A 70,639-nucleotide genomic window follows, 5' to 3' on the forward strand; every position below is an offset into this window, starting at 1 on the left:
TCTCCTGCCTCGGAATGTGAGCTGCTGTGGGTGAGGAAGTGGTGGCTGCGCCCTGAGCCCCAGGGCCATTGCTGAAGGAAGAAAACACCACCTGTGGTATTTCACAGCCCCCCAAGTCACTCTGGCTTCTAGGTGCCCAAATATAGTTTTGTCAGTTTTCTCTACAAAACCCTATTTTCCCTGCTGTCTTTAGAACAGGGCAGACATTCACAAACAGGCAGTGTGGCCTGAGGAATTTAGCAGCACAAACCGGAGGAGGTGAACAAGCGGTCTCTGAGGATGTGACACTTTTACTTCTCTGACTCTCTTGCCCTGCACCTCCAACCCTCTGTGGGGGGGACCCCTGGCCAGACCTCAGCACCCGCTCCGCCACCAGGATGTGGAGGCACAAAAAGGAATGCCTGACTCTCTAGGGGCAAATGGTGTGAAGGGCGAGCTCCCCAGGCGTTTTCAGAGAGAAGGTTCCTGCTCACAAGCCTCACCACAGGCTGTTTCTGGAAATCCAGGCCACCCCAGGCCCCTGGCCAGGCCCCCAGAACCTGCAGCTTCTGTTCAGGTTCCTGCTATGGCAGTTCATTTTTTTTAGGGACACACTTTGCTTTTCCCGGCCAAGTCTGCGCTCCCTTTTCAAACAGGCCTGCCGGTTTGCGTGTCCTTCGGCAGGAAAGGTGGGGACTTTTTCCACCCAAAGGCCTCACGGTTAACACGCTGCCGAATGCTGGGCAGCCTCACCGACTGGCCGGAACCCAGCTCTCCCGGAGAACAGGGACAGACTCCCCCCTGGACAAGGTGAGCAAGAGGCTTTTCCAGTGAGGCCCAAGCTCCTGAGCTCCGTGCCGTGAGCGTCCCCTGTGTCATTGACACTGGCCATGCCGTCAGGCCAGCCTGGCCGGTCACAGGTACACGAGGAGGAGAAGCCAGGCTTCAGAGGAAAAACAGGGGGAGGGAGTCCTCCCACTACATGGACACTATTAGGTGGGGTGCTTTTTGTCATCTTCCTCCCTGCAAGAGCCCTTGTAAAGGTGTTGCCCCAACAAACCGCTAGTGTCCTGCTGCCCGGATTCACCTGGCCCAGGGGAGTCATCAGCCCACTGCTGGTGGGGAGCCTTACAGTGGGGGGGCCTCACAATGGGGGGCCTCACAGTGGGGGGCTCACAGTGGGGGGTCTTACATTGGGGTCCTCACAGTGGGGGGCCTCACAGTGAGCGCACAGGTTCCTGTGACCTACACAGGGCTGACAGTGAGTGGGTCTTATCACTGCCCTCAGTGCAGGTGTCCCTTCCTTCTGGCCACATCCTCCTGGGTGGAGCTCACCCACTCAGCTCTGTGTGGGATTGTCAGGGTCTGGCCAATAGTCACCTCTCTGTGAACCTTCAGGAGCAGAGGCGTCTTCCCCTTAGTCTCAAGCTTCTCCTGCCCACCCCCGAGGACCACTTCTCCCCATCCCACAGGCCCTTTTGCCGGTGTGTCAGGCCCTTCACAGACACACCCAGCCTCACGCCTGAGCTCTGCCGCCCAAGAAGCTCCCTACCTCCACTCGATGTGCTTTTTGTCACCCATGCTCTTACTTGTGTGGCCTTGCATCCTTTCTCTTTTTTTTTTAAATTTTTTTTTTTGTCATTCCCGCCATCTCAAAGTAACCGAAATAATGCTCCCTTATTATCTATTCAAATAGAGTATCGGTCACCTATTGCCACAAACACTGCTGAAAACGCCACCAGAATCCTGTGACTTAGAACAGTAACTATTTATTTAGCTCCTAAGTCTGTGGGCCAGGAATTTGGGGGTCTCAGCAGGACAGCTCTGGAATCGAACTAGCTCACATGTCTGCAGTTGGTGGCACTGGGACGTCAGGGTGACGTGGCCACGTGTCTCTCCTATATCCCAGGTTAGCCCTGTTAGTCTTACGGTGGGTGGGGCAGAGAGCAAGCCCAAGGTGCCAGGCTTTTCAATTCTGTGCTTTCATCGCACTGACCAACACAAAGCACGTGTCACGGCTGGTCCCAGAGTTAAAGGAGAAGCACTTTAACATGACAGGGCTGAGAGCCTGGGTCAGGAGGGGTGGAGAGTAGGGCTGTGAGGCCATCGCTCGTCCCCAGGTAGCCTGTTGTGCCCATGGCCAGGGGAGCACTCACCTCTCTGTACCACAGTTTGTTAGTGCACCGGCCCTCCCCCCACTTCCCTCCCCAACTCTCCCCCCCCGCCCCCTCCCCCCACTGGCCCTCCCCACTCCCCTGCCTGCCCCCACCCTCCAGCTCCTGAGAACCACATCTCAGTTGCTGGCTCTGGCACTTAGCACAGTGCTGGCCCACAGCAGGTACTCACAGTGGTGACTGAATTGATTTGTCCTCCTGTGTCAATCTTAGTCTCACAGAGCTCATTAGACTCCATTTTTAAGCAAATGTCCCCCACCTTTAATCAAGTGCCTGCTTTTGTCTCTGCTGCCCACTCTGAGCTGCCCGCTGACCAATCTCCTCCCCTTGCGGTCCAGTTGCATGATCATAGGGCCTGTACCCACCATCGTTTCCCGCCCTCACCCACACAGCACAGGCAGAATCTTTAGCAGCATTTCAAAGCCTCTCTCACCTTTTAGTACCAAATGGTCTCTTCTTCAAAACGTCTCCTTCTGGTGGCACAGGACTGTGGACGGAGCCTGGCCTCTCACCCCGGAGACACCAGGGTGACCCCCAAATTCACACCTCCAGCTGTGCGACCTTGACCCGGGAGTGGAGTAGGTGCCGTCCTCTGAGCCTTAACTATTGGCCTGCGCCCCTTCGTGCTGCGATGCTGTGACCTTGACTCAAACGCTCTTTCTGAAGACCTGGAGGTTTTCTCCACTTCTAGAAGACTTTAGACGCCAGGAAGAGGAGGGGTTGCATTTGATCTGGAAGTTGTGTTGGGGAAAGCTCAGACTTTAGATTTGAACAGACCAGGATTCAAACCCCTCCCTTCTTCACCCCCAAAACCCTTCTCGTTTCTCTCTAACCGTCTGCTCTCTCTCTCTCTCTCTCTCTCTCTCATTTCTCCTCCTTTCTGTGTCTTAACATCAGGCTCCTGTAAGGTTTTAGCCCCTTAGGCATTCTCTTTTTACACTCATCGTCTTATGAGCGCTTGACTTTCAGAGGCTTGTCGGAATTGGTACCTCCGAAAGTCAGGCCACCCGCTCTGTAATCTCACTGTGAGTCCACTCCCACATTCCCGTTTCCTGTCAGGTGTTTCCACGTTTATATCCCGTGATTACCTCACATCTCAGACGGAAACAGGCTTTTCATCCCAATTTACCCATTTTGTCAGCGGTGCCATATCCCTCTGACGTGCTGCTCGCGCGTCAGCCACCTCTGCTTCCTCTGTCCCGTGATGACGTCTACCCTTTTCCCTCCTCCGTCCAGCTCTCGGCTGGCCGCCATGCTATTCCACACAGTTGTGGAGACACTAATAAGCCATCCTTCTCTGGATGTGTTCACCCGTTCCCAAAGACATCATTATGGTTCCTGGATGCAGGCAGTGGGACAACGAGGCATCGGCTGGTTTTCCTTCATCTGGGCTACATCATCAGCAAGACCCTGGGCAGTGCCCCGAGTGTCAAAATGTGATGGGAGAGAGAGACGGAGGAATAAACTCCTCTATGCTTCGCTTTCTTCCTCCTTGATGATGAAAAGCAACCCCACACCCTGGAGAATGTACTAGGAAACCTTGGCCTTGGCTTTGTAACATCTTCACGTGTTACTTTTAACTCGTCCACTGCTAGAGCTCTTTCCAAGAAAATGATCTCATTTATCTTGGTGAAAGGCTTATTTTTCAAGTGCACATTTCATTTTCCATGATTTAATAGACACATAATGTCTTGTAGCTTCTTTCTAAGTGATTTCATACACGGTGGCTATAGGTATTCTTCCAATTCATATATGAGTCTCCACAAATCTCCATGTGTTTCTTTCATCACCATGGCAACAAAAATACATTGGACAATGTGTGTCTGTGGTTCAGTTTGTTTTAGAAAATTTTTAGTCTGAAAAATAAATGCCCTGCGACTCAGGAGCAGGGGCTGAAAGGCGGGGGGAGATCATGTTAAAGAAAAGTTACCGGTGACACTTGGTGATGACTCCCAGGCAGACTTTACTCAGGCCCACTGTGATCGGTGTGCAGACACCACAGTAGGGGACAGGGGATGGGCTCAACTGAATACAACTAGAAAAGTGGGGATTTACCACCAAGGAGCAGGTGGGGATCAGTGGATGGGGCTTCCTAAAAGGAAACATCAGGGGGCAGGAAGGAGTCTGGTTAACTGACCCAACGGGATTCTTGCCTAAGGCAGGTGAGGTGATCAGACATCACCTGGCGGGTGGTGGGGGCTGAAAAACCCAATCAGGGCTCAAAGGTGGGGAATTCTGGCTAAACTAACTTAGCAAGATACTTGCTAAAATTGGACAATGCTGAGATGAACATAGAAACCCGAAGCCGAGGCCTGGTTGGGAAGAAGACCCAAGGAGCCTGATTAGAGTTTGGTCAAGGAGAGACTCTTGGTTAATAATGCCTCTCTATGGCTCTGTTATTGACATTGTGAAAAGGATGTTTGCCGAAGCGTCAGAATCATGGTCCAAGGTCCGAGACTTATTCCTAAGATGTCCTGGGATGCTTTTCAGTCCCTGCATTCAGGGAGAAACACTGACAATTCTTAGGAGTTTAAACATTCAACCTCAGGAGGGTCTGGAAAAAAACTCTACTTAGACTTGGTCTTGATTTCTAAAGGTTTGCAAATCTAGTGACGTTCTTGCTGAAGTACAAATAGTTAGGCAGCTCCAGTTGTGTTTAAGCAAAGGAAGCCTGAGGGCTGGTGGCTTCTCAGCCTCTGAAATTTCTAAGTGACAGCTTGGGCACCTTCAAGAACAAAGGAGGCAAGAGCTTTTTGGAGAATCCCAATGGAGCTGCCATAGTGGGAAATAGAAGACTCCAGAAAACAGTGGTGGCAATTGTCTTGGAAACGGATTTCAATTTAAAAAGCAACAGGAAAAAAGTTGCAAGTAACTTTTATAAATATGAGAAAAACTGTTGATTAATTAAATCCCCTTGACTCAATTTCTCAGCAATTGTCTCTAAATCTTCACATCAGCTGCGATGGCTGTGGGGACAGAGCCCCAAAAAGCAGTTTCCAGGCTCTCGGCCTCACATAGAAAGGTGCTGGCTCAGGTAGTAAATGGCCATCGACTGTGATCAAATGGCCATCAGCTGTGGCTAGTTGGCCGTCAGCTGTAACCAGTGAGCCATTGGCCACTAATATAACTGCCGTGGCTAGGCTAGCAGAAAAAGGGGGAGCTAGCAAGAAGATGGTGGCTGAGCCTGCAAGCGGCACAGTGAGGGGTGAGAATTGTGTGGCTCCTGGTTCCTGTGTCTCCAACCCAGCCGCCAGTGACAGTATAGTGGTATGACTCCCCTACCTATGGCTCCGTGGGTGTTCCTGTTTGGCCTCACCATGTCCTGCGTTCTTATGTGGGGAGTGGGACCAGAGACCCCGCCTGGCGCCCCGCACGACACTTGGCGTAGTCCGCAGGATACCCTGCACTACAATGGCTATCTTCAAAAAAATAAAAAAGGAGTATTACAAGTGTTGGTGAGGACGTGCAGAAACTGGAACCGTTGTGTGTTGGGAATGTAAATGGTGCAGCCGCTGTGGAAAACATGTTTCCTCAAAAAGTTAAGTATTGAATTACCGCAGAACCCAGCAGTTCCTCTCTGGGTACATACCCAACAGACCTGAAGGCAGGGACCCAATCAGATATTTATGAGCATTTACAAAGGCCACCGATGGAAACAATCCAAGTCTCTGTCAACAGGAGAATGGATAAAGAAAATGTGACACAATGGCATCTTGAACCACAAAAAGGAAGGACATTCTGACCCAGGACAACTTGGATGAACCTTGCAAACACAGTGCTAAGTGAAATAAGCCAGACACAAAAAGCACAAAAATTGTGTTGTTCCACTTCTCTGAGGTGCCTAGAACAAGCCAGTTCACAAAGACAGGAAGTATAAGAGAGCCTCCCGGGGCTGGGGCAAGGGCAGGGGAGCCAGTGTTTAACGAGTGCCCCATTTCTGGTGGGGTGCTAGAGGAGTCCTGGAGGAGGTGGTGGTGGGGGGCCCTGCCCGACAGTGAGAATGCACTTAATGCCTTGACCTGCACACTTAGGAATGGTTAAAATGCTGAATTTTGTGTTTCATACATTTTAACACAATAAAATAAAAAAATTATTTTTATTTGGATGATGATATTTGGGATGATTGTTTTCAACCTCATTCTTTATATTTTCATCACTAAACACTTTATAATAAATACAATAATATAATAAAAACGTGGCTTAATAAACACTGGGTGGATTTTAGGATTTCCGGGGCTTGTAACAGGCCCTGGAGCCGCTCAGCAAGGGCTGTGTGGATTACTACTATGTGTGCACTCGGTGACATGACGCCGTCCACAGTCCTAGGTAGCTCTGATTTCAGCTGAGGGAAGGTCTGTTTTTGTACAAAAGTTTGTTTTTGTGACCAATTACCAGCAAAAAAATATTAGTTTTGCAGAAAATGAATTGATTTTTATATATTCCTACGAAATGCACTAATACATGAAAGTAAACATGATATGGGATTCCTGTGGGAATCTCAACTCCAGTTTCTGACTTTTCCAGGGACCTTCAACCAACCGAATGCTGCTTAGACAGGGTGATCTTTAAAAAGTTCTGATTACTGAGTACAGTGGGCCTTTCCGTGAACTGCTCTAAGACTCTTTTGTTTAGAATTCTTTGTTTCGTGCTGTTTTCTACCAGAGTCCTCACCTACTGCTCTTGCTTCCAAGGAGGAGGTGCATGCTCGGACCTCCCAGTGTGGGAGGCACAGGCCATCCTGGTGCCCAGTGAGCTGTGGCAGGCCGTGTGGCCAGTCAGTAAACAGGGGTTCTGTGTGAGGCCTCTCGTACCCAACATAAGCCAGGTCTATTCTGACCGTTCCAGGGACCACGCGCTCAGAAGGATGCGTGTCTGGGTCTGCTGCCTCGTTCTCCACGCTCGTGCTCCACAGACGTTAACTGTGCCTCCGCCCTGCGCCAGAGCTGTGCGGGCACTTGGGACACACAGAGGTGGGTGTGACGACCTCGTCCTGCCCTCAAGTTGCTCCCAGTCTACAGGGGACACCCGCAGTGGGGCAGGAGTGGAGCCCAGTGGAGGGCAACAGACACACAGCCAAGAACATGCTCAGGGCTGACCAGGGCTGATGGAGCTCTGGGCATCTTCCGGGAGCAGTGATGTGGCAGCACGGTGACATTTTAGCAGGAGGCTTACAGAGCACCCATCGCAGTGTGGCTGGGTGAGTAGGTAATAGTTGTAGACAGCAAAAAGGGAGGTGCGTGTGGGAGGCATGGGGCCGTGCACAGGCGGAGGCAGACAGTTCTCCACCGTGTTGTCACGGAGCCCGGGAGGCAGGGAGCACAGGCAGGGAGTCAATGACACAGAGGTGGCAACTGAGCCACGAGTATGCAAAATATAGGAGTGTATAGAGTGAGGTGCAGGCCAACAGAGGGAGAAGAGCATGAGAACGAGGCTGTCTAGAATGGCAGGAAGGCAGGGGAAGAGCACAGGAGGCCGAGGCCAGGAGGGGCCAGGGCCGCAGAGACCTCCCATGGGATGAGTGTCCCCTGGAGCTGGCACCTTCCCGACAGAGGTGTCAGCACAGCAGTGGGGCGGGCAGGGCGGGGGGGATGCCAGTTCCTGTCGTGTGAGAAGTGACCGTGGGGAGACTGTCTAGGTGGCCTTTTTAGAACCTAGCAGATCAAGTGTGAGGGATAAGAGAGAATGCAAGGAGCGTGTGTGTAAGCTGAGTTCTGGGGAGAGGAGCCGGAGGCACGGCTGAGCTGTTGAGACGGTGAAGGGGACTGAGAACCATTTCCTAGAGGCCAGGTCCTGGTGTGGCGTCCAGAGAACCCGCTCGATGGCCCCATTCTCAGGACACAGAGCTCGGTCAGGGTATCAGATCATGACTTCCCAGGTTGGCCGGCCCACCTCTGTCACCTGCCATAGTCCCTGCATCCAGCCCAGGGGACACACCTGAGCCACACTTGACTGCCTTCAAGGTCTCAGGGATGAAGAAGGAATCCTAACTGCACAGTGTAACACAGTCCAGAGAGGTCACGTGATATGGGTCAGGTCACACAGCTGGCCGGAAACAAATTCCAAACCAGAATACAGGTCTCCGGACTCTAAAACTAAGTCCAATGCCGTTTCCGGTTAAGTGATCACTCATTTGCTCCGTGTGGAAAGGGAGCGGCTGCAGCAGAGTTCCGCTGTGGTGAACAGCAAACTCCCTCCTCAGGAGCGTCACTGGGCCCTGTCCTCCCATCCAGAGGTGCCACTGGGGTACCAAGGAGAATCGCCCTTCCCCCTTCTCCCTCCTGTTCCTTCTCCCTCATCTCTCCTCCCGCTCCCTTCCTCTCTTTTTCTCTCCCCTTTCTCCCCCAGTCCCCTCCCCTTTCAGAAGGCCCTCTGGGACTGGGAAAGTGCCCCAGGTGGGTTTCAGTAGCAAGCACAGCCTACTGTCACTGCACAGCTGTGGTGCCACGACACTGGCACTTGGCAGTGGCCTTGGCTCTCAGTAGAATGGTGCTTTGTTACTACAAATGACCCAGTGCACTGAACTGAACTCAGCTGGCACCAAGGACCTCGGAAACCATGCCAACCAGTCACATGCTCTGGTGCTCTCTGAAGTCCTGGGCCTCAGTGCACTGCATGGCTCCGCATAGGACAGGCGGGGAGTGGGGGTGGGGCTGGGGGGAGGGGGTGGGGGGACGGAGGAGGGTGGGGACAAAGGGGGGTTGGGGGGTGAAAGGGAGGGGGTGGGGGCATGGAGGAGGGGAGCCAGGGGTCTCCACAGTTCAGATAAAGGTGCCTGTCAGCCTGTGGCCCCTCCTGGTAAGGCCTGGGGATTTGGTCTGAGGACTTGTGGGGAAGTGGGCAGGCTCTTAGATGTGACCACAGGGCTGTGATTGATGTCAGGCTCTAGAAAGCCCTGTGGGGAGAGATAGGGAAGGTGGGTCACCTCTGATGCCTGAGGGGATGGGGCCGGAGGAGTGGCCACTCCTGGTCCACAGGCTGCCCCACCTGTTAGAGCTCAGGGCTCATGGATGTCTTCATTTAGAGAACTTTTCCCCTTTATATTGTCCTTCATTGAGGACTTACAATGTTACATGTCAAAGCTGCCATCACATACACAAATTTCAATTGATCATTTATTGTAGTTTGCATCTAGGGAAATTAGGAAAGTTAAGATACACAGATAGTTAATGGCTGCCCTTTGCTGCTAAGCTGGCTGGGCGAACAGGCAACCGCTGACCAAGGAGGACGTCCACATAGCACAATAATGTCCGTCCTCTCCTCAGAACCAAAGCCCACGTAGGAACACCATTCCTTAAGCTGAAAGCTTTCCTCTCCCTTCAAAATGTATAGGGGAGGAGATTTTTTAAATGTGTCATTAGTCACCTAGACTATTGTAAGAATAGTTTTCAGTTTTCAGGTCATTTTGCAGCATTATCGAATCTCAAATCGGGAAGGACTCCACTTCCTGTCTCTGTCCAGCTTTTGCTCCAACAGGAAGCAGCCGGCATTGTGTTCAAATCGCCTCGGTCTGGGTTGTTTTAAAATGTGTTTTATAGGAACTTGAAAGATTATCTGAATATCAAACAAGCTATTTATAAAGTATAACTGATATTTTGGACAAGGATAAAATCAGGAAGCGACCTTGTCTTCACTGTAATTCCCAGGAGAAGTTCTTGGCTGGGCCTGGATGAGAAGTCGGGTCTCTGGCCTCCGCTGGCCCTCCCTAGGTACAGACCCTGGAGGTCAAGAACATACTCTCAGTTCAGTAATTTAAATGTCCAGTTGAAGGTCCAGGTGGGCAAATGAGCCTGGATCCACTGAACACAGTGGCCGGGCCGAATGTCCACGTGGTTGTTAAACGTTTGAGTATCACCCCTGTGGTCAGGCAGGGAGCACGGTCTGTCTAGTATGTACGTGTTCCACCCAACCAAGCTGATGTCTTTATTAGGAAATAATTGAAAATTGATAGACCTACTTAGATGTGCCGAAGCTCAGCTCAAATTGTGCTCTGTTGAATTGAGGGCTTCCCCCCTAAATAAGAACTCTTGGCCCATAAGAGAGGAGGGAGGATAGCAATTAACTTTGAAAGTAAGAAAAAACCATAAATGTGGATTATCAATTTGACTGATTTAACAAAAACCAGTTGCTAAAGTAGACACTGATTAATTCACTATTATTTATCTACTTATTTTCTCTCTCATATTTCTACTTCTGCCTCTTATCTCATAGATCATGTACTTTTTATTAATGGCTTTATTAAGGTATAATTTAAATACTCAAAACACACCCCCTGTAAGTGCACAAATGCTTTTCATACCTTTTAGTAAATTTATAGAGTTGTGTAATCATCACCACAATCTATTTTTAGAACTTTCTATCCCCCAAAAAGTTCCCTCATGCTGTTGGCAAGGAATCCCCCCTCCTACTTCCCTCCTAGGCAACTGCTGGTCAGCTTTTGGGTCTCTGTAGATTTCCCTTTTCTAGGAGTTTTATGTAAATGGAAAATGGAATAAGCATATATCAGCAGTTTATTTTACAATGTTTACAAAAAGTCCACTGGGAGGAATTTTGTTTATTCATTCCCCAAGAGGAGGGCGTATGCCACACCACACAGGGCCACAGGGCAGGCACCAGGGCAGAGTGGGTGGGGAGCCAGGGGAGAATGTGGGCCAGAGCCTTCGGTGCGGTTTCCATGGTGAGGACAGGCGAGGCCGGGCCAGCAGGCTGAGGACAGGCTGGGGTGAATTACTTCAGGGCCCTGGGCCACAGGGCTGCCCTGGCTGTTTGGGACCTGCCCTGCGTGACTTGGGTGGGGAGAGAGAAGCCCAGAGCGTGGGGACGATGGCGGAGGTGGTGTGCTGTGAAAGGTGCACTTGCAAGCAAGGTGTTTCCTATCTCTAGGAATTGACGAGCCTGAGCGGGGCAGTCCCTCCAGAGTCAGCAAGGCCCCAAGATGTCAATACAGAAATAGGGAAACTAGAAAACATGGTGACCACACAGAGCTGCCATCATGCACCCATTGCTGGGTGAGCTCAGAGAAGGGCTGGGAAGTGAGGAGGAGGCCATGCTGCAGCGGCACCTTAGCCACGAGTCAGGGGACGGCGCATCTCCACTTCTAACTTGACCTTCGTGACCACCATGGCCCTCCTTCGCTCTCTGCACACCCCTCCCTGCCACTCAGCTGTCACAGTATATTAATAAGAAAGTGGGGCCGAGCAGTCATGGAGCTGACATCTTATCATGTTACTTCCCATCGTTCCAGTTGGGTGGGATTTCCTGTTCAGCATCCGGGGGTGAGTGCACGGCCTCTCCCTGCCCTGTGCTCCCTTCGTGGTGGAGAGAAATGACATACGTCTGACCAGGATCTGGACTCCCTGGGGAGAAATAAGCTTGCTTTGGCTTTTCTGTCCCCAACACTGTGGGCCCAAAGACTGTCTGGACTGGACAGAGGCTGAGTGGCCCGCTCTCAGAGGAGGGAGTGGACAGTTTTATGCTTCCCCGCTCTTACCACTGAGCATCCAGGATTCCCTGACGTTTGTTCCAGTAAGGAGACATCCCAGTGATGGAGAAAACGCTTTAATTACGACCCCCCAGCCTTCCCTTGTCATCTGGGGCCACAGCCACATTTATAAAACCACTGTTCTGTACAGGACGCTGGAGTACAATGATTGAAGCTACACAAGCCACGGTTCTGTGCAGTAGACCTTGGAATAAGTAATAGCAGGAGGTGGGGGAAGAAGAAGGACTTGCTCGAGATGCCTGGACCCAGACGTATGGCACAGGTGGTGGTATCAGCCATCTCAGGGCAGTGACTTTACAAAAAGTAGCATAAAATCAGAGAGCACAGCGGAGCCCATTTCATTCTTCCCAGATCAGTATGATTGGGGGCCGGAGGGAGGAGAGGGCAGCAGAAGGGGCGAGAGCCTCGGGCATGCCGGCTCCACGCCAGGGGATGCTCTGAAGTTCACGGTCAGAAGTCAGCTCTCAGCTGGGCAGGCTGTGTCCCACCCAGAAACCTCAAATGTTCATTGTCAGGCTGATGAACTGGGAAGGGGGAGACAGAGAGAGAGAGAGAGAGGGAGAGAGAGAGGCTGATTTCCCCTCTACTTCCCTACTGACCTCAGGAATGGTCCTGGTTTACGTCTCAGGACCTATGCCATCTGATCATTTTGCCTGAAACATGGACTTCTGCCTCAACATGAAATATTTTTTAAAAAATTAATTCTCAGCACTTGAAGTTTTCTGGACTTCCTGAACCCTTTCTGAGCAAGCACAAGTCAAGTGCGGATGGCGGAGAGAGAGAGGAAATGTGCTTTCTCCCCGCGGAAGCAGACAGCCTTCCCCAGGCACCACAGGCAGGGTGGCATACAGCGCCTTCTCCTCTTGATGAGGGGTCCCCTGGCCTTGAGGAGAGAGGTGACCCTCCATCACGCAGAGGCTGCTGGAGACAGAAACATGGAGAAGCAGCACAGAGCTCGTCCGGCTCTCGTCCGTCCTGTGCCCTCCTCCCTCAACTCTCTCATCACATGGTGACTTCGGGGACCATGGTGACGGGAGATGGTTTTTCCTCTCCTCTCTGCCCTCCTGAGCACAGCCTAAGCCAAGGCCAGGATTATGGCAGGCAGTAGGATGGAGGAAGACACACGGACTCAGAGTGTTTCCTAGGTGGGGGTGGGGGGTGTTTAAAACAGTGGCTCTTGAACTTGGCCACACACTGGACTTAGGAGGGGAATTTTTAAAATATCAGTGTTTGTCTTCCTCTCCCCCCAAGATTTGGATTTAATTGGTCTGGGGCACGGCCAAGCCATTGGGGCTTAAAATCTCCCCAGGAGATGCTAACGTGCGGCTGGAGTTAGGATGGCAGCAGGTTAAAGGGGAGAGGACTCACGTGCCCTGTTGTCTTGGGGGTGCTAGCTATGGGCCGGGAGCGAGGGCTTACGCTGAATGACTTGGGCCTGTTGAGGCGAGGAGGGCGGGAGAAAACGCTCATTCGAGCCCCACACCTGTGCCCACTGGGGTTGGAAGTACCGCCTGGAACCTGAAGCAATGGGAGGCTTTCTCCAGTTTCTGGTATTTTGGGCCTTTGGCGAAGAGTCTATTGACTACCAAGCCCACCCACTCTCCCCTTGTACTGTGGACAGACAGGTGGCACTGTCACACTTTTTTTCATACTTATTAGTGGCACAACCGTGAAGTAAATGAGAAATAAAGGTGGGTCCAGGGGTTCCTCTTGTTTTTGTAAGAGACTAGTTTGAATAGGCACATCTTTCTTTGGAATCCTGGGGTGTTTTATATAGTTACCGATCAGAGAAGTTATGTTAATGGAACGTGTGATCCATGCTAAAGGTGAAAGAGAATACTAGAAAAGGAATATGCCCAGCGTCTGTTCTCAGTGTGCTTATAATATACCCAGGGATCTGGGATACGCAATGGGAGTATTAGTGATGACTCAACATAATAAATTTCCAAATTATATGACATTACTATAAACCAAACTTTTGGTGTAAGATTAAGGCTTAGATCTCTTTCTGCAAATGGTGAAACTGAGGCACAGAGCAGGTGGACTGACCAAATCAGAACACGGGGGCTGGGGGGAGCAGGGCCATTTGCTGTCTAAGACATGCTGTCATCAACCTCTTTATTTCAGAATAGTCAATAAATGGTACCCAAATCCTAAGTTACTAATGACTGGAAATGAGACGACGTGTGTCACGTGAGCGTGGAAATGGGTGGGAGGTGAAAGAGCTCAGAGGTGGAGAAGGAGACGCTGTCCACCTGGCTCTGTACCGCTGGGTCCAGGGAGAGCAGAGCTGGACAGAAAGACATATGGACAGAAATGAAAACATGGGAAATAGAAATCACAGGAACTGTGGAAGGAAAGCATCCCGAGTGACCCCCTGCCTTCAGGCAGGACTCTGTCTCACCAGAGTCCTCAACCTTTAGGTGTTTAGGAATCACTGGGGATCCCGCTAACGTGAGACAGGACCCAGCAGGTCTGGAGTGGGCCTGACTCTGCACTTCTTTGTTCCTGTTTATTGAGAGAGATTGACATGTAACTGCTGAAGGTGAAGGTGCAGCGGGTTGATTTGGTACATTTATATCCCGCAATGTGAGTACCACTGTGGCACTAGCTAACATCATGTCACATGATTATCATTTCTTTTTTGTAGCGAGAAGAGTTAAGATCTAGTTTCTTAGCGACTTTGAAATTTATCACAGTATTATTGCCTATAACCACCACAGGGCACTACATTTCTAATGAACTCCCCTAGGTGGTGCCCATGTGCTGGTCCTGGGAACACGCTGGGCAGGGGAGGGGGCTGTCCACACCTGGGCAGGGGAGGGGGCTGTCCACACCTGAGTCGCCTCTTCCAAGCCTCTGGAACTTGGATCATACTCTCCCCTCCATCATTTTTGCTGTGATCAGGTCTCTGTTAAAAGTTGTGTATTTCTCAGGATTTTTGAGGTGTGTGCATGGATATGTGCACATACATGCACACACACACACACACGCACACACACACACACACACACCAAGAATCTTGAGTTCCAGAGGACAGCGTGAGCAAAAGGCAGTGAACAATCTGGAACCCAGCAGGCAGGTAGGTTGAGGAGCCCGTATGGCAGAAGAGGAGAAGGAGAAGAAGGCAGGGTTTGCTTGCTCACTCAGTTCCAGGTGGTTAATCTCTCTGTGCCTCAGTTTCCACCTCTGCAAAATGGGGATACTGTTAGTCCCCAGCTCTTAAGATGATTGTAAGGATTATATATTGACTGCTAATGCATACTACACCAAAAATATTAGCAATGTTACTGTTGTCACCCCCACGACTAAATGTTACCCTCGCATGTAGTCATGTGTTCAGTAGACGTTTATGGGTGTGGATTCGCCTAGCCCTGGCTCGGTCCCTGTGCGGAAGGTCTGGCTTGGTCATACCTCGTTTATGTTGAGATGAATGAACTCCTTCTTCGTACTGAGAGCCTGGAACACCCCTGAGAGGAGACACAGGACAACGGCGTCACTGCAGGGACAGCTCCTCCACAGGCTCAGCTAGTTCCCACGACCCAGGGCCTTCCATGAGGCCTGTGGGGGTGCTGCTCCACCTAGTGGCCAGCAAGGACCTTCTGGGGCACCGGACACACTCACTGGGATTCCCCGCAATGGGTGGAAGCTCTTAAATTCCTGTGATGGTGGGAGCCAGTGGCCTGAGCACGGGGTGGCACATGTCATCGACAATATCCAGCCAGCTCCTCGATCCAAAACATCTCCCCACCTTAGCTCTTTTGGGCTACAGCTCCCTTGCAACCCACGGCCCTGCTCCCAGAGGAAAAGCACGGATGCGTAGCCTCTGTGTGAGTCTTGAAAGCGTACTGGTCCCTGATGAGGAGGTGAGCACTGCTGGTGCTCCCACACGTAGGAGGGAGCCTTTCTGAGGGGGACGCCGGGTCTACGCCCGAATAACCTGAGAAAGTGACTGTTCTCTCTAATCTCAGTCGAAGGGTCAAGCCAGTCAACCCTGGCTTCCCCTGAACGCCACTGCGCCAGCTTTAGAAATACAACAGAAAGGGGGAGGGGCTGTCATAGAACAAAGGAGACAGAACCCAGAAGTGAAGCGCAGAGGGATCTGACCCAGCCAATGTGGGAAGAGCACCTGGAGGACCCGGCCTGGGCCAGGTCTTAGATGAACTGGAGGACCTACTGAGGAGTCTGTGTGCTGTGCAAAGGGATGAGGATTCCGCGAAAAACAAGTCTATCTGTTAGAGGTATTTACAGATGAAAGGACTGAATTTCTGAGATCTCTTACTAAATAATTCAGGGGGAAAATGTGTCTGTCAGGGGAACATATGGAAAAGATTACAAGATCACAATTGTGGAGGCTGGAGCTACCTGGGAATGTTGCTCAATACTGACGCTGTGTGTCCCCCTTTCCCTTGGTTCTAATTTAGTTGGTCTACTGAGCAGCCTGGTCATCAAATTTTGAAGCTCCCCCAGGGATTGTAACACGTGGCAAAGTTTGAGATGCACTGGCGGAGGGCGCGTGGGGACTGATTATTATTCTGCATCCTTCAGAATATGACAAAAAATTTCTGGAAGAAGAAGTTGAAACAATCCTGGGACAAAGCCCTAGCCCTGGTATTTTTAAAAGTTCTCCAGGTGGTGAATCTAACATGAAGACCCCAGGTAGGTGAAGCCTGAAGCACCCTCTCCCCAGTGTTCCTGGGTTATGAGAACAAGCTGAACGCCCCATGGAAAGCTTGCGCCTGAGGGGATTTAGAAAGGAAAAGGGCAGTTGGGAGAGAAGCTGTCACATCTCCTAATTTCTAGGCCAGCTTTGACCACCGTAGGTCTGATAACTTTCCGGAGGGTCTTTGTAAAACGCATGTCTAACTGCTGGCAACACCTGGAGGAAGCCCAGCCTCCCGGCTGGACACCCAGGCCCCTTCAGGCCTGCTCGCCTCTCCCAGGTCAGCAGTGGCAATGGACACGTGTGGCCCGCTGCCCACTAAGGGCAGCCCTCCCGGAGCTTCCAGTCCATGAAGACCTGCTGCCAGGAAATGACATGGGTCCCCAGGGAGCACTAGCTCCTCGGAACCCTGAAGCACAGACCCTGCCTGGGCTTAGCAAGTGCCAGAGGTCCCCCAGCAAACATACCTGAGGAAATGCCCACAGGACTGGCTCCATAATTTGCAGGGCCCCGTTCAAAATGGAATACAGGCCCCTTGTTCAAAAGTTATGAAGACTCCAGGTGGTGACACCAGGGTGTTACAGCAAGCACGGGCCCCCTCAGGTGCATGGGGCGCTGTCCCCTGCACAGACAGCACCCCATGGCAGCTGCCCTGGTGCTGAGTGACAGGCCCCCGGACACACTTCATTCAGTTTCAGCTTTGGGACAACATGACAGTCAACTTCAAACTCTAAGGACCACATACACACAATCTCTCTCCTTTGTCAGGGTAACAAATCTTGCTCAAGGTAACCAGGTCAACGTCTAGGGCTTACAGGACACACATAGGCGGGTGCAGAGGGCGTGGGGAGAGACCACTCCGACTCAGTGCTGTGAGGGGATTTGACCGGAAATCCATCCTTTCTCAGATATGAGGCAGGGGCTCTGTCACCCTCCCTGCAAGACACTGGATGTCTGTGTAGAGAACGACTATTGCAGCTGAGGCAGTGCTGAGGTGCTCACATTCCCGCCCCTCCGCTACCCACACTCATCACACAGATCTGAGGACGGTCTCTGTGGCCTGCCTTTGCCACAGCTTTGGCAGGTTGTTTCCTGCACACTCCTGGGAGGTGGCTGGGGGAGGGGGATTCTCCCCTGGGGCTGAGGGCATGCACCCCACCGCAGCCCCACCGGGCACTCACGGCTGGCGTTCTCCAGCCGGACCAGGCAGTTGAGGAAGTCATCGAAGCACAGTTGGAGCTCCTCGTCTGCATACCTGAGGACGATCAGCTGCAGGAGGTGACTGCTCAGCTGGAAGCCTGGTGGGGCAGCAGAGGAGACAGCAGGGCTGAGTCCCAAGGGGCCCCTGGGGGAGCACCAGCCAGCTGAGGGGCAAAGCAATGAACAGGAGCTCCCAGACCCAGAGGGGCTCTGTCCTCAGTTTGAGCGTGGCGTGACAGAGTGTGTCTGTGTCGGGCGCGGTGGTGCAGGTAAATGCACAGCTGTGGCTTCTGCGTTTAATGAGTTCATTCCTGGCCTTGGTTTTGACGCCCACGTCACCCGTCGCGTCTTAGGGACTTTTCAGGAAGCCTCACGTGGGGGAACTTCACAGTGGACACTGTCTGAGTGCCACTTCATTCCTCACGAGCCTCCCCTTTACTTCCATGTCCGAGCCCACTTCCGGCTCCTGCCGGCCCGGGAGTGCTCCAGCCACGACACCTGCGGTAAGTGGATATATCTCAAGGGTGTTTCAATCTAAAGGTGTTGGGGGCTCTAGAAGCCGTGCTTCTCAGCAGGCGTGCTGCTGCCCACAGTGGGTGACAGAGACCGAGAACAGCAGGCCAGGGCAGGATCTGGGTTTGAGCCCGGAGCTGCTCGGGCCACAGGTGGTTTCCTCCCCTTCTCCAGCCTTCGGTTTCCCCATTGGTTGAGATGAGGTACAGTTCCTTTCTGATCCAATATTTAATGCTTTGCGTTCTAACGAGCATCCTCAGGATGACTTTGCCCCCCTCTCATTCAGGCTACATGCTCACTTTCCAGAGAATGTTGCAAGTATTGCTACCAAGTCCACTGGGGTCTTCCAGCCTCCTCAGCCCTACTCCACACAGGAGGCCAACCAGAGGCAGAGCAGCTTCTGGAGCCTGCACAGAACAGTGGGGTAGGGGTGGGGGGCTGGCTGCTGGCGATGCCCAGGATCTTGGCACCAGCTCTCCTCCCTTTTTCCCCAAGTTAGATTGGAAAAGACTTGGTCACACCCCTTCCCCCCCCGAAGGGCTCCCTTTGTTCCCTGCTCTGTGCTCCTGCCCTGGAAACGAGGTCTCCAGCCCCTAAGAAAATATCATCTGTGGCACTCATTTATAGCTAGTCTGGTTTCTTCCTCCCTCACATCAGACCCCAGATGGTCCTGATTTTATGCACTGTGTTCCTTTATGAGACCATAAAGCTGACAGTGTCTCCAGATACTTGCTTTCCCTGGGAGGGAACCAGATTACAAGCCTTGGCAAGGCCTGGGCATGTTTATGAAGCCACAGTGGCCGTCCAATCCACAGTTACATGCAGAGGGCAGCTGAGCCCCAGAGACTCGGGTTGCCACGGCAATGACTGCTGGGGAGCGAGGAACGCCACCTGGAACCTACCCTTCGCACAGGGAGACAGGTATAAACATGACTGAATCATCTGGTTTGAATTGAGCCTGGTGGTAACAAAGCCAGTGTCAAAGCCACAGGTAGCAGAGGGGACGTGAGCTCTGTGAGCTCCTCCCAACCCAGAACCCAGGGTGGGCTTGCTCTGCCTCGTCGGTGAGCATCGCCGTCTGAAAGCAGAAGCTGCAGGTTTGAAAGCACAGCAGCTTGCCACCACAGGCTCTCAAGTAACTCTGCGTGGCCAGAGGCTGGGAAGCCTCGGGGTCAGGCTAGTTTCATCCTTGGTGGATGTGTTTTAAGGATTCCTGCCAATATTGCACCATGGTTCAAAACGGACCTGGCAAGCATGAGAGTCCTGAGTCTGAGGCCTGGCTCCTGTCACTAAAGGTTCTGGGCCCTGAAGAAGACTCAAGTCAAAGACCTGCCACCTCCTTGGGCGTAAGAAGCGAGGGCCGCCCAGACAGCAGCTGGCACACAGTCAGACATTCCAGGCTTTTCTTTACCTGTGGCTTTCAGCGCGGACCGCAGCTCGTAGGAAGACATGGTGCCGGATTTGTCGACATCGAACTGCCGGAAAAGGTCCTGTGGGAGGAGAGCCAAGACCGTGGGGACCAGGAGCTCACCAACAGGCGTAACTGGGGGACCACCAGCATGGGGGTGGGGGAGGGGTGGAGAGGACCAGAGATTCCCCCAAGTTGCCCCAAGGCCCAGAGGCAGTGCTTGGGGCAGGCCCTCCGTAAGCACCAGAAGTGAGTTCCAGGATTCCACCGTGACCTCCCCACTTTGCCCTTTCTAAACAAACCCTCCAGCTGGCAGCACTTGGGCCTTTTAAAGCCCCTTTTGTCCTGGGCTTGTCTGAGTCCCCCCAATGCATGCGCTGGCCAGGTACATACTATCCATGTCTTCAGTTTGTCCCAGAACACTTTGAATTCATCAAACTCTAGTTTCCCGTTGCCACTGGTCTGTGCCCAGCGCATTAAGGAAGACGTGAGCGCGTTTCAGCCCAAGGCTCCTCACGGGACCTCCTGCCTGGGACGTGGGAAGGGAGGGCTGGCGTGGGGTCATGGGGAACAGGTTCCGGGCTCCGAGGGAGGGGTTTCATTATTGGCCCGTGAATCTCTGAAGAGGGGCCGTGGCAGAAGTGAGATGGCGATGGCACCAAAAGGTTCAAAAAAATTCACAACTTCTTCATTCCCTTGGACAGGACCCCAGAGTTCCCCAAGTCCCTTCAGAAATATTCCCCACGCCACCCCGGACAGTCCGTGCCTCTTGCCTCTGTTCTAATCCCAGAGGCAGGTGTCTCCCAAGCTTTGTTTATTCCCCGAGAAAAAGACCTTCTGCTGGGTAAGACTGCCACGTTCTCAGAAGGTGTGCGCTACAAACACTTAGCATCTATTTCTGCCCATGTTTTTGGAAGGATACGTCCATTAGAGAAATGATGTTTTTACAGGAAATCAGGCTCAGCTTCTCGAATTTGATGTCCTTTTCTGAAATCACACATGAATGCAGAATTCAGTTGACCCTGACAAAGAAAGCCTATCCCCATCTGCTGAAAGCGCCACAGTGTGGTTAGATCTGGGCTGGTGAGGGTGGTGACGTGGTCACTCTCTTAGGAAGCTGAGGAGAGTAGAAATTGACATGGCCTTTTGGGAGGAAAATTTGCAAAATAGGAAAAAAGTCTTAAAAATGAGAATATCCTTCCATCCATTTATCCTAATTTATGAACCAATTAAGATTTTATCATCACGTTATTTATAATGGCAAAGACTTAGAAATGATATAAATGACCAATGGAAGGTATGGACACTAAGTTAGGTTATGTTATGTCATAATCCTTAAGGATCATGGTTTTGAAGCATATTTAATGATCTGGGGAAATGCTCATAAAAACTGAGTTTAAAAGGGAGGATTTAAAATTATCGGAGAATTTGAACACTCAGATACTGCGAGTGGAAATGCAAAAGCGACTTGGGAAAGTAGTCGGGAAGCTCTTTAAAATATTAGATGTACAGTTACCATGTAGCCCAGCACTTCTCTTAGCTATATACCCAAGAAAAATGAAAACATGTCCACACAGATAACTCTGCTCGAATGCTCATGGCAGCATTATTCATAATGGCCCGCACCAATGCCCACCAGGGAGGAGTGGACGAGCAAAGCATGGTGTGTTCACACAATGGACTATTATCCAGCCAGAAAGAGATGTGAAGCAGTACTGACAGGCTGCACCGTTAGTGAACCTTGAACACATTCTGCGAAGTGAAAGAAGCCAATCACAAAGGGACCACATCTTACGTGGTCCCTTCTGTATGAAAAGTTGAGAACAAGGAAACCTACACAGACAGAAAATAGACGAGTGGTGGCCAGGGGCCGGGGGAAATGGGGAGCGACTGGGCACAGAGTTTCTTTCTGTAGAGATAAAATGTCCTAAAGTGGATTGTGGTGATGGTTGCACACCTCTGTGAACATACGAGAACCCATTGAATTCTGTACTTTAAATGAGTGAATTGTATAGTATGGGAATTACATCTCAAAGTTGTTGTATTTAAACATACACTTGTATCCATAATTTAATACCGATGATGTGTGAGTACATATACACACACACACAGATGACACACACTACACACATACATGAAGACACACACACGTTAGCAGTGGCTACTCATGGGTAGTGAGATTATTGGTTGTTTTCCTCTTTGTCACTAGGCTTTTCTGCAGTTTTTAGTATTTTCTACCACAGACCTGCATCATTTTTGTGACCGGGAAATAAGTAACGGAAACTATTTTAAAGTCTGTCTAATGTGAGTCAGTCCTGGGAAGCAAGTCTGCGACTCTGAGGAGCAGGGACAGGGAGGCAGGGAGCTGGAGGAGACCCAGGCGGGGAGCGTCCCTGTCAGGTGTCCCCTCCTGGGAGCCCTGGGGTCCCTGACAGCGGCTGGGGGTGTGAGCACTTACTCTTTCGAAGCACTGCATTTAAAACATATTCAAGTTCCTCTGCGGCCACCTCCATGTCCTGTGGAAATGGACACAATTGCTTTGTATGGCCCCCAGCACCTTCTTGGTGAGTTTCTTTCAGTTCTGAGGTTGATGTGGCTCAAGTGACACACGGGCCCGCAGGAGCCTGCTACAGCCACACTCACATCTCAGGGACTTGGCAGACCCAACCCCGAAAGGGCCAGGAAAACTGGGCGGCCAGGCATGCCCCCCAGCCCCTGAGCTAACACACCCCGATGATTCCTGGGACGTGAGGGTCCAAGTCCCCCAGCCCCAGCACAGCAGCACCGCCTGGAGAACTTTAAAAATGCCACAAGGGGCTTACCTTGGGCACCATTTCAGTCAGAAGACCTGGGAGTATGGCTCTTATTTTCAAAATCTCTAGGGGTGAATTTCAGGACCATTAACATAAGAATTTCCACTAAATCTCACTAACTCCCACCATCCACTGCACTTAGAAGTCTATTAAAAATGCAGTCTCAGGCCCCACCCCAGGCCTCTCGATGAGCAAATCTGCATTCTCCTGGATGCCTGAACAAGCAAACCAGCAAATAGCCTGTGGAGCTATTTTCACTTATGTCTGCCCAGGTCCCACCCCTGGGGCTTCTGAGGCCTGGGGGTTGGGGTTTCTGATGTTTGGCCCCAGTGAAGAATCACTGACATAGCCCAAGCCCCCACTGAACGGAGGAAGCAAGAGAGATGGGGCCAAATGTGCAAGTGGCCCAGCTGGTCGGAAGAAGAGCGGGACTGGACTGGAGCTGTTAACAAAGGCTGAATGACTCTCACCTTCCAAACCCAGATCTCCATTTCCAGCAACTTCTACTCCCCCCACCCCCCATGTCCCTCCTGACCAGGCCAGTCCTCCAGGTGGCCCCCGAGGCTAGGAACCAATTGTTCTCTTCCAGCCCCACCCGCTTGCCTGCCCAAGGCTGCAGTCGGCCACTCTGCTGGTTTGGACAAAGCCCCACGGGTCCACACTTTTCTCCACACCAGACCATCCTCCAAGCCGCCTGACCTGCCTGTTTATTACAGTGCCTGGAACCCCACCATTAGGGCTGCGTGTCCAGATTGAGGTGTCTTCCTCTTTTACTTTTCAGGAGCTTGGCCAGGGGTGGGAAGCTAATACAGTCATCAGCATCTTGCCATGAATCTGTTTACTGGGCTAATTTCAGTTATGGCAGCCAATTGAAGGCTCCCAGGGCACACGGATGGGGCAGCTTCTCGGAGGACTAAGGCCTGAGCAGGGGCAGGGGAAAGCCAGGAGGGGTCGGGGGCCCCCATCAAGCAAACAGAGGCAGAGAGATGGGAATGGGGCCTCTCTGGGGACAAAGGGACACACTGTCCTTCCCTGGCATCAGCCCCACGGCCCTGGTGTTCATGGCGGGCTCCCCGAACAGCAGCACGGCCGGCTGGGGAAGAGAGCACGAGGAGGACAGTGATTTCTGGCCAGAATTCAAAGGAGCCTCCTGGACAAGGCCTTCGGTGCCCCTGCCCACCACTGGGCAGGCTGGGGGCCTGTCGGTAGGGCCTCCCCGTGACCAGGGCCTCCCCGTGACCAGGGCTGCTCTCAACCTGCTGCCAGCTGCACCACGCCTCTGGGAGGGGCGCTGACATGGCTTCCCGTCACTACGGCCCTGGTTGGCAGCAGCCCTCAGCACAGGGGCTCGGGCCTGGCAGCCACAGCAGCACCTCACCTCCCCAGCGACTCGTGCAAACAGGGCCCGGAACTGCTGCTCGTCCTCTGTCTCCTGGCCTGGCGGACTTGGCTTCAGAGGCTGAGGACAGACCAGAGGAGCTCGCGTTGGACCCACAGAAAAGACACTTGACGTTTGCTTTCCCAAAGAAACTGCAAGAAAGAGGCCCAGCCAGAGGGGGGTTCCACCGAGGGAGTAGCCGGGACCCCTCAGCCAGGTGGCATATGTGCCGTTCTGCTGAGCTCGGAGGTGGCCTGGCCTGTGGCATTAGCAGTGCCGTCCCGGCTCCTTGGAAGGAGCGTCTGGAAGGCCTGGTCAGGGGACTCGCTGAGCCCTGCCCGCCTCACAGAGGCGGGTGCTCAAGGCTGCCCCCAGCCTCTCCTACCACTCACCACCCTTGACTGTAATAAATTGCTCAGCGGTCTGTGTCCCCAGGTGGCACCGTCTTTGAGGGCGGGAGCCTGTTTCTAGCTTGGAGCACTGGGCCTGGTGCGTGCACAGGGCTCAGCAAACATCTCGGGTGTCTGTCCTGGTGTGCTTTGGTTTGGTCCTGGCTCTGTTAATAAGCCGCCAGCTGGACAGGGCCGTGACGAGCCGCAAGTGCCCTTCTACAAGCAGATCACCGCTGACCTGGGGTGTGTCACGCTGCCCAGCTGGAAAACCGCACAGCCCCCCACAAGTCTAAAGCCCGCCCCTGCTCCCACAACACAGCACAGGGGAGAAGTGATGTGTGTCCCCACCCCTGCTCTACCGAGTCCCTGGTGGAAGAATCTACTGGCCTCTCTCATTTTCTTTCATCAATTTCTCTTAAATCGAACACATTTTAAAGCTATTCCAGCCCTCGGGAAGCAGCAGCTGCCTCTTGGGACGGAGCCAGTCGGTAGCACAGAGATCCCTCCAGAGTTTTCTACCCAGCACCCACCTGGTTCCCCGCTGGGTGCTGTTGGGCCCTGAAGGATTAAAGGTGCTTACCTGATCGCAGGTAACCATTCCCTGAACTTCTGAGTTTTATGTGACGCTATGGTTAGGACAGGTTCCAGGACAGTCACCGCGTCCCGCCCGCCACAGTCACAGGAGAAGGCTCACCTGAGGAAGGTCAATGCCTACGTCTCCGTCCAGGTCCCTGTGGGGGCAGAAAACATGCTGCCAGTTGTGGATTAACTTCCTCATTAGGTTCTGTGGTGCGAAAGGGCCGAGAGGTACTGGACAGGTGTGTCACATTGAAGCCCTTCTTTTGCACTGACGCCTGCATTTCACAGGGTCTGCAGACCCACACGCTGACCTCCCTGTCCCTTCATCACTCAGACCCCGACCAGCATGAAAATAAGAGGGGGCAGCTTGGCCGCCGCCCACAGAGAACTTGCACAATCTGATCTTCGAGAAGTAGAAAGACAAATGGCAGTCATCCTGCGTTCTGGATGCGTGTTATTACCAAGGGGCACTGAAGCGTTATGTAGGACGGCAGAGTCTCTGAGGAACCACAAGCCGAAAAGTTTCCTCACACCCCCCACCCCCCAAAAGCTGCCTATCTCCAAAGGAGATTATGGTCGCTGGAGGCACTTGTTCAGCTATAGAGGGTTAATCATTCGTGGGGGAATTTTAAAGATTATGGAGCAATTTGGGTTAGATCCAAAAAGAGTGCCCCTGACACGGCGCCTTCAGGGGACATCAATCCCTGACTGCAGGTGGAGACTGTGTGTTTATGTGCCTGTGCTTGGGGAAAAAAGGGAAAATACAAGAAAAAGGTTTAAACCTGCTAAAAACTCAAAGAAAATACAGATAAGCAAATGTTAGGATGGAGCCAGAGTCATCCTCCCTTTCCTCCTCACCCCCCGGGGCTCACACAACAGAACCTTTCAGAGGGTTTCTCTTGTTATTTCGGACCCTCTCATGAGAAGAAAACCAGTGGAAATAGAGTTCAGTGTTGTGTCTGTCCCGGAGCCACAATGACTCTGATGCTCGATGTCACTGCAGATGGAAGTGTCTTGCTCAGGGCATGCCTGAGTGTGGAGTGAACTGCCTGTAAATGCTGAGGTCTCTGACCACACCCATAAAGGGACAGGACACCAAGGGCAGGGTTGGCACAGCCTGGCAGTCACTCTCTCCCATTCCTGCTGCCCACGGGAGTGGCCAATCTGCAGGGGTCTCTCTTGGGGTGTTTTTGTGTGAATAGATCCTGGGAAATCAACTCAGCTTGTACTAGTATCTGGGAGAAGACTGGTGGACAGATTTCCAGCAGCGTTTTTAAAATTAAAGATTCAATTGCTTTCATTCAGCTGACAATAAAGAAGCATGGCTTTTATCATCCACTTGGGAAGGCCGAGCAGACGTGGGGGTTTAGACAGGTCTGTATGCACGCCACCAGTCGGTTCTGTGCCACCAAACGCAAGATAGAACCTGAGCGGGCCACTCAGCATGACTGTCTCTACCTGTTATCTCAGGGGTAACTCTGTTGGGGATTGATGTGGCTTAAGCAAAGAATTAGCCGTTCTCTGTGATCCCTACAATGTTTCCACTGGAAAAAGAAATGGATTCTTGTATCCTGAACCATTTTTCCCCCGCTGCCACAGAGCAACCAATGGTGAGTGGGTGGTAATGGGAAATTTTTCCACAGAAGTGACTGATACAAAATAAGTTTGCTAAGACATTGCAAAGAAGAGGTGGGGAATGTCAGGTATGTCCAATGGGAGGCAGACTCGCCAGCATTTCTTTAAATGAGCTGAAAGGACATGTCATTCTTGATACATGCCATAGCCGCCCGCTTCGTTGTGCACAGAGTGTAGTGTCTCTAAATGTGGCCCCCATTCCAGAAGCTTCTTGGTAATAGGGTCTGGGAGATGAAGAGCCCCACCCAAGAGGATCTTGTGAGCAGGATTTAATGGTTTGTTTGAGGGAGGGGAGGGGCGGAACTCAAATGGAGATGCATCTGCCGTGCAAGCGGGTTAGGAAACCCTCCTGCCTGGCTTCTCAGGAAACTGGGGCAGTGGGGTCCTGGCTCCAACACTCCCCCAGTGACTCCTCTGTGAATGAGCCTCTGAATGAAGAGGGCTCTTGAACTTGCTACTCACCGGGTGATGGCTTTCTTCTCTGAAAAGATCCTCAGGCAGAAGTCGGCTTCCTGATGGGGCTCAAAAGTGCTGGGGATCAGGATGTATTCGCCCGGCGGCAGCCTGAAGCGGTCGGATACCTCTCGCAGGTTGATGAACGTTCTGCTCCTGGCCTGGGAGGCGTGGTACCGGAAGAAGTCTTTCTCCAGGTGTTCCTCTCGCTCCGGGCACTGCGATGGGAAAGGAAGGGGGTGGGTTCTCAGGGACGGCTGCTGCTTTGAGCTATTTAGACACGGTTTGGTAACTGGCCATTGAGTCTCAGGCACGGGGCTGGAGAGGAACCAAGAACGTAGGACTCAGAGGGAGGGTCTGAGGAGCAGCCGACCCGCACGCACCTGGTAAATGGCGTAGCCGATGGTCAGCACGTTGGCGCCGAACCTCTTGAGTTTCCTTCGATCTTTCTGCATCAGGGCCACAAGGAAAGTGCAGTTCTGCTGCCCCTCATCCGTCTCAGTCAGGGACAGCTTTATTTGTGGGTTGGTCCAAAAGGTGTCTGCCATTTGAAAGAGGCAGATCATTTCCCCTTCTTCTAAAAGACCATGAAGGACACACACACACACACAGACACCCCCCATGCACCCAGCACATCCTCCCAAACCTGAGAAAATGTCTTCCCTGTTCCGATCACCCTCTTGTCTCATGATCTAGAATCTCCTGTGAGAATGCAATGTTGTCCCGTTCGTTTCCACTTTCTTTGGAACCATTTGCCATGCAGCTTTTAAAACACATTCTTCTGGGTCTGGTCACCTACAGTTTGTTCCGTCTGATGTTTTCCATTTGGCATCTCAAAGAGGACAGTGGGGCACCTGTGGCTGTGCCTGGTATCCGGGTAATGGTGGTGCCGTTTGAGCAGAATCAACCTGCCACCCAGCTCCAAGGGTGAACCCCGATTAATATACGGAGTTCCCTCTCGCCAGGAATTGGGATAAAGCCAGTCAGCCCGTGGTATTCACCAGGTACAGTGGCTGGTTCAAGGAATTCCCAATTAGAGGGAAGCTGAGGACTTTTGTCTGAGGCAGTCAGGTGCTTTCGCTGTGCGTGTGAGTGAGGAACACCGAGGCGCTGAGGGCAGCCCTCCTGGGAGTCTAGAAAGCCGGACTGAGGACACCGGCTACTGAGGAAAGAGGGCAGAACACAGGACTACAAATGAACCGGTCCACCCTACTTCTCTGAATTTTTCAGTTACGTAGGACAATAAACCCTTTCTATTGCCGAGCTAGTGTGGGCTGTGTTTTCTGCTACTTGTAACAGAAAATAACCTAAGTGGTAAAACAAGGGCGTTTCCCTGAGCAACTTATACCCTGCTTCCTGCTCAGCCTCCTCAGCGCTTTCCCCATTATCCCTGAAATCCTAGTGTCTAATCCACGGTTCAGGCTTTCCCTAGGGTCCTGGCCCTGATCCACTGACATCCCCGGGCGGGACTGGACACTTGGAAATGATAGAGAGAGTGACAAGCAGACTACCAACCGAGGAAATTGCGGCAGCCCCCAGCCGTGGAGCCCCGCACCCAGCTTCCTTGGTGGACTGTCACCTCCCATCTGTGGACAGTGTCCTCCTCCAGGGCATCAGGGGTGAGGTTGCAGACCTCTACTTTGTCAAAATGGGCCTTAAAGTCACTAAATGCCATCCTGCAACGAAGTGGAAGGACACAGTAAGTGTAGGTGGTGGTGGTGATGACATGACCCGTTCGTTCGTTCGTTCATTCGTTCACTCATTCACTCATCTAACAAATGGTGATCGAGTGCCTGCCCCTGTCCTCGTAGAATGGGAGTCCTCAGGTGTGGGGAGACAGAAAATATACAAAAGGTAAAGAAAAAGAACAGGATTAAGAAGGTAAAAAGAAATCAAAGGTAAACATGTAGGTTGATTATATGTAAGTGCTACAAAGAAAATAAAGTCTGGTGAAGGAGCAGGGGGGAGGGTGGGTGCTATCTTCAACAGGAAGCTCAGGGAAGTCCTCAGTGTTGGGGGGTGGGGACCCAGGGGCACTGTTCGTTGCTGGGCCTCCCCCTGATTTCCGCACGTCCTCTGCCTCATTTCTCCCCGCTTCCCTAGCTGGACCTCTCTCCATACAGCCTCTCAAACTGCTTCTGACCGCCTGCTCCCACTTGGCAATTCATGTGAGGATACTAATCCTGGACCTGTTTTTTTCTTGCAAGTTTTGTTCTTTTCACACAACTCATTATTAACCCAGGGCATCTGTACTCAAAATTCAAGATACGTTTGTCTTTAATTTCCAATTCCACAGCTTGTCAATGTGTCAAACACCCTGTATGTTTTCCACCGGCTACTGAGGAAAGAGGGCAGAACACAGGGCTACAAATGAACGGGTCCACCCTACTTCCACACATTTCTCCTACTTTCAACTTCCTGGTTCCTGAAGCAGAGATGGGTAGCAGGTCACCAAAGCTCGCCCCCTGGGGACTACACCACCCCTTCCATCAACTGTGGGCTGTAAGCAGTAGATATGTTACTTCTGGGCTAAGGCTTTTAGGAAGTGGGAATGTCTTCTCCAATCTTTCCTTTTCTTCCCTCTTCTGTTGGCATCCTGCAGATGACCGTGTGACCCCGGGGGTATTGGAGCCACATAATGAAGGAGCTTGGGTCCCCGAGTCACTCATGTACAGAGCCACCCACAGAATAGGGATGTCCTCGTGGACTGTTACAAGGAGTGAGAAACAAATGTTATCGCATGTGAGTCTTTATACAGTTAAGTATTAGTCACAGCAGGTGTTGTTACCCTAAGCCATTGGTCCTTGAAGTACTGACCCACCATAACAGAATTCTAAAACTTGTGACATCAGCGTAGCAGCTGGGCAGGACGCTGCAAGGAAATACTGGAGTTGGAAAATAGATATCCATGCTATGAATAGCAAAGCGTTTGCAAAAACTGTTGTCTGCAAAAATATGGAAAACAGAACAAATAAATGCTTACTGAGGCTGTGCTCTAGGGGAAAAGAATGGGAAAAGCTGAAGTCGTGTGTCAGCTGGGTTTTGCTTGTTGTGTTTAATATGGTGTAAGGAGAGTGGAGCGCAGGCCAGGACTGACTGGTTCAAGCACACAAAGGGCAGACATCCGAGAGCTGTGGTCTTTCAGGGCTGGAAGAGCCAGGTGTGTCTGCATCCCACAGGAACAAAGAAGACTGACAAAAGCTTCTAGAGATGAAGACCCATTAAAATTTTCAGTTGAATAAAGAGACCCAGCCCTGTGGAAAGCCAGATTAGGCTTGTCCCCTTCCCACTGAGGTCTGTAGCTTTAGACGCTCGCAAGGTGACTGCCTTCAGGGTCCCTGTCACTAAGACGCGCCCTGCGAGCAGCAGGCTGCCTGTCCTCAAATTTGCCACGCAAACCTGGACAACAGAGAGCTCAGAGGAGGGATGCTGGGCTGGAGACCAGAGCGCTGCCCCACGTCTGACTCCCCTGAGACTCAAACTACCCTGGAGATGGGGCAAGTCCCCAAAACATAAAAGATTAATTTCTCTGCCAACCTGGTGTACGGAAGGAGTTTCAGACAGAAATGTTGATTGACAAAAGAAAGGACAGGAGGGAGGAAGGGAGGAAGGAAGGAAAGGAGGGAGAGAGGAAGGAAAAAGAAAGGTGATGCTCCTTGCTCCCAGAGCCGCAGGGCACACTCACACCTGTGCTTAATACAGAAGAGAAGACAGACAAACACGGTACCAGAACTCCCCGTCATCCAGAGCCATGTGACACAGGCGCTGCTGCTCAGCTGGGCCAATGGAACGCCACTCGGAAGAACTTGGAGGAAGCAAAGTCAGGGTTAGGCTGAGGGTCAGGAGTAGCAGCAGAAACCACAGTGGCCCTGCATGGGGCAGCCCCTCCCAGAAAGCGGGGTGTGCAGTACAAGTCTACTCATGATGTGAAGCGTCTCATTAATTCTGGTGTCAATATTTCTGTTCTTGGGCTGGCCCGGTGGCTCAGGTGGAGGGAGTGCGGTGCTCCTAACGCCGAGGTCGGTGGTTCAATTCCCACATGGGCCAGTGAGTTGCGCCCTCTACAGCTAAGGTTGTGAACAACAGCTCTGCCTGGAGCTGGGCTGCCGTGAGCAGCTGGAGCGTGAGCTGCCACAGGGCTGCTGAGTGCCGCTGTGGTCTGCTGTGTGCTGCCAGGAGTGGCCGGTGGCTGGTGGCCAGTGTGAGTGGCTAGCAACCATCGTGAGCTGCTGTGTGCTGCTGTGGGCTACCGTGTGCTGCCGTGAGCGGCCAGTGGTCAGCGTGAGTGGCTGGCAGCCGGCGAAAGCTGCTGTGAGCTGCTGTGAGCGGCCGACCAACAACTGGTGACCCACTGCCTCAGCCGGGGGAGCGCAAGGCTCATAACACCAGCATGGGCCAGGGAGCTGTGTCCTACACAGCTAGACTGAGAAACAACGGCTTGAACCGGAGTGGGGGGGGAAGGCGGAAAAAGGGGGAAAAATTTCTGCTCTTTCCATCTCCGCCAGGAGAGGGAGGTGGAGCTCTTCCTCCTTTGATGTTGGTCTGGTCTGAATCATCTGCCGCCAGTTCTGAGAAGGTGGGAGCTAACGAGCGAGCGAGAGGGCGGGGGGCGGGGGCAAGAGCAGCGGTGGGGCCACAGCTGTTCTGGGGTGTGCGCTGTGCCCGCCGGCTGCAGCCTGCTTGATAAAGCCACCCATACACCCACTGGTGAGTTGGTGCCTTGAGCTGAGGACAATCACCGGATCAGTGTTAGTCCAGCTCTAGACTTTCTGCAGGGCTCCCAGAGCCCCACAAGCTGCGGGTGGGAGGGAGGGGGCACAGCAGAGGACCCAGCAGAGGGGGAGGGAGTCGGGGACGGACAGCTCAGGGTGGGTGGGCCCCGCCGGAGCACACCAAAACACACCCCATCTCAGGCACCTGGGCCACTTCCCAAGGGACGAGGAGGGAACACACACCACAAAGGCAGACCTTCCTTGACATTTGGGGGCCAAATAAATAACCCTGGTTAACTGCTCTGCAATGGGTGAATTTTCTAGTCCACTTCCTCTTTCTCTCTACTGGGCCACTGGGACTCTGGCCAATGGTCAGTGGTCATTACAGAGAACCCTCTAGTGACCTACCTGGCAATGTTTCAGGGATTCTCACACCAAAAGTATTCATTGCCACCCCTCCCTCACCCAAAGTGTGCACGAGCTTACATACACATACATGTAGAGACACACACACACATACACACACATGCAAGCACATACCGCACACACACACTCACGCGCAGACACACACCACACACACAGACACTCACAGTACACACAGCACACATAGACACACACATGCAGACACACACACACACACACACTGCTCACCAGAGCTATTCAGGACTGGAGACCAAGCCTTTCGCCATGCTGTGGGGATGCGCTAATACATACACTCACTGACATAAACATAATTTTACGGAAGTTGAAGAGCAGCTGTAAGACTCTCCCTTGATAATCAAGTTTGACTGCAAGGCGGGCCGGGGGCTGAAGTGAGGTGCCCAGAGCAGGACAGGACCCTGAATAAGAGCCAGCGGACAATCGAGACAAACTGCTCCTCCTCCCCACGTCTGCACAAGCCAGCCTGGCACCTCTCACCCCATGAACAGTAAGAAGGAGGGTGGGCCAGAGAGATGGGTGGGGACTGACCTGTCGCTCCAGGACCCGTTCCACTCGACCTGGCCCCAAGGGTTCCGGACTCTGATGAGTCTGATTTTCTGGCCTCGGAAGCTTACCTGGAAAGGAAAAGCAATGGGGAAATGTGCAATGATAAATGCATCCATGAGCTCCAGCCATGAGCGGGCTTTACTGAAAGCCTCCTGACTACAACACGCTACAGACATGCCGAAACTCATCAGCTCTTTCCTAGCCCTCGGAACTTCCTAATTCCTGTTGAACAGAATGGCTAGCGTTGCCAGTGATGGGTTATGAATCACCCCAGAACAGGTATGCTGAATCTGGGAAACAAAGTAGAATTGTGATGCATGAGAAATCAGTCCACATGAATCTTCACATGACTGAGCTCTCTCTAGAGTGGATTCTCCGAGGCGCGGCCACGTGTTACCCATCTGTGTGCACCCAGCACAGCGCATGGGAGGGTTCTCAGCGAGCTCGTGGGACTGCCGAGTCACGTGCCCATTTCTGTCAATGCCGGGCCGCATGTACGATGGTGACAGACCACGCAACCGAGGTGTGTAGGAGGCTGTACATCTCGGTGTGTAAGTGCCTCCGTGATGTTCACACAGTGACAACTCGCCTAATGACACACTTTTCAGATGTCTCCCCGTCGTTAGGGGGGATGTGGCTGTACTGCGTTTTCTTCATCTTTACCATCTTACTCACAGATGAATGATATGAAAATAAGCACACGCTGGGAATTTAAACAACAATAAGCAAAAAACTCTTCTAAGTATTCTAAATCCAACGTTCTCCCCTCAGTCCATTTTAGAAAGAGCTTGGAGGAAAAGAGTGGAAGTAAAAGACTTCTATCCATCAGTGAACCAGAAATCTTATCTCTCAGAATATTTTATCCTCATGCACTTGACACAAATTGTATTTTTGATGTGTCAAAATAATTTAAGTTGGTATAACCTCTCCGGACTTCAAGATGTGGCTTGCCCCTCACCATGTAAGATGTTCCCTGACTGAAAAGTGCGAGGAAAGGAAAGTCGTTGCCGGAGGAGAGAAAGCAAAGCCACTGACCAGATTCATAGGAGGTGGAATGTTTCTGTTGTTACTTGGAATAATATTTAGATCTAAAATGAAAAATCACATGCCTACTCAGGTGAGTGACCGGCAGGGCGTGTGAGGAAGGTGGAAAGTAGCCAATGCAAGTACCTACCACTCTAGAGAGCCACGTGCCCTTCCCCCGACTGCTCTGCTCACGGCCCGGTGAGCAAGGGGGGCAGGTGCTTCCTTCCGCACTCTTCACTCCCACGGAGTGTGTTACCCAACGTGTGAGCAGCAACAGGAGGACACCAGAGGTGCTTGTGTCCTCTACAAACCATGTTTCAGACCCACCTCAGAGAAACACAGACGAGAGGGTCAAGCCAGGCTGTTGGAGTTCATTGGACTTGAATGTGAGCGAGTGTAGCCCTGGGCTTCTTGTCTTCCTCGTTCATCATCCTCTTCCCTTCTCTTTCTTACGCACCCCTCAGGAAGCCCCCACCCACGCCAAGTCCTCCCTCCCCGGCAGTCAGAGTGCTGCCGCGTGGGGCTAGGTGGGTCCCCGGGGTCAGTTCCACCCTGGACCACAGCTGCAGACAAGAGGCCTTGTGATGGCTGATTTTATGTGTCCACTTCACTGGGTTATAGGGGTCCAGATGTTTGGTTATACATTATTCTGGGTGTGTCTGCCAGGGTGTTTCCGGAGGAGATTATCATTTGAATTCGTGCCCGGAGTAAAGCAGATGGCCCTCCCCAGTGTCGGTGGGCTCCATCTAATGAGATGAAGGTCTAAATAGAATGAAGAGGCCACAGAAGGAACAATTCCCTCCCTGCAAGACTGTGAGCCGGGACTTTGGGTTCCTTCTGCTCTAGGATTAGGACTTGTATCACTGGTTCTCTGGCTTTTACACTTGGACTAGAACTACACCACCCGCTGTCCGAGTCTCCAGCTTACAGATGCGACCATAGGACTTCTCAGCCTCCGTCGTCACATGATCAGCCTCCGTCGTCACATGATCAGCCTCCGTCGTCACGTGAACCAATTCCTCATAATAAACCTCCCTCCTGTCCTCCCTCCCTCTGTCACTCTCTCTCTCTCTCTCGACCTATTGCTTCTCTCTCTGGAGAACCCTGACCATTACAGGCCTGGATTTAGGGAAGACCCGGTACTCACACCCACTAAACAAGTTTGGTACTGTGCTGCAGTCACATGCTTCTCTCTTTCCTGTTTGGCTGTTTTGAATTCCAGCCTGCCTCTTTAGATGAGACATTGTCTGAAATGTCTGAAAGTGAGGTTTGAACGGTGATGCACTAAAACAGCATAAGGGACTACTGCTGCTGAGTCTGTCCTTGTGCCCTGTCAGCAGGGGGTCATGTCACCCACCTGGTCAATTCCTGTCACAGTGTAGGCATGACCCTTAATAAGACCGAAAGGCGTCCGGGCTTCGGATTCTGCAGCGTTTCTGATCTGAAACATGAAAAGAGCAGCGTTGGACCCATTGTGTGAGTCAAGCCTTTGTTACCTGGCCATACTGAGCTCTGCGCCTGGCCTGGTCCCTCCTGCTCCTCCAGGTGAGGGCCCTGTGCCTGGGGCATATAAAATGGGTACACAGGACACCCTAAGAAGGTTACAGTGACATTCAGCAATTCCCAGTCTCTTCCGGTGAGGAGACACTCATTCGCAGCTCGGACTCCAGTGATGACTTCACTTTTTTGCCCCCAAGCAGAATAACTTGACGGTCCCATCATGCAGCAGCATGAGAGAGAAGCACAGTCACACACATGGAAGAAGTATGTAACAGTGTCACATACAACTGCATGTCACAAATTGGAAAACTCAAAGGAGGGGGATAATTGACAAACAAAGATATGAAGTCGCAAGGTTAATCGAACAGGAAATCGAAAATTTGAATATGTTTCAAAAATATTAGAGGTAGAATTCTGTGTGTGTGCTTGTACACATAAAGAAAAAACTTTAAATGCTGTTAGATTTCTATCTACTGATTATTTTTTCATGATATATGAAGCGAAATAAACAACTTTCAGAAAAGTCTATGGTAAGATTCCATTTAGTGAAATCAAACCAACCTGCCCCGTGCTCGTGTACCTGTGCGCGTGCCTGTTGTACGAGTGTGGAGAGTGTGAGGCGCACACGCCAGGCGTCACAGGCCCGGTGCTGAGGGAGGGAGGCAGACACGGGCCTTTAGGTATCTCAGGACAGTTCATACACCTGATATAGCAAGTGTGTCTTACCTTTCAATTTGAAAAACATTAAATAGAAACTCTTGCTTTAATTAAAATAAACATTGACCCACGCCCCCGACCCCCCCACCACCGAAAGTCATGCCTCTCCTTGCGTGTGGCCAGGGCACTGGCTCAGACCCCTGGCCCCAGCACAGTCCCTGGAACGCGAGCGACTTACATCGATGGAGCAGCCCACCAGACAGCCCCTCTTCAAGGCCTTCTCTAGAATCTCGTGGAAGTTCTCTGGGGCCTCCTTAGTCACGAAGGTCTCTGCTACGCCCCCGGTGAAGTCCTCCATGGCCTCCATGGCGCTACCTCCCTTCAGCGCCTCATAGCTCCCGTTCAGCCTGCAAGAAAGTGGGAGACCGCTGCAGGGAAGGAGGAAGACCACCAGGTGGCGCTCTCGGTCAGTTTTCTAACTTTTCCAACCACGTGAGCATCATCTCCCAGGGCTCCCCTGGCTGGTGTGGAAGGAGGACCGAAAGTGCCATCAGGGTTTGCTTGGAGCTCTGAGGAAACAGAAACCCTCCGTGAAAGGCAGCGGACCCTGTGGTGTGGACCCTGGTCCCCAACTGGCTGCAGGTTCAAAGGCCAGTCCGCAGTGATTTTAGGACAACTCATTGTCATGCAGGGTGTCGTGCGGGGTCTCTGGTCCCGCTCCCCACATAAGAATGAAGGACATGGTGAGGCCAAAAAGGAACACCCACGGAGCCATAGGTCGGGGAGTCATACCACTATATTCTCACTGGCGGCTGGGATGGAGATACAGGAAGCAGGAGCCACACGATCCACAACCTGCCGTCCACTTCTCTGCAATCCGCAATCCACACTCCACTCCTGCTAGCTCAGCCACCATCTAGCTAGCCCCTATTTGCTGCTAGCGTAGCCACGGCAGTTATATTAGTGGCCAATGGCTCACTGGTTACAGCTGACGGCCAACCAGCCACAGCTGATGGCCATCCAATCACAGCTGATGGCCATTTACTACCCGAGCCAGCACCTTTCCACGTGAGGCCGAGCCTGGAAACTGCACTCCTGGCTCTGTCCCCACGCTCATTTAGTGCTTTAGCTTCCTAATTTGCAAAACGCCCTGGTTGTACTCTGCCTCTAGGGCTGCCGTGAGGGTTCAGTGAGTCTCTCTCTCTTCTCAGGTGCACAGCGCCTGACCACGAAGGTGATAGTTGTACGTAGACTGAGAGAGAGTTGAGGTCCTTTCTCTTTCTGGCCTCATGTACTCCCAACCATTTTTCTTATAGTCATGTGTTTATTAGTATGAGTTTGTTGACATATATACATATATATACACAAACTCTGTTTCATTTGTAAAGTAAACTTTTCCGTTTGGAAGTCTTAGATTTATAGAAAAACTCTTAACTGGTACACAGAGTTCCCACATGCCTTCACCAGTGTCCCGCTACTGAGCACCTTACGTCAGTAGGAACATTTGTCACAGTGACTGAACCAATTCATCATCATTCTTTAAAGTCTGTACGTCATGCAGGTTTCCTTAGTTTTTACCTAATTATGTTTTCTGTCCCATGATCCCATCTAGGGTTCCACCTGGCATTGAGTCCTCAGGTCTCCTCAGCAACTCTTGGCTTCTCAGACTCGCCTTGTTGTGATAACTGGGACAGTTCTGAGGAGGACTGTCTGCTGTTTATTCTCATGATTAGACAGGGGTCCTGGGTTTTGGGGAGGAAGACCACAGAGGTAAAGTGCCCTTCTCATGACATCATATCAGGGTACATACTGACGTCATGGCTTATCGCTGTGATGTTGACCTTGATCACCTGGACGAGGTCGTGTCTGTCAGGTTTCTCCTCTGTCAAGTTCCTCTCCATCTCCCCTCCACACTGTCCTCTTTGGAAGCGTGTCACTATGTGCAGCCCGCACTTAAGGAGTGGAGGGCTAGGCTGCCCTCCCTAAGGCCAGAGAGTCTACATAAATTACATGAAATTCTTCTGCATGGGAGGTTTGTCTCTTCTCTCCCATTCATTTATTCATCACTTATTTATATCAGCATGGACTCGTGGATTTATCTTATACTTTGGTTTATAGTCCAGTACTACTTTACTTATTTTGTTGCTCAACTTGTTCCAGCTTTGGCTACTTTCAGGTCCTTCTGTTGGCTTCTGTGTCCCTTTGAAATGACCCCATCAGTGCATGTGTATGACCCCATCGTGTGCACGTGTGCACATGAGAGTGTGTGTGTGTGTGTGTGTGTGTGTGTGTGTGTGTGTGTGTTTACAGCATGCTTCACTTTCTGGTGCAAGATACTGTGGGCCCCTCTTGTAGACTTCCTGCCCTAGAATCAGCCTTATCTCCAAGGAGCTCTGGTCCCTTTATTGGAGGATGGTGTTAGAGCCCAAGATCGAGAGGTAGGAGTGCTTGTGGCTTTAGTTTGTCATGGCCTCTAGGTCCTACCAGCTGACAAAGCAAGGACATACACGTGTGTATACTAACCCATGTATGTATACACATATCTGTATGTAACCGTTTCTGTTAAACTAAACATAAGTTCAGGCTTATGTCTCCACCTCTAACTCATGACCACAAGCCTTGTTCTAGTCTCCTCCCTTTGCTTCTCTGTTACCCTTCTCTCCAACAGTGAGACACGTGGTTCCCACCAGCCGCCAACCATTGAGTTCATTGCTCAATTCAGCGTATCTGTATGGTGGTGTCAGAATTGTTGTCCTGTACCCATACGGGGAACAACTCCACCTACGAGAGCACAGTGCTTACGGACAAGTTCTCCTGCTTTTGCTCTTACAGGCTGAGTTCATTTCCAGAGTTACCTAGGTCAGCACCTTCTCTCCTGCCCTTCAGTGAGTTGGTCCCGTAGGTTTGTAATACAGTTGGATTATTTTGTCAGAGTCTGCGTTTCATCCTGGATCCCCCATCCTCCAAGATGACTTCTTAAAGTTGCATGTATGAAGACTCACTCTTTGTGCTGTAAAGTTCTGTGGGTTTGGGAAATGCATGGTGTCATGTATTCTCCATTACAGTGTCATACGGAGTAGATCCATGGCCCTAAAAAATCCCCTGTGCTCCACCTGCACCCCCGCCCCCTCACCTCAACCCTGCAACCACTGATCTTTTACTGCCTCCGTGGTTTCGCCTTTTCCAGAATGTATCACAGTTGGAAACACACAGTGTATAGCTTTCCCATTGGCTCTTCTCATTTAGCAATATGCTTTAAGATTCATCCATGTCTTTTCATGGCTTGGCAGTTCATTTCTCTTTATTACTGAATAGTAGGCCATCGTCTGGATGTAGCACGGTTTTGTTTATCCATTCATCTTGACTGCTTCCAGTTTGGGGCAATCATGAATAAAGCTGCTATAAGCATTTGTGTGCAGGTTTTTGTGTGGACATGAGTTTTTACCAAACTCATTCACCAAGGAGAGCAATTGCTAGATCGCTCGGTAAGACCATGTTTAGTTTTGAAAGAAGCAGTCAAGCTGTCTTCCATTACGGCCGCACCATTTTCCATTCCCATCAGCAATGAATGAAGGTCCCTGTTACTCCATGTCCTTGCGAACAGTTGGTACTACAGGTGTGTAGTAATGTTTCATTATTCTTTAATTTGCAATGTCCTAATGACAAATGGCGTGGAGTCTCTGCATGTGCTCATTTGTCACCTGCACATCCATTTTGGTGGGGTGTTTTCTCAACTATTTTTGGCCTCTCTTAATGACTAAGAAATAAACAAAGATTTTCTTTTTAGAAAACCTATTCTTTACTCTTCTCTCCGAGGGAAAGGCTTAACCCTTCACATCCCATTGAATCCCACTGGCTGGATTTCCTGGCCCAACACTTTCCCACAGTTGCAGGGGAGTGTTTCCTTGTGCTGTACTCACTGAGAATGAAGCTGCCCCCCACCCAGCACAGGGGTAGCCCTAGAGAGGGTCCTGCCGAGGTCCCCTGTTGGGGGAGGGTGACTCCCCACAGGGCAGAGATGGGGCTGGTTTTCCCTGCTGTGCCTGGAAGGAGTGGCCCTTTGCCCACCTCCAGCCTGTCCACAGAGCTGGCTGGGCAAGGGGTGCACTCTTGGGTCTTCTTGGATGGCTTGAGTCCCATCCTACTGATTTTGGGGTCGGCTGAATCCCAGTTGGCCTTCATTTTATTTTGTTACTTGGACGCCCCACGTGGAGGTCCCTGGTCCCTGCCTCTGAGGACAAGATTCCCACGGCTTAAAGATCTAGGTTGAGCCTGAGAGGGACTCTCGGGTCATCTCTGCATCTACCAGAGCACAGGACTCCAGCCACTGTGGCCTTTCGCTGACAAGCCAATCAAGATGCCCAGGGACCTGAGGACAAAAATGTCCGTCTTGGTTCTACCCACATGAGGTTCCTAGACTCGCCAAACCCATGGGGACAGAAAGTAGAAGGTGGGAGCCAGGCGCTGAATGGGGGCTTAGTGGTTAATGGGGACAGAGTTCAGTTTCTCCAGATGAAGAGTCCTGGAGGTGATGGAGGGGATGGTAGCACACAGTGTGAATGCACTTAATACCACTGAGCTGTCCACTTAAAAATGGTTAAGATGGTACATTTCACCACGATTTTTTTTTAAGTGAAAAAAAGGAGCATTCTGAAAGGAAAAAAAAAATTGATGTTACTATCCAGGTGGCACAGCCTGATGTTTGAACTGTGACCGTGTTTGGCGGGAAGTCAGGAGAACCAGGCGTTCTCAACACACCTCGTGTTTCCCTCTGCTTACCCTCCCAGCTCTTCCAAAAGCCAGTTTCCTGATGCAGGGATAGCAGGGCCATGGTCACCACTAGGCCCTGACAGGAAACTGTTCTGGTGGCTCATTCCCATGCTAGCGGGCCCTGCCGTGCCCATCTGTGAACCCTGAGCCCCGCCTCGGCCCCACAGAGCCTGCATGAAAAGGCTCCAGGATGGAGCTGGGCCCCAGCAGGGGCCGGCCGCAGTGGGACACTCACTTGGCGTAGGCTTTCTCCAGCAGGGCGCTCCAGAACTCGTTGTGGTCGGCCGAGTGCAGGAAGACCAGGCGGTCCCTGAAGGTGGGCAGTCGGTCATCGATCACCACGTCCAGCCACTCGCTGTGCTGCCAGAACTGTTGCCGGGGTGGAGACGGAAACAAGGGGTGAGTCCCACGGGAGCCCCGTCACTTGCTTTTCCTCCTTCTGGTCTGGAGGCACATCACATATGGCTTCCCCCACGGGGCCACCAGGACTCTGTGCCGAGCATCCAACCCCACCCCTGACATCAGCTCAAAGGCTTAGTGTCGCCCCAGTGGCCAGGGGAGCGGGACAGGGCCACATGTGGACACTCGCGGGCGCCCCGAGTCGGCCCTTCTCCACGAGCACCAGGGGGCTGTGTGGGCCTCGGCTCCTGTCTCCCTCCCAGACTCCAGCTCTGTCTCGGAGGCTCCGTCACCTTGCGTCCCCTCTTCACGCGGAGGGAGGAGGGACGTCGAGCCTCTGAGATCGAGTTTGTGACCCTTCACACAGAGAGGCTGTAGAGAGGCAGGGCAGGTGTGCCGGGAGTGTGTGCGCACGAGTGTGTGTGCATGTGAGCACATGTGCGCATGTGCCTGTGTGAGCATGGGCATGTGTGCGCACGAGTGTGTGTGTGCATGTGAGCACATGCGTGTGTGTGCCTGTGTGAGCATGGGCATGTGTGCGCACGACTGTGTGTGCATGTGAGCACATGCGTGTGTGTGCGCAAGTATATATGTGTGTTCCTGCTTTCAGCCGGCCCGAGCAAGCTAAGGTAAGAAGACAGTCAGAGGAGGAGCTGGCGCATTTACTGGCAGCCTTGCTGGGGCATCCTGAGTGTCTGTGTCAGCAATCAACCCCTGTCAGACGGGCCAGCTGGGCCCTGGTAGAGGTCGTGTGTGTTTTAAGAACTAGAGCCCCCGGCTCTGGGTGACGAGCCACAGTGGCATGTGTGTGGGGGGAGCGCAGTGAGGGGATGCTGTCCCCTGCCCCAGCTGGGCTCCCCAGCGGGGCTTCACCCTTCCAACAATGTCACCTCAGGCCTTCTTGGGGGCAGGTGTTTAAGGGCCAGACCTGGGTCTCAGATCTTCCTGAAGCAGGAGCAGCCTTGGGGGCACTCATGGCTGGCCTTTGAGAGGCTGGCTTGGAGGGCCAGGGGGAAGGAAAGAGTGGATAAGGGGTGGGAGAACGGAGACCGGGAAGCAGAAGCCAGCAGGGCAGGTCTCGCCCTGCGTGGCTCTGTCCTGTGTCCTCCACGGGGTCCCAGGATCTGATGTCTCTGTACTTCGCTCAGTTTTTATTTTTTAAACACACTCATGTCTCCAAATCTATATTTCTTCAGTTTATGAGATATAATCCAGTTCCTGAGAGGAATAAATCATTTTAGGCCATGTATGCTTAAAGCACAAGAATTCCCAAATGCTAAAACCCTTAATAAACGGACCTCCAGGTTTGCCCAAACATCACTTGTTTTACTCTGTACTTTCCGAGAGGGCCCACCTTACAATGTCTGCTCTGCCCCAGGGCTTCTGGAGGTCATCCACGATAGAGCAAAGTGTGGGACACGGCTGGACGCTGCTCTCACACAGGTAGGGCCGCGTGCCCTCTGGGGTTACCTAGCAGCTGAAGATGCCCCTGGCATCACGCTGGGCCCCAGGGAGGCAAGTCCCCTGGCCGGGCTCCCGCTTACCTGGAAATGGAATATCCCAGCATAACCGGGGCCGAAGCTCTGGTCCTGGGGGACGACTCTGGCGAGCGCTTTCTGGTTCAGCGTAAGGGAGGCGATGGCGGCCAGCAGCCAGCAGTCGCCTGCAACATGTAAGCCATAAATCACGGTTTCCATCGCTTACTCACAGCAAACGGGGAACATATAAGCCAGAAGGACATGAGGGTCACCCCCTACGTGGCCACATCTTTTCTGTTTCACCGACAGCCTACCGACAAATACCTGTGTCCTGAGGTCTGCCTCCCTTTGCGCCTCTTCTGCCCAGTTTGTCATAAACAGCTGTCCCCGTCTTGGCAGTGCTACAGGATGAGCTGACTCGGCTGTCAGACACAGGCTCTGTATGCGTCAGCTCTGGGAAGTCCCAGCGACTTCCCGCCCAGGGGACCGAGGCTGCAGGTATCAGTGACAGTGTGGCCAGGTGAGCACTGGCCCCTGCAGTGCCTTTTTGGGACTGACACCTCCCAACCCAGACTGTTTAGGTGCAGGTCATGGTGTCTCTGTGGGCGTTTGCATCCAATTATCTTGGATTTTCAAGATTGGCCGACGAATGTACCTATCTCCCCAGTGTGTCTCCACATTAACACACATTAGAAAAAAATAAAAAGTAAAGTTGAATATCATCGTTTTGTGTGTGAGACCTCCGGATGCAGCCATGTGCACTCACTGAGGGTGGGAGGAGGCCCCCAGGTGGCCCGGCAGCGTTTCAGGTGCTGCCTCTGAGGTCGGTGTGAGAAGGTCCTTGGAGCGTCCACGTAAGTGACAGGACCGCTCCACGTTACCCCAGACCTCCTGCGTGAAGAGACCACACCACCATCGTTGGAACAGCAGGCCCCATCGTATTCACTTGGCTGCCTCAGAAAGCACCGTGTGCCACTGCACGGGGGACACTGTCACTTGACTCCTTTCTGGTGGCTGTGCACTGGCAACAGAGACTCATGTGGGTCCAGCAGCAGGAAAGCTACCCAGAGTCACTCCACTTTCCCTAGGGTGTCAGCAGCAGCCTTGTGACACTGGTTCCTAATACATCAGCTGGTCTTTGGCAGCTGGGGGCTGGGTTTGGGGAGATGGGGATAGGAAGGGATAATGGCGGAGGCTTCAGGGCCAAGTGTTTAGTCAGCCCTACCGAGCGCCTCCCTAGTGGTGGTCCCTGCTTTTAGCTGAAGGGTGGACAGGGCCAGTCCTGGCTGTGGGCTGGCCTCCTCCACTGGCTTCTGCAACTTACAATGTTGCCACGTGCAAGAAAGTCTTTCTTTTCCTGGCCTGAGAGTGCAACAGTCATGTCTATTCAGACAGGATGCTCTGAGCTGTTGAAGGGCGGAATTCAGACGCTGTGTTATTTACACAATTGAAATCAAAGGAAAACACTCAACAACCAAACAAGGTTGCTGTTGATGGGGCCGATGGGTGGGACTGGCCAGCCGAGCCCAGCGCCGTGCAGGAGAGGGGACGGCCTGCAGTTCAGTTTGCTGGACAATTGGGTGTGGACGCTAGCCTGCAGGGGACCACTACTGGGGACAGACCTGCGATGGTGTGTGTTGCTTTGTAGTTCTTATTTTGGGTGGCAGGCTCACGGCTGTCCATTTTATTGTTATCTTTCAAAATGTATACTTATGTTACTACAGTATTTGGATGTAATAAATTTTGTGTTACAAAATAATATTTATAAGCAGCCACCAACTAAGGTAAAATATAAGGTTGTCATTCCAAATAAATGTTTCACCAATGTAAAAACTACCCAAACTAAACTGCAAAACAAAGGACCAGTATAATGGTTTCCCATTAAATAGCAATGTAGAGATGGGGTGTGAGGGAAGGCAGAAGAGGGGAGCTGTAGGCTGAGTGGGGAGAATCTCCTACAGAAACTTTGACCTCAGGAAGTAAAGACCAAGCTGAATGTCAGTTTTTTTAAAAAGTCAAAGTTATTCTAGAATGATAATTCTGTCATCTGTGTATGTATCATCTAGCCTGCTCTTTGTCTATCAATGGTTGTTACTCTAGGTTTGTGCACTTCGGGTTCGTGTGTAGGGCAGCACAGTCAGTCGGCATGGAGGTACCAGCATGGCCCATGGTGGTACGCAGCAGCCGTCAGCAGCTTGCGGTCTGCACAGACGTGCAGGGCTCCATTTCCTCTGGTTGGTTCCACTGGAATTTTTTTAGGTCTCTCTCTCTCTCTCTCTCTCCCTTCATAGATAGAATGAAGGTAAACCTGGCCCAGCGTTGGACTGAATCCTGAAATGTAGGACCCAACTTAACTGTCTGGGGGGCACCCTCAGGCCAATTGCACAAAGGAGATTGGGTTCTGGGAGTTCCCCCAAAGTATGAGCCCCTGAGAGGCAGCGTGGCAGAGCGGTGAAGAGCCAGTTTGGATCCTGACTCTGTCTATCACTCCGAATCTCTGGACAAGGCCCTCAGGGCTCCTCAGCTTCGGTTTCTCATCTGTAAAATTGGGAGGGTAGCCAGGTAGATGGAACATGGCATTGTGCTGACGGTGCCGAGCTGGTGGCTGGGCTGGTACAGCCGGTATTCGCTGTGTGGTGGTGTAGGGGAGCCAGGCCAGCACCGCTGGGTGTCTACGTTCCCTGCAAACTCCTGGGCTGCGAGCCCCGAGCACAGGCCCATCCACCGCCAGGGAACTGGCTGGACGTCACCGGGCTCCATTCCACCACAGTAGACAGGTGGGCTGGGGTTGGGGGGTGGGAGGGACGGAGGGAGGAGCAGAGGGGGGGTAGCAGGGAAGGTCCCCAGCCCCAGGGGTCCTGTGTGTTGGCCCCCTCAGGCCGGTCTGCCCCATCCAACCCAGCCACCCCGTGCTCTGTCCACTCACACTTACCCAGCTCCCCCTGGCAGATATCAGTCCTGGTGGCCCCTCCAAGAATGAATTCTGGGTTTTTCACTATTTCCTAGAAGAACAAGAGTGTTAATACAGTGGACCTGCTGCTTCGTGGGCCAGCAGGATGGGGCAGGCTCAGCGTCTCTCTCCTTTCTTGGAGCACAGGGCTGCTTTCCTGTGTTTGATTTGGTCCTCGTGGAGGGATACGAGGAAGTGAAAGGCGACCGTGGCTGTGCCCATAAGCCTGGGCCTTCTCTGGTAGACCACGGCCCCTGGGGAGAGGTCCTGCCTTTTGAGCAGCCCTTTGGTTCCGCACTCTAGCCTGAGTTCCTCCACACCTGGCTGCAGAGTGGATGTCAGCCAGGCCCTTGGCTTGGAGTCGGGGGTCCCGGCTTCTGGTTCTGGCTCCCCATTCATGGGCATTGTGCCTCGGGGGGCTTCAAAGCCCTCATCTCAAACTGAGGTGACACACACAGCCTGGTACCCAGGATAAGCACAAATTCCCACTCGGGCCACCCAGCTTCTTCCTTTTTTCAAAACATGTATTTAGGTCCAATTTTATATATATATATCTATACTATATAGTAAGAGACGTGTGCATATGTGTCTCACATAATTTCACCAAAGTGCATTATATATAATCATATATATTATGGGTACATGATACAATCATTGGTATATATTAATATATTATAATATGGAAGGATAACTCTAAAACATTAACAAAAAAGTATTTAAAAGTGATTATACAAAATCCATGTATTCTTTCCATTGTTTGGAGGCACCAGGCTCCGTTCCTGACACGTTTCTGACACAGACCACAGCAAAGAACGAGACAGAAGTGCACCCCTGCCGAGTGACTGGCCATAACTAGGGAACAGACACACGAGTTCCGGAGGGGACGTGCTGGGACAGAGTGACGGCATGGGGGTGCTGCTTTAGCCAGAGTGGTCAGGGACGGCCTGGGGGGGAGAAGACAGTTGAGCAGGGTGTCGTGTGAAGGTCCAGGGAGAGGAAGCAGCAAATCACGAGACGTAGAGAGAGTTCTGGCACACGGCAGACACCCGACCATTTCAACTGCACCTGAATGCAGGGCAAGGGAAGGGCTTGTCCACCTACTTCCAGAAACTCCCCACCAAGGCACTCCCCACGGCTGCGCCCTGAACTGTGTCCTCAAGCTTAGCAGGCCCCGCTTGCGCCCTGGTCTGTGCCCCAGAGAATCAGGGAGGAGGGTGAGTTCTTTGAAGGGTGGGGGTGGGGGGCCTTCCCAGACCAAGAGCTTCAGTGTGAGATGATGGTGCTGTGTTTGCAGCCTCCAGGGAGAGCAGCCCTGTGGAGGGTGGACCCCGGAACCATCTGCCCAGACAGCACTGGTGGGGCTGTTATGTATTCCAGCAAACTCAGCCAGGAGCATTTCTGGGTGCGCACAAAGCCAGGCTTGGCAGAGGTCCGACCGACACCCTGAGGGTGGCTCTGGCATTCCCACCCTCAGCGCCGGGAGCCTGGGAGTCTTGTCATTAGGTCATCCTAGTCTCTAACATGAGGGGATGTCGGCTGAAGGTCAGGGCACAGGGAGTCCCCACAGCCCTCCCTGCATGGCCCAGCCCCGCGCTAGGGCCCTAACGAGCAATGCTCCCGGTGCCATGGCTACTCGTCCCTACCTGGGATGTGAAATACACTCTGAAGGCCGGCAGATCCCTGCCCAGCAGGCTGTGCCAGCGGCATGGGCTGTGGGTGAGGCGGCCCCCTCCGCTCCCCTCGCTGTCCATCCCCCCACACCCTCACCAACTGCGCTGCAGCTGCCACCGCCTCCCCGCTCCCATCTGCCAATTGGTTGTTTTTGTCCAGGAGAGTTTTATGAAATTGCATCAAACTGTGGATTGATGGAGAAAAAGGAGAAAACTCAGTAATCGTCACCAAGTGAACACAAATTAGCCATCGTGTACAATGTGGCGATAGCCACGGATGTGTGACTGACGCCCCATCTGTCTAACATTTTTGTGAGCTGGTGCATCTGTGTGCCAACAATGGGTGTGCGTGTGCGTGTGCGCTGAGGGGACAGTTTGCAGTGGCGAGGGTCACACACCTGTGTGCCACGTAGCAGTGCACACTGACAGATGTGGGTCCCCCCATGCTAAAGGCGTGTGACTTGTGTAGGCAAGTGGTACATGCGTGCCCATATGCATGAGCCATGTGTATGCCGGCTGTATGTGCACTCTGGGTGCACTGCGTTCGTCCCTGGGCGTCCTGCACACGTGTGTGGGGCCTGGAGGAATATTCGTTCGTGTTAAATGCTGTTTGGGGGCTGGCGGACGAGGGTCACTTGAAACTAGAGCCTTATGACAGGAAGCTCAGAGGGGCCTCGACAAACCTGAAGTGAACCCAGCCCGCCCCTTGGCGACCCGGGAGGGAGGGGGCCTGGGCACCGCCAGGTGGCCCTTCTGGAGGACGGAGGACCCACCCTCCGCTCCTGGGTGCTGGCTTTCAGGGCCTGTTCTGTTCAGCGTGCACAGCCAGGCTGAGCCCATCTCGGACTTTTCTCTACTAAGTAATTAATATCAAAAGGGAAAAGCCACATTTCTAACAAGGTCGAGAGGCTGTGCCCAGCCATCAATAGCTGTGTGCTTATCCCAGAGTGTCCCCATGGGGACACAGTACGTGTCCCGGAGCAGCCAGCAGCCTCTGGGGGACTGTTGGAGCCACACGGAGCCAAGCCCCCAGGGTACCCCTCTCAGTGCACTCCTGCCCTGGGCTCCCTGGAGGGCCCGGCTGGCTGTGCCCCGCCCTGTGACATCCCTTTGACTCCTGCTCTTGAGCCTCTCCCCCGCCCTCAAGCACAGCTGTGTTTGACAAGAAGGCGGTGCTAGGAGGGCACCCCACCCTGTGGTCCTACTGGGCAGTTGGCACTTGCTGCCGGAACAAGCACACGGACATGGGGCCAGCCATGCAGACAGCACCGGAGCCCCAGGGGCCTTGAGGGACACTGGCACGCTGACACTTCCCTGCGGCAAGTGACCCCCACACCGTGCCCCAGTCTCCCAGTCCCCACCCCCACACCTTGCCCCAGTCTCCCAGTCTGTAAGATATAATATAAAGCCTCGAGCCCCCAGTAGGAAAGAGATGGAGGTGTGTGTCTGGGAACAGGGTGGAGGGGAGAATCGCAGGTGCAGGCAAAGCAAAGGGCAGAACAGATTCTGAAAGCATGTCCACAGGACGGCAGGCGCCCTGTGGACCTGAGTCATGATACGTGAGCCTCAATGGAGGGAGGAGGGTGGAGACCTAGAGCACCACGGGTCTCCTAGAGTCTCACTGGGAGGAGATGGAGAGTAAGGACAACCACCTCCCAGAGCTGACAGCTGTGATCCTGGACTCTCTTGGGGGCCCTGGGGGCCCTCGTTCCAGGAGAAAGACCTTAGGGAATGGGGACAAAGCTGTTCTCCACCATGGCCTATGTGTGTTGAGCTTTGATCTTGGAGAAACTCCAGTTTTGGCAAAGAGGAAGGGAGCTGGGGGCTGCAGGATTACACTGGAAGCCAGGGGGTGTAGGATGCAGCATGAGGTGCCTTCCTGCCTTGGAAAGCGGTAGGCCTGTCACCCCAACACAGAGGACTCTCAGGGACCGTCCCAGTGGCAGAGTGCACCGTGCGCTGGCTGAGGTCTTCCAGGGGCCATGCCACAACCCGCAGCTCCTTCTGTCCAGTCATGGCCTCCCATCCGCAGGTGTTGGTCCTGCGAGCACCCCAGTAGGTGACCACGTGCTGCAGGTTGAAGGGGGTGTGGGGAGAAGGTCAGCTAGCGGTCAGAGGCATGGTCTCCAGGCGGGTGGAGGTGCCGTTTTCTGCCTGCAGGACGAGGCAGAGGGCCGGGTAGGGCTGCCCAAGGTGGGCTCACCCCCTGTGTGCCCTGCTGAGAAGCACACTTTGCTTTCAGGGCAATGAGAGGTGCCCCTCGCCCCCCATCAGGGAGCGAAGTGGCCAGCCCTCCAGAGGCAGCCAGCCTGGGGGGAGCCCCAGCACCCCCATGCCCTGGTCATGTGACACTGACCTCCAGGGAGAATGGGATATAACAATGCCCTTCTCTTAGGGTTATTTGGGATTGACATAATCCTGATCGAGAACTAATGTTACCTGGGCCATAGTAACTATTGGCTGTCACCACCGGTTTGGACGCACCAGATGGTGTATGAAGCTGAGGGCACGGTCGACTACAGGATAAATGAGCTGTGGCTGCAAAACACGGCTCTAAGGCAGGACTCAGGAGCCACACAGACTGTTGTAGTAAAACTGCCTCCATGCTGAAATAAAACCCCCAAGGGCGCTTGGGGGATAAAGAAGGCTCCACCAGAGGCCACTGAGCAGAGTCCAAGTGTCCCAGCGAGGGCCTCCCAGAGGGACACAGCGTGCAGGCGGAAGGGGCCAGGGACGGGGTGCTGAAGGAGTAGGACCCTGAAGATGGGGCACAGGGTGAGGGGTGGCTGAGCAGGGCGCCCTGGAGGGCTGACGGGTGGCTGACGGGCTAAGACTGGAGACCAGTTAGGAGGGAAGAAGCTATCGGAATTCCTCAGAAGGAAGGCTTAGGCTCCGTGATCGCCTTGTGAGACTCAGGAAAACACTGGAGAACCAGAAGCAGCTTACACAGGAGCCAGGGCAGTGTGGCATGGAGGGGAGTGCATGCACTCAGCCTACAGCAGGAAATAGCAACGAAGAGCTCACGCTGCATGGATAACTGTGTGTGCTGTGGGATCAACCCTGAAGAGTCCAGAGGTTTCTGTGTTTGTTTTTAAAAATAGACATGCTGCCTTTTAAAACACTGACAGTATTTGAATGTAGCGAGACAGAGAGGAGGTAGAGATGATGAACCTGGGTCGCTCGTACGTAAGATGAGACTCGGAGCTAATGACCAGGATGGTGATGATGGTGCCAGTAAGAGTGATAGTGACAGTGGCTGTCATTTATGGAAAACGTCTGTGCACGCGACATGGAACCCATATTGGTTATTACTGACCCATTTGACAGGCGAGGAGACTGAGGCATGGGGCAGTTACATGGTGCGGCCACGGCCATGGGTTACATTAGTGGCAGAGTGGGGCCAGCACTCTTTGCTGTCCCCTCCTTGCCCATAGCCACCTGTCCCCACAGGAGCCGCTCCCTGGCCAATACCCACCCTGCGGGAGTGACAGCTAGTGGTGCCCGGTCAGAGGCCAGGCCCTGACTAATGCCACGTGGCTAATACTGACCGGTGTCCCAGGCTGCAGCTGGTGACTGATGGCGCCCCTCGGGAAGGGATCACGTGGTGTGGGAAGCGAACCCTGCTTCACACCTGTACTGAGCATCCAGCCCCAGGGGGCAGCCACAGCTCCGGCCAGAAGCCACCCAGTGCTTTACATGCGTCACCTTGCTGTTAGCACACAGGGGCTGGTGTTCTGACAGCCTCCCAGCATGTCTGCAGGTTTGCCCTTGGCTTCCACTAGGGTGTATCTGCCGAGACTCATCCTGCACAAAGCTTTGACCCACTCGCTGCCTCCTGACAAGAGCCTCTCTGACTCCGGTCTGGTCCTGGTGGGACTCAGAGCTGGGGGTGGGGTGCAGCCAGTCGTCCTGCATACACCTGGTCCCCTTCCCACCCTGCTGGTGTGTGCCCTGCGGGCCATTCCCACCTTCAAACTGCACAGCCTCTCCACAGCGCCCACCCTCCCAGCCCCTCCTCTCCTTGCACACCCCTCCCGCTGCACTCACCCCTGGCCGCTTCCACTCAAAGGGGATCTGGGGCCTTTCACTGTAGAAGAGAGAGGTGTTGTTAGCCGGGAAGTCGGCATCCTGGAAGAGGACCCCCTTCTGCAGGCAGTCCTGCCTCAGCTGCTCGAAGCTCTGGCCTGAGGAGTGGGTGCCTCGGGCGTGCCCGGGAGCCGGCTGCTTCTGGGGTCCTGGGGCCCGGTGGAGGTAAGGCATGGCGGCTCCCGGCCTGCCGGCTGAGGTTGGCAACAGGTGTGAAGGAGCGATGCCTGTGTCAGTCAAGAAGGAACCACTCAGGGGCCCTTGGGCCCCTAGCTGTTTGCCTGGGAACCTCCCTTTAGATTGACATGGAACACACCCTGATGTCAAACTGTAGAGGAGCCCTCTGCCCTCCCAGGGCTCCTGCAGACTCAGAGGGAGCTGTGCGGCTGGGCCAGTTCCAAGAGGCAGCGTCCCTGCTTGGAGCACTGGGAGGGAGGGTTGCTCGTGGGAAGAAAGCATGAAGCCACAGTGGTCCAGGAGGTGGCAGCCAGCCTTTGTTTTGTGCTGGGAGAGTGCCTATCTTAGGTGAAGGGGCTGCAGTTTGGCAGTTGGAAGGGAGGGTTGTCACAGCACATATGACAGGAACACAGCTCTCTCACAGGCCACCCCACTGTGATTTAGAGCAGGGCTCAGCTAACTTTTTCTGTAAGGAGCCAGACAGTAAATATTTCCAGCTTTGTGGGCCACACGGTCAGGTTCTGAGGACTTGACTGTTTATGCTGTGAAAGCAGGTCTGGGAGCTTGGGTGCGCGTGCGCTTGTGTGTGTGTGTGTGTGTGTGTGTGTGTGTGTGTGTGTACGCGCATGCGTGCGTGCTCCCCAGTGGGGTGATTTGGTGACTGGCCCCCGAGACGGGTGGACGCAGAGGACGCCTGCTCCTCCTGGGCACAGGTCTATTTTCCAACATTTCTGGCAACGGGTCTTGGGAGACATTTGCTAAAACAGACTTTACATTAATCAAATTCCTTGCCGTGTACAACTTTGCAAATAGGATCTCACATTTGAGAAGAAGTGAAGTTCGGAGGGCGGAGGCAGTTTAATAAAAGCATTAGCGGCTGCGTGTAGGCCCCGGTGTTCTAGCAGTTTACAGGGACTTCTGTGCGATTCTCCAACTGGTCACAGTTGGTGCTTGGAGACAAGGGGTCTTGAGTTCCCAGGAACCTTCACTTAGTTCCACTTCTGTTGAGTGGATCTGTGTCCTGGAAGGTGTGGTGACATCTGGGCTGAACTCCCAGGTTTGCCTGGTGACCTTGGGCCGGGCCCGCTGCACCTGCCCTCAGTGTGAGTCAGAACCCTGCGGACCTTGAGGGCTGTGGTGGGATTCCAGGAACAAAGCTCAGAGTCCGGAGGGGTCAAGGGCAGCTGTTGATTCCTCTGCTCCCCGTCTGGTCTGCCCCTGTCCTGTCCCCCCTCAGCGACTCTTATGAGCCACCTCTGAGCCTCATTTGCTGTCACTTCCAAAGGCTTTCTCGTGTCTCTTTCTGTGCACAATAATGGCATTCCTGCCTGAAATGGTGGAGCTGCCAGTGTCCTGTGTCCCTCGCCCTGTCAAACAGCTCTGTTTCCAAGTGATTAAGGAGGACAGGTAGGCCGACAGGTGGGGTGACACGAGGGCCATCCATGGCTGGTGACACTTCAGTCAGAATTTCCCCTTCAAACACCCCAGTGACTGGGAGAAGGACCTCGGTGTGAAATTCAGCACTGTGGGGAGAGTCCTAAAGGGCTTGCTGAGTGCCTGGGCCTCTCCAGCTCAGGCGTTGACGTCCTTCTTCCATGCCCAGTACAAACACCTGTCCAGGCATGGGTCTGTGCTTCCACCCCGTCTCTCCTGTGGACTAGGAGAGCCAGTCTTTCAGTTTAAAGGCTGGTAATCGGAGAACTGCACTGCTCTTTGTGACTAAAGCACAAATGCCTCAGAGCAGGAAACACACAAAGTTGATCTTGCGTCCCTGCTCTCCAGGACGCCTCCTGGGACCCTGCCTGAGGTCACCTACCTGCTCCGCAAAGACCTGCAGGAATGAGTGCACCTGGGCAGCCTTCGGGACACTCGCCCCCAAGTCCCCTGCCTTTGGCAGTGTCATGACCCCAGCGCAGGGCCCAGGGCGCCATCCTTGCCTGTAGACCTCATGGCCCTGGACTCAGAGCTGTCTCCTGACTCCCCAGCTCAGCCCAGAGCCAGAGGAGGAACCAACAGGTCAGGAGAACAGATGCCATCCTGAGTCTGTTTAATTCCCAAACCTGCGCTTCTCCTCTGGAGGGAGAGCCGGCGGAGAGACGGCAGCCACACCATCTGGAGGCCTGGCAGGCCCGCGAGCCTCCTCCGGGCAGCCCTCACGCACTGGGAGATCTCTGAACGCCGCCAAGGGAAGGTCCACGGTTTGCTCCCGAAACATGTGCTTTTCCTGTAACAAGCTCTGCCCGCCTGTCACCAGCCCTGAGACATGAGTGGCTGCCATTCATCATCCTAGCTGTGTCTTCCTCCCCTTAGCAGAGCAGTGGTCCCCTGGCCCTGGGGCCTCCCCGCCCTTCCTGTCCCTTCCACACCCTTGTGTGCTGGAAGCAGAAGTGGCCGCCTGCGCCAGGTGTGTCGTCTTCCTGGGCAGAGAGATGCCAGAATCACGTGGGGTGCGTGGTCCATGATGTTTTGGGAAAACTCAGGAACGAGCTTTCACTTGGGGCGGTCACTGTCCTGGGACTCAGGGGCCCACGTTACTGCAGAGCAGCCGCCTCTCAGGTTTGACAAACCTGCAAGACAGACTCGCTCCTGCTACAGAATTTCTCTGTTCTCCCAGCCTGTGAGAGGTGGAAAACGCACCCCTTCTGCAGTGGTGGGTGAGGCCAGTGGCCGCCCTGCTGTATGGAGAATGGCTTGGGCGGGCCAGTCAGGTGTCACCTGCACAGGTGTCCAGGTGAGAGGGGTCATGGCTTACAGCAGGTGTGGTAGGAGAGAGGGCAAGAAGGGACAGACGCTTTTAGGATAATTAGTGTCAGGACCGCCTGTTGGGGTGTAGGATGGGGCCTCCTGCTTTTGAACCTGAGCAAACTAGCGGAGGAGGGCAGACCCTGAAGAAAAGGTCAGAGCTTGAGAAATGTTGACATGAAAATTCTCCTTAACTTTGGCGGGAGTGTAAACCGGCCCAGCCCTTTTGGATTGCACTTCATTCACATCTATTGAAATTGCAAAAGCACAGACTCTGCTCCAGCTATTTCTTTCTAGCAACTTATCTTGCAAGGAACCTGAACCCCTGACAAAGGGAAGATGTGCAAGCTGATGCATTTCATCACCGCATCAATTCCTTTAGAAACAGGCTGGAGCGCACTCTGTCCACTATGAGGAGAACGGTCAACAAGTGGGGCACAGCGACCCGGAAACAGAGCCCGTGCAGCTAGGGACAGAGCAAGAAAGCCACACGGGTGGGCGGGCAAGGCAACTGGGCCATGCTGCTCGATTGGGGGGTGGGTCCAGGTGGAGCCCGGATGTGTGCAGAGCATGCCTGTTTGTGCAGAAAGGGGAAAACAGACTAGGTTTTCATGGCCGTATAAGAATCTCTTGGAAATTGCACCAGGTGCTGGTGAGGAGGTCCCTCTTGGGGGGGGGGAGGGGCTGAGTAGACCGGGGGTGGGTGCTGGAGAGACTTCCCTATATGGCTTTTTATACTTTCTTTCCTTGTAACCCTATACTTGCCTGGTTGAATTTCTTTGTAAGTTTGTAAGTTTGGGATGCCCATGAACTGGTCAAAGGGCGATATCGAGGGGGCAGCTAGGCAGTGTGGCAGGGCCCAGAAGAACACGCCGTCGTCTCCTGTACAAGTCCCTGGGCCGGAGGAGCCCGGTGTGGTGCCTTGCCTCTGCCTGCGGTACCCTGCCCTTCCCCCATCCTGGCTCTCCTCACCACCGCCCTCCTACCTAACCTCCGTGTCCCAGTAAATGTCACCCACAGGCCGTGCGAAGGGACTTTGCACACTCAGGAGTGACAAACATCAGCTTCTGCAGTAAGTGCTGGGGCAGCGTCTCAGAAGTCACATGCTGCGTCCCACGTGTGCAGAAATGTGATTCCTTCTTTTCTGGCACCTACTTGCCGGTGGCCCTTGAGTCCTCAAAGAGCACACAGATCCTCCTGTCCTTTGCAGGGTGTTGAGTCCAATGCAGTAAGTTTTCAGTCAGTTTTAGTATTGTCGTTCCAGTCACTCCCCAGGCCAAAGCTGAGTCTTCTTGGGTACACCCTGTCTTCAGTGTCTCTGCCCCGACCCTTTCCTCCCAGTGGCATGTGGGCAAGGAGAGAGGCCTCAGGTCAGCATGCCCTCCTGGGGAGCAGCCGTCATCCTCCCGTGATGTCAGAACCAGAGCAGAAGTTTCCCATCTCCCAGCCTGTAGGGGGGCCCAGGCCTACTCTCCCTGGCCCCAGGTGGTTTTCTTTCTAAGGTGGTGGTGACCCTTACACAAACTATTGTCCTCCTGGCAATTTGCTTTATGATTTGCTCTTCAGGTACTTCAAGCTTTGATCTTGACTTTTAAAACTCTCATTTTGCGGATTCTGAGAAAATCCTTTGCTCACACTTGAAAACCCACCCTTCCAGAGTTTCACCATAGACTTAAAAGTCTAGCTTGAAGCTTGAAGCCAAGTACTCGTGCCTGAGTTCTAGGTGGGCTCCGCCTTCCATTCCCTCTGTCTCACCCCCCAGAAGTCTGTGTGCTTGCAAAGGGTGCTCAGCAGTGGTCCTGAGTGCACCCCCATTTCCTAGAAGGTGAGACTAGTGCAGCATCTGCCACCTCCCAGCTCTGATAAGTAAGCCTGGGACCTTCCCTGGCACACCCCCATTCCACTGCCCGGCTGTCCACTCCTCCTCCGGCGGGAGCCCAGCTTCACCTCCATGGGACGAGACTTGCGTAGGCCTCACGTCACTGGGGTGAGGGGTCATGTTGAGACACCAGCCTGGACCTCCCCTATCTGACTGACCGCAGAGAGATCCCAGCTTGGATACAGGCTCGTGAACCACCAGGTGGTCCCCTTGGGTTCCCCAGGTCTGCTCGAGCGGCCACAGCTCCCACAGCTGCCCTTCCATCCCATTTGGTTGTGGAATAAAAACAGTTTCCCCCAAGGCCTAATCTCCCCAAATAAGCTCTGGGCCGCTGTCCCTATGGCCACAGTGACACTGCTGAAATTGTCCTTGTGTCCCAATGTCAAGGTCATTGACATTGGGCAGAAAGAGGAACCTTCTGGCTTCCTTCTGCCCATGGGGTACGTGTCCCCCTGCAGGTTGACCTCTGTCGCTAGGACCACTTGATTCTGGGGACAGGAGTCTGGAAACTCACTCTGGTGTTTAGGACACAAACGAGTGTAACTTCACTTTTTAAAAACTATATATTTTACCCCCTTTTCTGCTGGAGCCCCATTCTAAGGTGCGTCTCCCCATTCAGGTCGTCTTCCTCTCCTTCCCTCCTCCAATCTTGCACCTGGAGCAGGGGCCCCACTAATCCGGGGCATTGGCCCTGGGCTCTCTGGGAAATCACCTCTTTCCTCACAGCTGATATGGCTGGTGCTCCAGTTTCTATGGGGACAGCGCATTGTCATTCCCTTGGAGCTCAGCAGGCGCCAACACTTTCCCCAGTGAGGAGCCGGCCACCTGGGCTGTCGGCTCTGCAGCCCTGCCACAGCGTGACCGTGACCGGCCTGCTCAGGGCAGCGCCCTGTAGAAAGGGTGACTCTTGGTCCGCAGGCCCCGCTGCCCCCACAGTGAGCTTTGTCAGGTCGGGTCTCCCAGCATCATCCATCTGCGCACCTCTTCTAAGCAGAGCTTTTCCGTTTGATGAGCCATTTCACAGGCATGAAAGCAGCACTTCTTCCCGGTCTTCCTGGCTGCTGGGCAGCATGACTCAGGTGACTCAGGAGTACTCATCAGATGCCCCCACGAGACACTGGTTCAAGCGACAAGCAGAAGCAGAAGAAAAGAACCTCACTTGGTGCAAAATGCAGTGGGGGCGTTCAGGTCTTTGTGGTCTGTGTGGCAAGCTTCTGGCGTCCACTCCTCAGTGTCCCCTGCGAGCTTCAGCATGTGGGCTGAGGAGCAAGGTCTCTGCAGCAGCAGTGATGATGGCAGTTCTCTAAAGCCGACTCAAGGTGGGGCTGAGTACCGCTTCTGCCCCTGGGTCTCTAGCTCCGCTGGAAACCGTCAGCTGAGAGATAAGGCTTTTGCTACTGGAGGTCAAAGCTTGTGGAGTTTTTCTAAAGCAGAAGCAGATGTAATTTAAAAATCCTTTCATTATAGACACTTTATGTGCAAAATTATTAAATTAAATTATTAATTTAATTTTTAAAATCTCATTTGTGCTCTCTCCTGTATCTACAGTTTCATATTTAGGCATGTGACATAGATCTTATTTAGTTCCTATCTTTTTTGTGGTAAAGGTTTATCTTCAGCCTCTCTCCATGCGTCTCATCTTTTGTCACTCTCCGTTTTCTCCTTCTGACACCCTAGTTTCAGATTCTCATAAAGGACGCATCCTCCCACTTTGGGAAGAAAACACACCACGTTTACATGGGTCAGTGGCTCAGGGAAAGAAGTTTGTCTCTTTGGAGCTAATGGCTTTCGTAAACTCTCATAGCATCAAAAGGAATTCATTAGCTTAGGTTCCTATGAAAATATAATTTATAAAGCCACTGTCAGTTGTGACTGTGAGGTTGTAAAGTAACATAATAATGACTTCTTTTTGATACGACTTTTTTTCATCAGAGTACCATGGTATGAACTACTATGGAAACAAGTTCAATGGCTATGACTGATTTATAAATATAAATTCTGTTTTAATTTAGGTAATTAAAAATGTGTGAGCTGGTGGGCATGTAAAATAGTGCAGATAGGGACAGTCTGGAAGTTCCTCAAATGGTTAAACAGAGTTAACACACAACCCAGCAATTCCACTCCTGGGCACATACCCCAAAAGAAATAAAAACATTTGTCTACATAAAAATTCATTCACAGAAGTGTATAGCAACATTTTTCGTAATAGCCAAAAAGTGGAAACAACCCGTGTCTACCAACTGACGAGCAGATTAAAAATTGTGGCCTAGCCATCCGGTAGAGTATTAGTCAGTCAGAAAGAGGAACGGAGCACTGATGCTGCTCAGCACGCAGGAACCCTGAAAACGTTACGCTGAGTGAAAGAAGCCAGGCACGAAGCCCACGCATTACGTGCTATCGACTGAATGTTTGTGTCCCCAAGATTCGTGTGTTGAAACCTACTGCCCAATGGGGTAGTATTTGAAGGCGGGGCTTTGGGAGGTGGTGAAGTCACCAGGGTGGAGTCCTCATGAGAGGGATCAGCGCCCTTACAAAAGAGACTCAAGAAAGCTCGCTTGTCCCCTTCACCAAGTGAGGACACAGCGAGAAGATGGCCATCTGGGAACCAAGAAACAGACCCTGACCAGACACCAGATCAGTAGGCTTTGATCTCGACTTCCAGCTTCCAGAACTGTAAGAAATTAACGTTTGGTGTTTAAGCCCCCCAGTCTATGGTATTTTTGCTATAACAACTGCAATGGACTAAGATATTACACAATTCCATTCATATGAAGTCCAGAATAGGAAAATCTCTAGAGAAAGCAGATTACTGGTTGCGTAGGACTGGGGGAATGTGGGAAGATGGGGTTTCTTTTGGAGGTGATGAAAATGTTCTAAAATTGACTGTGGAGATGGTCATGCATATCTGTGAATGTATGAAATACCACTGAATTGTACGCTTGAAATAGGTGAATTGTGGGGTGTGTGCATTGTATCTCAATAAAGCTGTTTATAAAAAAGGACGTGTGAATTATGCGTTTAATCTTGCCCCCGCCCCCAGTGTTTCGTAAAGTTTGTGGTGCTGTGAATGTGATTGAGGTTTTAGTAATAAACGGTCTCCACGTACGGTTCTTAGCTGTCACCACATCGTGTCCTGTGCAGATGACCCTGTGTGCCTTGGGGTTCTCCTTCAAGCCATGCAGATGGATCTGCGTAAATTAGGCACACAGGTGCTCACTGAAAGGGCTCGGGGAGCCCAGGAAATGGACTGGAGGACTAAGAAGCAGGGGTGGGAATGCGTGGGAGCTTGGGGCGCTCCAGAAGCAGGCGCAGGACGAATGGGAGTCACTGTCCCCAGCATCTGCACGTCTGTGCTCTGGTTCCAGCCCCCCCGGCCCCAGGCTGCTGCTCAGTCCCCGAGGAGGGCACAGTTTCCCCACTAACAGCTCTTCTAGGCTCGACCCGAGAACCACAGGGGGCCAGGTGCCAAAAAAAAGAGGCAGATGTGGCCATCATGGTCTCTGGTGTCTGGGCGACTTTCAGGTGTGTCCAGGTTCAGTGCCAGCCCATCAGGAAACGGAGCCTCTGGACTTTGCCACTTGACCCCAAAGTGCTGCTCAGAGAATTACAGTAGGTGGGACAGCAGCAGTGGCTATTTAGGGGAGAAATCTGGGGTGGGAAAACCATTTAATAAAACCCTGACCACCCGAGTAACATAATTGTTCTGTGCTCACTCCCATTTGTGTTTGAGCACCGTGTTCATGCCTCAGATGTTGCGAGAATACTGAGGGAAAAATGGTTGATTCAGACTGAAATGACAAGCCGTCAATCAAGTTGAAACAACAACCTTGCCCTTTCGAAGAGGAATTTTATTAAACACCCTGTGTTTTCTCAACGGCACCAAGAGATGGATGCTAAGCAAACTCCCTGGATTTAGGGTGTCTTCTTCCTTTGAGTTCTGATACTCTTTTCCAAACTAAATGTAGGTGGGACATTTTTCTTCTAAACAGCAAAGGATCAGCGTCCTGGGAGGAGAGAGCCAGTGGACTAGACGGGGCCCTGGAGAAGGATTCACCAGGTGTAGGCAGGAAAGGCCAGGTAGACGGAGCAGCATCCTGGGGCCTGGAGCTGCAGGGCGCTTTTACAGCTTCCACATGTGACAGGGTGGGGGCCGTCCAGAAAGGGGGATGTTGGGAGGATACAAGAGGGGCAGTCGCCCAGAGGGAGCCCTGTGAGGGTGGGGCTGTGGAGTGGTGGGTGGGACAAATATGATAATCCCCTGCTAATGCTCCTCAGTGTTAGGGGCCAACTGGAAACCCTGGGACACCATCCATGTAAATCAGCCTCCCTGGGGACAGAGCAGGGTGGAGCCAGCTGGAAAGTCCATCTAAAGGGACAAGCAGATTAGCCAGCGCAGGACCCGTTGCTAACAGGGGCTGCAGGCCTCCTCCCGGGGGGCTGGGCCTGGGGTGGGAGGAGAGAAACAGAAAGGCACTAACTTTGTATAACTTCTGTATTGACATTTTCAAGAAGGCTGTGAATAAATACATTTGAGTATAATTATAAAATAACAAGCGGAAAATGTTAAACACAGCTTGGAAACCATTTAGTTTGAGGTAAGTAAGGCCACCTTGGTCTGTGACGGCAGGAGAGGAAGAGAGACAGCCTGTGGCCCCAAAGTCAGTGAGTGGGTCCCCGTCCCCTCGGGGTGGCGGTGGGGGCCTTTCGGGAGCTGCTTGTGCTGAAGGCCAGCGGTGACATGGCAGGAGACGCGAGGACACCGCGCAGGTCTCCAGCAGCAGCTCCCTGAGGAAACGGTTATTGCTGAGCCATCTGGTTATCCGCCCTGCCCTGCAGAGTAGAGCGCCTCTGGCTCTGGCTTTGTCTGGAGGAGGCACACGGCCAATTATTTCAGGGGTTTTCAGTTACATTCTTCACTGCGAGTAGTTGAAAGTATTTTAGGGTTTCCCACCTTGCGGACCCACGGGGTTTTCCCTGATACAAATGATGATAAAATACACATAAAAGTTACCACCGTAACCATCTGTAAGTGTGCAGCTCAGCGGCATTAAGCACACAGTGTCAGCAGCCGTCACCACCGTCCACCTCAGAACTCTTCACCTTCCCAAAGTGACACTGTCCCCACTGAACACTAACTCCCCGTCCCCTCCCCCAGCCCCAGGCAGCCACCTTCTACTTTCTGTCTCCATGAATGTGGTGACTCTAGGGACCTCATAATTGGAATCATATAGCGTTTGTCCTCTTGTCACTGGTTTATTTCACTCAGCGTTATGCTCTCAAGGTCCATCCTTGTTGTAGCCTGTGTCAGAGCTCTCTCTTTTTTAAGGTTGAGTAATGTTCCCGTGTGTGTGGATGGACCACATTTCTTTATCCATTCACCCATCACTGGACACCGGGGTTGTTTCCACCTTCGCACTATTGTGAACTAAGCATAGGGACTTAAAACAAATATAACGCATATACACTCACATACAAACTCCAGTGTGCGCCAGGGTCCACTTGTTAGAAGATCATCATAAAACATAAATAGAAAACACACGTGCCACATTTAAAAGAGTGAAGCTTCAAGACGCCTGAGTTCCTCTCCTTGTGCCATCACAAAAGTGGAACCCACGCTGCTGTCTGAGCCCTGCCTCACCTTGCACACGGGGACAGAGGTCCCTGAAAGCCCAACCGGCAGAACACATCTGTCATGTGGTCTCCGGTAGAAGAAAGGGGCACAGAAGTGGCTCAGTACCCAGCCAGCCGAGATGAAGAGGACTCCAGTCCTCTCCACAGCCGTCCATCAAACCAGATGTCACAACCGGGCAGAGCCTGGGTGAAGCCGCTGTGGAAATCCATTTGTGGGTAACACATGATTGGATGATTCACCCCATCTGAACTTCATTGCCAAGTTCTCCCAAGGAAAAGTCAGTCCTTCAAATGCTTCCTATTTCACACAGGCCAAGAAGCCTTTTGGCATGAGTTGGGTGTATTAAATTGTAGCAAATGAGACGCCTTTGGGGTTTAGGTCATGCAAACAAATCCCATGGTAAGAAAAGCAGCTTTATGACCAAGGCCTTCCAAGGGGGCTCCTGCTGACGTTTGCCCAGGTACTTGCTTTCACAAAAGTGTGTTTGGAGACAACTAGTAAAGAGTTGAGTTTAGGAGTGGATAGTAATATTCTCTCCTTTCAATCTAAGGGAATTTTCACAAAAAGGGGCTGACTTTACCCGGGATGGTTTCAGTTGCCTCTCCAAATTCTTTGTGCTGATTCGGGGTTCTCCTAAGTTCTTCACCAAGAAAGGCAGGACTGCTCCACCCTAGTCTGCCCCACTCTGCCCCACGTCTCGGTGGGCACAGTGATTTCTGAGACCTACCTCTGGCCAGGCAAGTGCTAAATGTGGGAATACTGCGATGAACAGAACCAACCCCCAAAATAATTTCATGTGATGATGGTTATAAAGATGAGGAGTGCCCTGGGGTACGGTGTGGTGTGAAGGGAGGGGTGGCCACAAAAGGCCTCTGAAGGGTGAAATTCGAAATGAGATCTGAGTGATGAGGGGTCACTGCTCAAAGATCCAGGAAGAAATCATGCTGGGTCGTGGGAACGGGCAGCACTGAGCGTCTGGGTTCAGGGGACAGACATGGACCAGTGCCTGGAGCCCAGAGGGCTAGGAGCGCGGTCGGTGTGAGGGCTTGGCCAGGAGGCAGCAGCAAGCGTGTAAAAGGCTGTACGTGGCGCACGTTCTGGAGTTTTCTCTACCTGCCATGGGCCACCTCTGCAGAGTCTCACTCCAAGAGGGAACACGTGTCATTTGCACTGAAGAAGGAACTCACTTTGTGCCGCCTGAGGGACGGATTGCAGCATGATTTCCAGCTCGGCAGGCTGTGCGGCGTCCGGGGGAGCTACGCCTGTGGTAGGCAAACAGTTGTGGGGCACTGCTGGGGACTTTGAACTTAAAACAAAGTCTCACCAACCCAGAAATGCTCTCCATGAGTCAGGAAAAGAAGAACACATGTTTATCAGCGAAGAAGCATTAAGCCAGAATGTGATGGTGAGTCAGACACTCTGCTGAGAGACTGCAAAGACAGAAAGCAACCTCACCCTCTATGTAGCCGAGCACAGACACCCATCACACACGTCCCAAGGCAAACAGTAACTCGCCCTGCAGTAAGGGGACTTGACCACACTTTACCTGGCAACTGGGTGGCTTTCTGTGTTAGCTCATCGGCCTTCTCTGCAAGAGAAACAAACTTCCCACTTCTATGACAGGAGAGGGTGTTGCAGCTTGGAGCCAGGCGCCCGCTGAAGGCAGGCTCCCACTCTCCCACAGGGGCTGGGACAGGGGTGCTACCCCCCTTCATGTTTATGGTTCAGAAAGAAGAGGAAGTATTTACAGTGATGAGTTTTCTGAGGTAAATGCTCTGAGAAAAAGGATGGGAAGTGTTCTCTTGCCCCGTTTTCAAGAGGGAGAATGAAGCCTCTTCTTTTCAATTTGAATTTGTCCCTCCAAGGCCCACCGCGTGCTGGAGAGCAGTTACAGCTGAAGACCACTTGGGCACCGTCATGCTCTGGCTGAGTGTGGATGAAAGTCCAGGGAGAGAGTGGAGAGTGGAGGCCCAAGGGCAGTGGGGGAGCCCTGAGGCAGGTGGGGAGCAAACACCCGAGGCACAGGCCTCAGGCTCCGGGTCAGGGAGCCTTCACTTTTCCATTCACTGTTAGCCCCGGTCAGTGACCTCCATGGGCACCTAATGGCGGAACCCACTGGCGGAAAAGCCCGTCACCATCAGACCTTCCAGGAGTGACAGCAGCTCATGACCACCCTGGCTCACAGCATGCCAGGCTGTTCCAGATACTTGCAAAGGTTGAGCAATTTAATCCTCACAACAACGCCAGGAGAGAAATTTCTTTTACTGGGGATTGCAGGGCATAACAAATGTGCCAGATATGTTCCCTGACCTTAATTAAAGAGAATATGATACACGGGAAAGAAGAATGCCGGTGCTGACAGCTGTGGTGTCAACAGGAGCTGCTGCCCTCACTACATGGGACCCGTCAGGGAGCATGAACACGCAGACGTAGGCGACCTGCACGTTGCACGTGCTAGGGAGGGGCAGCATCTTAGGTTGCTGGTTATACCTTCATGTGGATAAATATCACCTCTCCCGTGTGAAATGAGACATTTGAGGACTGGAGAGCTCCCTGCATTATGTCTCCCAGCACCACTCGCTCAGGGCCTTCTACAGAATCGGCGCTCAATTATTATTCACAAAAGATGAGAATCTTGGTCCTTAGAAGAGAATAGGAGCTGTCATTTTCCCACTCAGGCATGGTGTCTCTGGGGGAAGAACTTGACCTTCCAATGTCCTCCTCAGTAGGTACTCAGGGTTTCTGTTTCTTCTCGAGCCTGTACTGATCATTTGCGTTTCACTAGAGAACTGTCATGTCACTTCGGTTTTCACACTCCCTGGCATAGAGCTGTATGTTGTCCTCTCTGTTTTCTAATCTCCTCTGTAACTGTAGTCTGTTTACAGATGCTCCGTAAATACCTGTTGAAAGGTTATGATAGGGGCATAACCCAGCTAGCGCAGTTGGGCATTTGCCTCCTGGGGAAGAGCCTGGGATTCTGTTGGACACTTGTGTTGAGACAGTCTCTTGGCCCTGAGGAGTGTTGTATTTTTCTCTTGCCTCAAATCTTCAGGAGGAGAGAGTCCTTTCTGGGCATCAGGGTGACACCTGAACACCTCTGGTGTGAACTTAAGACTCTCGAAGGCCCACTGGGGTGGCAATTTCATGAGACTTTGCCAGAAATTTCCAGCATTTAATCCATGGTTTAGACGATGGATATGGGAACCTTGATTCCAGAAGGTCACCACCGATATGACCCTCCATGAGAGAGGAAGAAGGGAGGACTTCCAGATTCCTTATCCATAGTCTTTATTTCTTACTTGGATAGCCCAGGTGTCTTCTTGGAAAACATTTTGAGATCCGAGGGAATGGTGTGAGGTGGGAAGACAGAGGTGGGGAGACATGGAGGCCGGGTTCCCTCGGTGAGGCCCTGTTGAAAGGGGTAGGGAAGAGGGGACAAATCTGAAGACAGGAAAGGGATGAGATAACTGGCACTGGGGGTCGTCTGGAGCGTTATGATTCTTCAGTTGGAAGAACATACACAGATGCGTCGTCACTGAATTATGGAACAGGGCTATTTGGAAAGGACGCTCAACAACACTCATTCACCCATCAGACTCCCTAAAGATATCCTAATGAGAGAGGTCAATCAAGCTAAATGTTTTTATTTTGTTTGGTTTTTGAAATGTTAAGTGCAAACCAAATAGAGCCCTCTCCCACCTTGGCTAATAGTGTGACCTCGTAGGCCAAGTCCTTATGTCCAGTTAGTTTGACCATTTGCCATCGAACCACTTATAAGACAGCTGGTCACTCTTCTTGTTAAGACGAGCAAAGCAACTAACACAGATTCTTCTCACCCAATGTTCAGACAGGACGAATCGCTTAGCTCTCTACACAGAGGCCACTGTGGGACTCCAGCGGTGACAGGACTCCCAATGTCCACTGTCTGGCTGGCACTGGCCAGTAGCCCTTCCCAACGGGGTAACTGGCCCTCCCCTGCACTCCAAAACAAACCCTCCTCTCTTCCCTGTTTTCAGGAGGATGCCACTGACTAATGTTTTCTTTTTCTAAATTTCTTTGCAATGTTTTCACAGAAGAAGAACTGATCATTAAATAAATATTTTGTCTGGACCTCTGCTTTCGCAAGAGCTTCAGGCCCTCAGGGCTGCATTCCCTTCCTCACAACGAGGGGGCATTAGTGGAAAAAAGGCGACAACATTTTTCCATTGGGACAGCCATTCCTTATCTGAACGTGTTAAATGGTGAGCAGAACTGTCCACTGTAGACCTTTCCCAGCTACAAGACCGCCAAAGCAAACATGGAGTTGGCCATATTGCTGCAGCAGAGTAAGTGCAAGAGAGTCTGAATGGAGAAACGTGCACAAACAGTACTTTCTGTACCTGATTTCATGGTACCACGCTCTCCTGACACAGAAACGGCACCCCGGCCTGTCCAGGGCCATCCCTGAACTGAGACAGCACACACAAAAACAAACTGACACCTGAGAATGTGCCATTTTAAATAACAATAATGTATTCAGATGTGTATGACTACTGATGAATCTGTACTGAAAGAGTATTTTCTGGAATAAAATCCATTAAGCCAATCGATCAATTTCTATATAGTACAGTTAAATCATTTTTATATTTCTGAAAGTCAGTTAATGAAACATTTTCCATTTTGAAAAAGATCTTTCATCAGGATAAATTCTTCCATTTCAAGTTTATAATGAAGAGCTGATTAATCAATTAGCTTTTGTACTCATCAGATTTTCCTGATTATAGCTTCTGCCACTGAGAGGTTTTTATTTTTTGTTTGTTTGTTTGTTTGATTTACCGCCAAATCAAAAGTTTATTTTTTTCTTTGTTTCCCCCTGTGGTCCAGTCCAATGTCCTAGGCTTCAATTTTATAAATCTAAATTTTGCTAAAAGTATTTTTAAAATCAATATTCAGTCAGTGACAAAGTTTGTAATGTGCAGTTCTAGCCACTGTCCGGATAGTTTGTGTAGCCTATTTCTACCTGTCATATTCATTACGAATTGCATAAAATACCAGGGGTGCCAAAAACATGTATACAAGTGGACACTTTGGTCAACGTTGCTCCAGCAGTAGTTCACCATCATCAGAAGTGTCTGGACGCTGATGGGAACCACTGTGAGCACCTCTTGTAATTGCAGAAGTCAAACGTGACTTGTATTCATCTTTTGTTATTGGCATATATTGAGTATTACAATTTTAATACGGTTTTTCTTTCTTAAAATGTATACACTTTTTTTTTTGGCGCCCTCTCTCTGTTGTCTAATTTTTTGTGTCGTTATGTTCAGAATTCCCTGGATGGTTCTCTCTTCATGAAGGAATAAAATAATGTAATTACACATCAAGTAAGTGCTGTATATACAGTAGATCTTCCCAAAGCTGATTTTTAAATTAAAGGGCAATATACGGGTATAGCTCCATTCTCTGTCATTGGTTAACTGAATTAACAGAATAGATTGGGGTCAGCAAGCTTTCTCTGTAAAGGGCCAAGTAATAAATATTTTAGGCTTTGCAGGTTCTACGTTCTTTGTTACAACTGCTCAACTCTGCTGTTTTAGCCTGAAAGCAGCCACAGACTGTATGTAAACTAATGAGCGTGGCTGTGTTCCAATAAAACTTTATTTATACAGATGGTGGCCCAGATTTGGCCCATGGACTGTAGCTTGCCAAACCCTGAAATAGATGAAGGTGCCTTCCATTTATTTTATAAAGTTTCCTTTACTGGCCCGGATTGACCATAGACTACTATGGAGAGCTCCTAGAATGCACACTATCACTTCCTTTTACCCAGTTTTTCAAGATCTTGGCTGTTATTAAAAGCCCTGTACACCAACAATGTGTCCAACAACAGGGTCATAAAGTTTTCTTAGAGGAGCTCAACACCCTGCAGACTGCAGTTAAGAACATACAAGCTCTTGGGAATGGATAAAGGGAAGGCAGCCATATTCCTATGTTATTGAAAATGGAGGTAGAACAATCACCAAGAGCCTCAGTTCAGGCCTAGTTATGGATGGAGCATGTTATACGGTAAAATAAAATCTACCAGCAAAGCAAGGCATGACACTGACCCTGTGATTCATTTAAGGCTCAGAGTCACGATTCTCATCTGGGCAGAGCAGGTAAGTTCTGATTTCAACACTAGGTGATAGGATTAGTGAATCCAGTTCAGGTTCTTGTGAAAAGTGACGATAAACTTTATGCCAAACACTTGGACACTGACACCTCATCTGCAGCTACACCTTTCTCCCATGCCCATGTCCACGCAGAAACTGAGAAAAGTACATATTCATGTTCCTAGCTTTCTCTAACTGTTAGTGTCACACCCACTTCTTACTTATACAACTATGTAATTGTGGACAAGAGAAGCCATCAGTTTGGCGTAACTTCTGAAACAGGCTGCAACTTCCCAGAACGTTGTTGTTTCCAATCACCGTGCCCTCCAGTCCGTGCTTCGTGGCATCTGAATCCAGCCGCACCTCCAACGGGAAAAGGCACACACAGCAGTCCGAAGTGCTGTGCCCAGGGCATCCCGTGACCTCTAACAGGGCTAAACGGGGAGCAGATTCTTCCTGGTGACATGCGGCAGCTGGGACTATTTTATTTACCAGGAGTCTAAAGCCCATGGGAGCCAACTGAGAAAACTCTTTATATTAGAGAAATGGACTTTTCCCTAAGGAGCCCATTTTACAAATGGAGAGTTCCCAAGGGCCTGTTATAGCTCTTCTTGTGCAGATGAGCAGTGATGAGGACTCTGACATGGTGGCAAGTGTTCTCATCGTACGAAATCTTGGCTGTACGACAGCAAGCTCCTCCCGCCCCCTGGTTTCAAGTGAATGTTTTGTGGTTTCAGTGAATGACTCGCACGAGGCACATTCATGCTGTTAACAGTTCTGATCCAGGCAGAAACCAGTCCCCTGGGAAACAAGTTTTGCCATAGAAGAAAAATGGAAACCCCGTTCCTGTGTTTACCCCTCGTTCTTCCCTTGCCTCATCCCAGCTGGTTCCAAGTCTGGTTGCATCACGTATGTAAATAGAGCATCTCCTCCTTTCCTGGTTTGGCTTTGTTTCGCTTTAGAGTAGGAGTTTGTGTTTGTTTCGTGACCCGCTGGTTGTTCAGGAGATAAGGAAGCAGGAGTTCTGGTTTAGACCAAGCCTCATCTCAGTGACCACTGAGCAGACTTGACCCCAAAATGTCATCAACCCGTGAGGACACTTGCCGACTACCCATGACTGGTTTCCTGGATCTGGTTCTGGACATGGTTTCCATAGCCAGCATTTCCTTTCCATTTAATAGCCTTTATTTAGCCACAGATCAGCTGCCCTTAACTGCCAATGATGGAATGAACATACAAGAAATAGCACCCACTGGGAAGAAAATTGTCCTAAATCTGAACTGAGTCAAAAGTCTGTCATCTTTATTAGTGGCTACTCTTGCTAGGAATAATATACATTCTTGAGAAAGTGTTCTAGTAATTTTCTGGTTTATTCTAATGAGCTTAAAATCCTCGCATAGAACATTGACCTTAGCTGACCTCAGTTGATGTCAACTTTAGTTGACAGAGCTAATGGTCAAACTTGGGAGCTGAATAAGGGCCTTGCACTGATTTTGCAAAACGTTTAACACATCTTCTATTGTGTCCAACTTAACAATGATTGTTTCCTTATTTTTTCCCCCCAACAACATGTCATTACCAAGAGAGAAATTTCTGCATTAGCTTAGAGCCTCTCCCACCTTGGGACCAGTTTGAATGAATTCTGACCCGCATTCTAATCCCTGAGAAGTTGCCTTCAAATATACTAAAAGATGTGTAATTGTGTGATAAGAACTCTCAGGGCCAAAAGAATTGAGAGAAGAGGTGAATTACCGAAGGATACAAATCACAGGAAATAAACAATGGACCAGGCAGAGGTGACCTGGGTCTAGGGAGTGGAGGGATAGAAACACTGGAGGGTGGAGGAGAACCTTTGATCTGAGGACCTGAGGGTGACAGGAGGGGTCTCCCCAGCACAGGGAGGAGTTGGTCTGGAAATGAACTGGGGATCCGATGAGTCCTGAGTAAGATAGAGGGGGTGGGCCCAGCAGAGCCCTGCACCCAGTGAAAGCCGGGAGAAGAGGAAGAAAGTGGACAATGTGGTGTCTAGTCTCCCTCAGTTCACAAGGAGGGCTGGAGGGAGAGGCTGGGAGCCCATACATGTAGGCAGCCACCCAGGGCAGGCGTGTGAGTCCCACAGAGGAGACACAGGGAGACACTGTGGGTCAGGAGACACCAATCAGTATGCCTGGTCCACTACCATACACACACCCGTCAACCAATGGTCGTTGACATCAATTCAACACCAATAGGAACCGCCAATATGGGGTGCGGTGAAGATGAAAACTATTCAGGGCAGAACAGCCCTGGCTGTGAGGACAGCTCAGTAGTGTTACAATTCAATTAGCTGCGAGGTGGCCTAAGACCCTTACTCTAGCTAGACAGCTCTGTTCTGCTCCACCTGCTCCAGCTCCATTCACCTTACTCTGTCCACCGCCAGTCTGCTCTGCTCTGCTCCTGGGAGACATCTCCCGTGGTTCAGTTCAGCTTCAGCCCCAGCCGGGGAAATACAGTCTCCACTCTCCTGTAAAAAAAGAAAGTGCACTCTCCAAGCTATAGGGGAGCTGACTTATATAGACAGAAGTCCCACCTCTGGTCCCTGATTGGTCCATCCACACGCAAATGCCACACTGATTGGTTGGTGAAAATGCTGATGGGAATATAGCTAACTGCATAGCTCTGATTGGATGTGGAAAGCCTCAGTCCTATTGTCTGAAATACCATGCAGGAACTCCTTTATAAGGCCTGGTTCTATGGTTGGAACACAGTGTAGGCAGGCAGTTCAGTGCACACTTCTCTTTGAAGTGTGGTTTGTGTGAGATGCTGCTCTGTAGAAATGGCTGCTAGGCTCTGGTTTTAAATTTGAGACCAGTTAGCCACCAGCAGACTTTCTTGTTAGGTATCTGCTTTCTCAGGGTCCACACACTACAGACCACACCCACATACACACATACATATGTACACACACTGCAGACGGTGCTTTTCTTTAGGGGAATGCCTGTTCAACTCTGTCTGGTGCAGGGGTTCTCAGTCACACATCCGTGGACCTCCAGGGGTGGTGCAGCCCCTGAAATTGTGAGTAAAATTGTGTGCACATGAGTGTGTTGTGTTGTCTGGGGAATGCGTCTGTGGCATGATCAGTTATTAAAGAAGTCGTGACGCCAAGAGGTTAACAAGCACT

The 70,639-nt window shown here is 51.9% G+C and overlaps 1 protein-coding gene across 1 annotated transcript; it reads right to left on the reverse strand.

Moving 5' to 3' along the window:
- Positions 1–14,396: 14,396 nt before the first annotated feature.
- Positions 14,397–51,182, reverse strand: CAPN9 (calpain 9). The gene is made up of 19 exons (XM_033099891.1): positions 50,883–51,182; positions 45,148–45,217; positions 42,282–42,400; positions 40,574–40,707; positions 35,807–35,975; positions 34,769–34,852; positions 32,368–32,453; positions 30,414–30,491; positions 28,202–28,362; positions 27,070–27,227; positions 26,696–26,904; positions 24,714–24,750; positions 23,628–23,708; positions 21,895–21,952; positions 20,359–20,423; positions 19,830–19,898; positions 19,440–19,518; positions 17,497–17,613; positions 14,397–15,122 (listed from the first exon to the last, which is right to left on the reverse strand). Exons 1-19 carry the CDS (start codon positions 51,093–51,095, stop codon positions 15,061–15,063), a joined length of 2,049 nt encoding a protein of 682 aa, XP_032955782.1. The 5' UTR covers positions 51,096–51,182; the 3' UTR covers positions 14,397–15,060.
- Positions 51,183–70,639: the final 19,457 nt, after the last annotated feature.

This window comes from Rhinolophus ferrumequinum, chromosome 27 (assembly GCF_004115265.2).
Source record: "Rhinolophus ferrumequinum isolate MPI-CBG mRhiFer1 chromosome 27, mRhiFer1_v1.p, whole genome shotgun sequence".
Lineage (NCBI taxonomy): Eukaryota > Metazoa > Chordata > Mammalia > Chiroptera > Rhinolophidae > Rhinolophus > Rhinolophus ferrumequinum.

What these genes read in the sequence shown, in the direction of transcription:
- CAPN9 (XM_033099891.1), bottom strand. Translation starts at nt 51,095, where the DNA reads ATGCCTTACCTCCACCGGGCCCCAGGACCCCAGAAGCAGCCGGCTCCC. An exon ending in TTGCACGAGTCGCTGGGGAG is followed by an intron (nt 21,953 to 23,627) that starts GTGAGGTGCTGC and finishes CCATTTCCACAG; the next exon opens with GACATGGAGGTGGCCGCAGA. An exon ending in GTCCGCGCTGAAAGCCACAG is followed by an intron (nt 17,614 to 19,439) that starts GTAAAGAAAAGC and finishes CTGCCCCACCAG; the next exon opens with GCTTCCAGCTGAGCAGTCAC.